Raw genomic sequence first — 60,948 nt, forward strand, 5'->3', positions numbered from 1 at the left:
CAAGAGGCTTAGGTGGAGCGTTGAGGAGTAAGACTAGTTCCCCGTGACCCGAGACAGCAGGGTTGACCATAGGTTCTGGATGCTTCTTCAGGCCAGTTTCTATGAGACTTATCAGAGGAGGGGCCACCGGATCTTCCCTCACCGTGTGCTTGACTGGGTCTCTCTGAGGATAGCAGCAGGAGAGGCCTTCCTAGACGGCTAGAGATGGAGCAGAACAGGTACATTGAGGACTGGGTAAGAGTGTTCTATGCCAGGTCTTTGGTTTGTCGAGGGCGACGATTGCAGGAATCCTTGGAGTCGACTTGGTCGATGTCTCCCTGCACGAGAGAGTCTCCGGGGACGCAGATCCACCTCGCAGGGCGTTGATTGGCGGGATAGCACCTTCTCATGAGGCGATCTCTCGGTGCTTCCGCCAGCCTTTCCCAGCCTCGTATGCCAGAGTCCCCAGCTTGCTGACCCCAGAGGCGTACACAGTTCACATGGCCCTCCGGAGGACCTTATTACCGAGGAGTGGCTACCCAGAGGGGTTCACAGGACTGCAGCAGCTACTACTACTCCACATCCTCACTCATGAGCCTTTTGACATTGTGGACTTTATTTTGGCTGAGATCGAGGATGTGATCACTGACGGGATGGGTGTTGTGCGCCAGTTTCCATATGCCCACTGGATCAGCTTCATCTGCTCCATGATTGTGCCAGCTGAGTCACCCATCAGCGATGTCTATCGTCAGGATGAGGCCCCCCGGTTCCCAGTTTACCGTCCGACTGCTCCCCAGGACTGGAGAAGGGGCAGACAGGCCGAGAGAGCTGCCATGGCACAGCTATCGGTAGAGGTTCAGGCCCGAGTGGTCGAGGAGAATGAGGCACTACTTGAGGCTGAGGCACAGCTTCCCGGAGGAGACGACGAGATCCACTGGTCAGACATCGAGACTGACTCCTGTGAGGACGACGAGTACTTCCCTCCTGCACCAGCTGCTCACGATCACGAGGCAGGAGGATGTGATCACTGACGGGATGGGTGTTGTGCGCCAGTTTCCATATGCCCACTGGATCAGCTTCATCTGCTCCATGATTGTGCCAGCTGAGTCACCCAGGACTGGAGAAGGGGCAGACAGGCCGAGAGAGCTGCCATGGCACAGCTATCGGCAGAGGTTCAGGCCCGAGTGGTCGAGGAGGATGAGGCACTACTTGAGGCTGAGGCACAGCTTCCCAGAGGAGACGACGAGATCCACTGGTCAGACATCGAGACCGACTCCTGTGAGGACGACGAGTACTTCCCTCCTGCACCAGCTGCTCACGATCACGAGGCAGGAGGATCCAGAGAGCCAGCAGTCACTACTGTCTCCGAGTCTCAAGTGACTCAGCCGTCCGAGATCACCTCTCTACTCCAGCAGCTAGTCAGTCAGCAGAGAGAGGACCGGCTCGCGACAGAGGCCCGGCCCACTGCTGTCCTGAGGGAGACTGCTCTAGAGCGTGCTGCATCTGAGGAGCGGTTTGTCGGCCTACTTAATAGAGTCACTCAAAGGACAGACGCTCAGTTTCAGCAGATGCAGCAGGGCATGATGGCTATGTTCGGCATGATCACACAGCTATACTCTCACTCTGGACTAGCCCTGTAGCAGCCAGGTCTTCAGGGTATGGGAGCACCAACACTTACAGTCACTCCAGCTCCAGCCTCTACAGCAGCTCCAGCTTCTTCGATGACACCGGAGACCACATTCTCGTTGTCCGCACTTCTTGAGTCTACCAGTCGTTAGATCTTCTCGCCACTGCCAGCGACTTTGTTTTTTCAGGACTCACCGTCAGCGGTTCAGTCAGTCGCCCTCCCCATCGTACCACAGGCACCACTTTCAGGGGGAGGAGCAGGAGAGGAGTCCCTACCACCGCAGTTGACGTAGCCTGCAGCCTCAGCAGTCATGACTTCAGATGCTGACACCTCTTCTACTGACCCGATTACGACTTCTACGGATCCTCTCCCAGGCAGTGCCAGCACGAGAGCCTCCACGACAGCTACACCTCCAGTCAGCTCGGACCCGCAGCTCCTGTCCGTCACCGAGGGTTCTCCGTCCGATGACGACGACGACGACCTGGACCGCTTCCTCGCCATGCCGCAATAGTAGGACCCGTAGCTCGCCTTTTTGGTGGTTTGATGCCAAAGGGGGAGAGAGTTAGCGGGAGTCACAGAGGAGTTGGAGTTAGGGGGAGGGTAGAGCTAGCAGAGTGATCATAGATGCCAGGACTTGATTGTTGTATCTTTATTGGCTTCTAGTTCATGGACATGTATATTTGACTCTTGTGTGTGTTGGTCTTTTATGACATGTCTATGGATACTGTTCGAGCCTTCGTGCTCTTTGTGCGTTTCTTTTCGCGCGTTAATCTTTCTTGCTTTACTCGTTTAAGTTATTGTTTGTGTTGTCATCAATCACCAAAAAGGAGGAGATTGAAAGGATCTAGGCCCTCTAGGTATGTTTCGGTGATTAATGACAACTATTATTGTGACTAATGAGTTTGTGCATCTTAATGAAATCTTATCGCTCATTGGATCATATGTTAAAGAGGCCCCTAAATTTCATCATTCAAAAAGGCGATCTTGGTATTCAACTCAAGTATATAACAAGACTAAGGATCTTTCTAGTCCTAAGTGTCGCAAGGTTGAGAAGGACACTTAGGTTAGTGTAGGTTTTATAGTTTTGTAGAGATCACACTATTAAGAGGGGTTAAGGCCAAGTAACTTGAGCATGGACATGGTCAATAAAAAAATGGATGTACACATTGGTCACTCTGGTTCTTGGAAGCTCAAACAAGTGCTATTCAACTCATATCTCAAGAATATTTGGATTTCATTCAAGACTCAAATCAAAACAGAAAAAATCAGGAAAAAGTCTTATCACCGGTTTAACCGACGACATCAATTTTCTATACGTCGGTTAAATGCTGTCACTGAAGCATGGACACTGAGTACATCAGTTAAACCGACGATATTTGAAAATTAACGTCGGTACAGTTGTCCAGAACGTTGGTTTTTCCAGGGGTTTCTAAGCTTATACTCACCGGTTAAACCGACGATGGATTTGAGTTAGCGTCGGTGCAGTTGTCCAGAGAGTTGGTTTTTCAGTTGATCAGTGGACAACTACACTCACCGGTTAAACCGATGATGCGTCGGTCAAATTGCCCGAGCTGTAACAGCTAGTTTTTTAAATGGGCAGTTTACATTCATCGGTTATACCGACGATGACTTTTGGAGGGCCGTCGGATTAACCGGCGTTGCGTACTTTTCTGGCAGCTTTTCTCCAACGGCTCTATCCACATGAGCTGCCTATATATACCCCTCCAATGGGTCATTTTATAGTCTCTTGACACCAGGCACACTCATACACTCATTCTATTGTTGAGAGCCACCTTGAGCTTCACATTCCACTCATTTGATCATTCAATCATCCAAGAAGCAAGGCTAAGGACTTAAGTAGAGAGAAGCTTGTGTGCATCCGTTCTTGGTGATCAGTTCTTACTCAAGTGAAGGCACGAGCTTGTTACTCTTGGTGATTGGCATCACCTAGGCGATCTTGGTGATTGAGGTGTTTCTTGCGGAGCTTGCCAAGTTGATTGTGGGAGCCCGAAGAAGATTGTTCGTGGCTTGAGCTCCACCACGCCGGGATGGTGAACGGAGATTCTTAGTGAGCACCCTCATCTCGGTGACTTGGGAGGTGACAAGACTCTTAGTGAGTGTCACAACGTGGATTAGGGGTGTGTGCCAACACATCGACACCACGGGAAAAAATCCGGTCGTCTCTTGCCCACTATTTACATTCAAGCACTTACTTTCATGCAATTTATTCATGTGCTTGACCCTAGAGATCATAACTTAGCTCACCATGCTTAGCTTTATATCTTGTTGTATCCTTTATAGTTTGTGTAGGTTGCTTAGTTAGCCGGTTGGTGAATTGAGCCTTACTAGTATTGCATAGGTTAAGGTTGCTTTATTTTGTTTTAGAAATTTGAAAAAGGCCCAATTCACCCCCCTCTTGGTCCATCGATCCTTATAGTTGGAGAAGGGAATCTTTGATTCCGTTAAGAACATTACCCAGTTGCCTCCTAGCCTGCCGAAGGAAGATGATCGGTTAGGCGATTCTACTGCTGGCACAGCGGAGAACCTGGCCACCGGGGAGGCGGGCAAGAAGTCTCTTGTCGCCGGCACTGGTGAGTGGCTTTATGAGGTGCAGTCGAGTGGTTTTCTGTCGTGCTTTTGCTGATATTTTAGTGCTTTTTAGATAAGCAGACTGAAGATCAGCCGAAGAGTCCTTCGGCTGTTGCCAATGTTAATCTGGTGCTACTGGAGACGCCGCAGCAGGAGGTGGAGAAGTCGGTCGAAGGATCGACTGCCATTGCCCAGGGGATCTTGGGCTGCCATTCTTCTCTTGTTGTAAGTATCTTTTGTGCTCGAGTAGTTGAGTTGTCAAGTACTCTGTCTTGACTTTGTTTTGTTTGTAGAATCTGGCTAAGCAAGTCGTTGAGCAAGCCGAGTTCCTTCGGCGCACTGGAGAAAGTCTTCAGTTGACAGCTGACCAGACTCAACAACTTGAGAAGATGGCTGCTCTTGAGAAGTCTTCTCGGGAGTAGTTGGAAAAGGTCAAGCTTCTGAAGGCTCGAGTCGAAGCTTTGGAGCAAGATAATTCTGCTCCAAAAGATAAGGCTTCCAAGCTGCCAGAGAAGGCCAAAGCTGCTGCCAAGGAGAAGAAAGGTATTCTTTTCCTTCTTTGATGCTTGTGTCCTTCGAGTAGTTTCTTCTATGCTCATATTTTGGTTGCTTTGACAGAGCTTAAAAGCTTCTTGTTGCAAAGGGATAAACTGGTGACTGATCTTAAAAATATTATGTATCGTCACGCAGATGCTGTGGAGAAGCTGATCAAGATCAAGGCTGATGTTGACAAGAAAATGGTCAACAATATGAGGCAGATCAAGGAGTTGTCCCAGCAGCTGTCTGATCTTGAGGTGGCGGCTAAAGTAGTTGTCGACGTGGTTGAGGATGAGGGAGCTGGTGAGAAGAGTCTGCTGGAGCGTCTTCGTGTTGCCCCCCAGCGAATTAGTAGCTTCTTCTCTGAGATGTCTAGATAGTACTTAGCTCATGCCTTAGGATTAGTTAAGTCCTTTCTCCCCTCCGCAAACTTGTCCCCTATTGGCGATGGGGTGGCCGTTGGCTGTTCAGAGGAGAAATTCTCTGAGTATGTCGCGGAGATGAAACCCATCGCTAATAGGGTTATCGGTGGTTTAGAGCCGGCGCCAGAGGCTTGAACAATTATTGTAATATTCTTTTGGCTCTTGGGTGGATGTGTGTCTGCTGTAGTACTTTGTATTATTGAGATGTATAGTACTTTCTTTTGAATTGACGGCTAGTCGATTGGTTGCCCTTTTTACGAAGCTTGTCGTCGGCTATAGTGAGCTGTTGCTTCGAGTACTGTGGTAGTCTACGTTCCTAGTGTTTGGTGGACAAATAGTTGCTTTCTATGAAATGGAGAACTTGTTCGAGTACCGTAGTAGTCGATTAGTTTCTATCTTCATGAATAATAATTCCCTCTTGGGAAATAGAGATTTTATCTCTTCATAGGTCGAGTACTATAGCAATCGAATCAGTCGTCTCATGGATGAGAAAATCCTTTTGGGAGATAGGGAATTTGTCCCTCCGAAGGTCGAGTACCGAAGTAGTGGATCAATTGTCGTCTCATGGATGAAGAAATCCTCTTGGGGGATAGGGAACTTGTCCATCCAAAGGTCGAGTACCAAAGTAGTCGATCAATTGTTGTCTCATGGACGAAGAAATCCTCTTGGGAGATAGGGAGCTTGTCCCCCCAAAGGTCGAGTACCAGAGTAGTCGATCGGTTGTCGTCTCATGGGCGAGAAAATACTCTAGGGAGATAGGGAACTTGTCCCTTAGGGCCGCAAAGCTCATGTCTCTTAGCCCCAGCTACCCGATTCACCGTGACTTTTACCTTGAGTGAACAAGAAAAGGTTGGTATTCGAAGTAACTGATGGAGTACCAACTCCTGAAGAAGGTAGAGAACTTGTCTCTAGGGCCGCGAAGCTCATGTCTCCTAGCCCCAGTTACTCGATTCATCGTGCCTTTTACCTTGAGTAAACAAAGAAAGGTTGGTATTCGTAGTAACTGATGGAGTAACGACTCCTAAAGAAAGTAGAGAACTTGTCTCTAGGGCCGCGAAGCTCATGTCTCCTAGCCCCAGTTACTCGATTCGCCATGCCTTTTACTTTGGGTAAACAAAGAAAGATTGGTATTCGTAGTAACTGATGGAGTAACGACTCCTGAAGAAAGTAGAGAACTTGTCTCTAGGGTCTTTGTCGACGAAATTTTCTCCTTCATCAAATTCTGAAGCACTCAATTTCTTCTTTATACTGGAATCTTGCTTGGGCGGACTCATCCTAGCCTTTATTGGGTGTAAGACCAGGGGTTGGCTGAGACACCCTAGGTGTCTGCACAGTAGTTGTGTATCTATTGTATGCATCATGTGCTTGAATTGCTTGAAAAAGGATGTTTTTGTAAATATAAAGGTTATATGTGTAATTATGATTTTATGCAAGGTCCTTTCTGTAGTTAAATTTGAATAGGATGTGAAATTATACCTTTTATGGAGGGTGTTTTTGCAAAATGTAGTGTAATCATTACATGGCAGGAAACTTTTCAATTCAGCCTAAGTTTAAAGTGAAATTGCATTGAAAAAGACAAAATTACTGGAATTCAAAATCCCTCTTGTGTTTTCAAAATTAGCTCTTGAATCTTTGATCAAATAAATTTTTGCACAACATCAAAGTTGTAGATCTTGAAAAGTTAAACAACTTTCATGTTGGGCACTTTTTCATTTGAGCCCTATTTTAAAAGTTATCTCTGCTTTACAGTTTGGTCCCTGAAATTTTGGAAATTGCGTTTAGGTCCTTATCCCCTTCCTCCAGCCTGCTTCCTCTGTTTTCAGCGCCGCTGCTGTGCAGTGCCATCGCCGGCGTAGTGGAGAGCCAGCCCGGCCACGTTCTGCTTCGCGCTGGCGCCCACGCGTCGCGCTACTCCTCCTCCACCGCCCGTTGCCTCGTGCTGGAGCCTCCCCTGCCGTGCCACGCCGCCCAGAGCAGCCCGCCGGTCGCCACCTCGCCGCCACCGTGGCTAGCCCCGGGCAGAGCCCCAAACCCCCCTTTATCGCGCGCACGAACACCACAAAAAGCCCAGCATCCCATTCCTTTCTTCCTTTCGCTTGCTCTCCATTCCAACGCCCCAGAACACCGCCGCCGCGGAGCCGCCTCACCGCAGTTCCTCCGCTCGCTCTAACCCCCTAGCAAGCTCGGCCGTGAGCCCGCGCAGCTCCCCGACCACCTCCCCTCGCCCAACCCTCACCGGAGCACCCTAGCCGCCGTCGAACTTCCGCCGCCGCCGCCCTGCTCCGTCGAGCCACCGCCTCCCTGCTCCGTCGAGCCGCCGCCTCCGAGCCCCTCCCCGCACCCCAAGCCCACCCATAGGCCTGGGCGTTCGGGTAACCCGAAAATTTCGGGTCAGGTAATTCGGGTTTTAGAAATTTCGGGTTTTCGAAATTACTACCCGAAATTTGTTTGAAAAAAGAAGAACCCGACAATTCGGGTACCCGAAAATTCGGGTTCGGGTTCGGGTATACCCGAAATACCGGAAAAAGAAGAAGCCGCTACTGTCCTCTAGCTCGACGAGGAGGCGGGGGTAAGGACGGCGCCGCCGTCGGCCGTCGCACACTCACTTTGCGGTAGCCGGTGGGTGCTGGCTTCGGTGTACCGTTGTGATGCGCCGCCAGGGACTGCAGGAGGTGCGGCAGGAACCTGGGCGGAGGGCGCCGTGGCGGCGGCCGGGGAGCGCCTGGGCGGAGGGCGCCGCGGCGGCGGCCGGGGAGCGCCTGGGCGGAGGGCGCCGCGGCGGCGGCCGGGGAGCGCCTGGGCGGAGGCCCCCGCGGCGGCGGCCTGGGAGCGCCTGGGCGGAGGGCCCCTGGGCGGTGGCACGGTGGGCACCTCGGCCACCTCCGCCTCGAGACGAGGATGAGATGCGCGGCGGGGCGTTGGCGTCGAGCTCCACGGACCACGGTGAGGGGAGGACTGGAGCCTGGAGGTGTGGAGCTCGTGGAGACCGGGGACGGGGGCGGCCGGCGGTGCTTGGGGCGCTGGGCGGTGGTGCGGTCGGCTTGTGTGGCGGACGCCGGATGGTGGTGCGGTGGTGCTGGGTATGGGGCGCTGGGTGGCGGCGGGGTAGTCTCGAGTGGAGGTTGGGGTGCGTGGCGTGGGGGTGGGCTGGGCTGCCTATTGTTAGGGTAAAGTTATTTGGTGGGCTGGGCTGCAAGCCTGCAATGAATAAATATATTTGAGTTGGGTTGTTTTTCGGGTAGTTCGGGTACCGTGGCCCAATACCCGAATTACCCGTAATAATTTTGGGTACCATGGGTTAGAACCCGAATTAAGGTTCGGGTTTTTCGAGTTCGGGTTTTTCGGGTTCGGGCTCGGGTTTTTCGGGTTCGGTTTTCGGGTTTCGGGTATTTTGCCCACCCATACCCACCCAGAGGTGCGCCTTGGACTGCTGTAGCTCCCACTCCTGTTTCCCCTCGCCGCCGGTGACCCCCTCGCCGGGATTTGGCCGGTCAACCACCGCCCCCCCTCTGACCCGGCCAAGGACCTCGGGATTGAAAGAAACAAAACCCCAGGGGGTTATTTGAATAGGCCGTGACTCAGATGAATAGTAGCAGCTAGGGCTCCTTTGTAATTTTTGCAGTGAACTTTGAAATTCAATAGAAATTCGTAGAAAATTCGTAAAATAGCAAATCTAGTTGATCTGGAATCCTTGAGAGTAGCTCTTTGCAGTAGAATCAAATTTGATGGTTGTTTGTTGAAAGTTTTTTCTGTATAAATTGATTTGTGTCACTAGGTAAATAAAGACTAGTTGTTTAATCTTTTCCTTAACTGATAATTGAAGCCATGTCTTGCAGTGAAATTTTTATGGTGGTTTGTTCTTGTAGCTCTAGTATTGCTATAAAAATTTGGTGATCAGTTCTCATGTGTAGAGATTTATTTAATTTAATCCTTATTTAGTAGATTTTAATTATGATAAATAGTTTATGCTGATGATAAATCATGAAAATATTTCTGAGTGATCTTTTTGAACATTTGAGCTTGTACATGAAGTTTGAGCCCCAGTTCATGAATAGAACAGGAGAAAAAAATGAATCTTGTTAACCTGATGTCTGTTTTGTTTATTTTATCAAAATTAATTCTTTGTATATAAAATAATGAAAAATTCACAGTAGCTAATTTATCCCTGTGTAGACCTGTTGTTAAATTTAGAGCTTCTGTTTTGCTCTAGTTTAATCTGTGTAATTCAATCTTATTCTAGGTGTGGTCTGAATGATTGATTTGTTATGAATAAATGGCTACATGTTTTAGCATGAAATTTATAGGATAGCTTACTCTGTTCATTTTATGTTTAGGGTAATTTTTGCTAAATTTATTACTATTTTTGCTCTGAGTTGTTAATTTATTAGCAAACCTTGATTTAATTACTATAGGAATCAACCACCACTCACTTTATGAAGTTAGTATAGCTTTCTTGTGCTGTTGATCATAATGCCTTGTGTAAATAGAATTGTTCATTAACTACTCTATAAACAATTGCCCATGTGTGTATTAATTTTGTTTGCTTAGCTTCACCACATCGTGAGTGTGTTGATAATACTATTCTTGCATTACATATAGATACGACTGCCTTATCGGACGGGACGTACGAGCTGATCCCGGAGTCTGACGGAGGTGATCTCGAAGCTCAAGTGAACACTGCTGAACTAACTGAAGCCCTGGACCAAAGTTCGGAAGAGCCCAGGGCTGAAATAGTTAGTGACTACCGAGAAGGCAAGCCCCGGACATAACCTATATTTCAAATTATTATCATTTACTGTTATTATTTACTTGTGCATTTACAGTTCTTAGGATTTGAATTGAAACCCTAGATGCATGATCCTAGAAACCTATGTACTGAACACTAGACCTGAGTTCAAATAATTGCTAAGCTTACAGGACCGGTAAAAGTCGAGTGATTGCATGTCACTCGTGAGCTCTATAGGAATTGCTTGTTTACTTTCTATTATCAATATAAGGACAATGGACGGGGTTGTGTTCGATATCATAACCTTGTGTGAGACCCCGTCTGTGTTGATGAACTTGCTAAGGTCGCGGTGTGTGGTAGTGCTGGTTAAGTTTTTGAACGTACTAGCCACATGCCGTGAATATGGTACGCGGTAAGCCTAGTAACCGATTGGACCGGGGAGTGGATATACCTGACACTCACTCTTAGGGATATGTTTTATTTTTATGTTGCGCAACACTACGACTAGGAGGGATAAGGTTGGACCTTGGAGCCCTGTAGTCGGGGAGAGTGTTCCTATACACAAGCTGGAAAGAAAGGCAAACGGTTGTTTGGGAACGACCCGACGGTATTCCAAACGTGTGTGTTAGGTCTGCCTGGCCAGGTTAACAAATTTGATTCGATTCGTCTGCTTCCCACAGTTTGGGACTGCTTGATCTCTTTGCCACACAGAGTAATAAGAGCAACATTATGATATTCAATTTTGATGTTTGCTTAAAGATCTACCATGGTTGAATAGTAGTTGCTTACATAGAATGGTTAATCAACTAGAATCTTGGAAGCTAAAATTTGAAAGTAAGGACCTACTCTTTGTTGCTTTTCAGCAAAAGGAAACCAGAGCCTCACAAACCCTGCATAGTCTAGCTAAAGTGGGTTTAGTATACCCGTTGACGGTTAAGTCTTGCTGAGTATTAGAATACTCAGCCTTGCTGTTGGAAACCTTTTCAGGTATGAGTTTTGAAGAGCGGATCGCTAGTTTGACCTATCCATGCTCTTTGCCTCCTAGCTGGTCCGTCGAGTGGGATACGTCTTCGACCGGCAATGACCCTGACGAGTGATACCATGCTTGGGCTAGCTTGGTACAATTTTGCGACGTGTTGTAGCCGTCGTGTGTTATCTTCCGCTGTTTTAACTCTGAAGTTTTACACTTAAGGCTTGTATAACTGCTTTACTAAATTTGGTTTTGTAATAATGGTTTGAACTGGTTTGTAATCATTACTTTGCCTGTGTTGTAAAATTGTGGTTGTAATATCTCTGGACTCGCCTTCGTGCGGAGTATGCTTGTTCGATCCGAGAACCGGTGGTTGTATTGGGACGTTACCCGACAGACCAAGAATTTTTCCGTTTAAAGTGTGTTTGAGCTGGTGTTGCCTTTATGGTGATGGCCTGCGCACTTGATCTGGGATAATTCAGGTGGTTCTGCCACATTGGCCCTGAGGGATTCAACTTTAGTAATTGTCTTTTGCCAAAACGAGTAGCTTGGATACTGAGTCGGAACTCGGGCGAACCCATCCTAGCCTTTATTGGCTGTAAGACCGGGGGTAAGCCCTGAGGCGACTCGATCGAGTAGCTATCATACTCCTATCTTGTTTTTGTTGATAGTTCGGGGGTGGAACCTTCCTCGGGCGGACCCATCCTAGCCTTTATTGGGTATAAGACCGGGGGTTGGCCCTGAGGTGGTTTGACCCAACCGACCATCTTGTGAGGAGTATTTCTTCTTCGAGTAGTTCCGGGGTGAAACCTCCCTCGGGCGGACCCATCCTAGCCTTTATTGGGTGTAAGACCGGGGGTTGGCCCTGAGGTGGTTGAACCCATCCGACTAGCTCCTTTTTCGTTGATTGTCAAAAGAGATTTTGCTCGTGTTGATTCTTCTTGTCTTTGTTGGTAGAAGGTGGAGGTGCTCCGAGTGATGCATTGGAAACTCGAGTGCTTTCCTTTGTGTTGCAGGAAGCATTTCGAGTGAAGTTTCTGGTGAGTAGAATCAATCTTCGACTGCTTTGGTTGGGAAGGAGGTGCTGCCTTGTTGCAGCGCCGCTTTCGTGGGTTGTACCCATAATTGTCAGGTATTTTGAAGTTGGATGTCGGGCTGTAGGCTTCGACTTCTTCATGATCTTCTCCATTGTTGATGATGATTGTTTTCGTGTTGCGACCAATGTTGATAACATAATGTAAGTCACTGTTGGAATAGTCGAACGAGTCGCCAAGCTGTTGGTGGTGCTCTGTCTTGAGGATCATCTTTGGGTTGTTGTCTAGGTCGACGGTGACCGTGATTCCTTGTGGTGGTGAAGGGATTTTGTGGCTAGCTTCTGTTTGGCTTGCCTCCATTTCAGAAAGGAATTCATCATAGTCCATGTCTTCCAGTGTCGTAGAATTGGTCTTTCGGTTTGTAGGATCTGAAAGTATGGCCATGAAAATTTCGCGATCGTGATCGAAAATTTTCGTCTTGTTGTCTTCCTTGAGCGGAAAGCCATGCTGGAACGGTAGTTCCTCATCCTCTGATGATTGCTTTTTCCCATCTGATTTGAGGAGTGTAGTTCTGTTTTTGTAGCGACAGTGGGAGTCGATTCTTTGTCAGATTCGGCCTTCTTGCCCGAATCGGGTTGTATCGCGGATCGGTTAACGGCTTGATCTGAATCCGAGTAGAATTCTTGTTTTGTCATATCTCGAGGAGATAGTCCGAGCGTGAGTCGAAGAAGGTCTTCATCATAAGGTAGGGTGTCCGCTGGGGACCATCCGCCTTCGACTCGAACTGAGAGTTCATTTATGAATTGATTGTACTTACCCAAATTGTTACGTTCTTCTAAAGAAAATAGTTGCAGCGTGCAATGATTTTCTTGTAGAGTAGGAGAATTTGGAGTTTGAACAACGTTGCACCAGCGACTCATGTAATCTTTAATTGAAATAGAGTCTTCTGCAGGGTGAGAGTTGGATAGGTACTGATCTAATCGAACCGACGTCTTGTTTTACGAATCATCCCTCAACTTTTTGGCTTTGGATTGTTTCCAAAGTGTTTCAAACTTGTCGGGATTTGGCAATCCTTCCATAAACAAATTGATGTCGTTTGACCGCTCGGCTAGTTCGTCTTTAGAAATTGGTTCGTCCAGTTCTTCAAGGTATTTGATGAATGCTTGATCCTGTTCTAGTTCTGTAGGGCTGAGAGCCCAAGGGTTGTAAGAAGTCCCATCATTGAACATGTCTTCTGCTAGCTGAAGGCAGTGTTTGACCTTTTCATCGATGTTATCGATGTTTGAAAAAATGTCTTTTGACGGCTTCCTTCTTCCTTCTGTGAGTAGTTTTCTTGAAGCTGGTCTTTGACTTTTTCTTCCGAAGATTTGGTTCAGTGGAGTGAATGCAGCTGGAAGGTAAAACTTTTCTGCCCGTGGGAGTTTCTTGTTTGGTATCTTTTAGCAATCTTTCCAAATCCTCTTCCAGTTTGGAGAGTGTTTTGGCTTTCAATGCGTCGAATTCGGGTTGAATTCGGGATTCGTTGTTGAGAGTCAAGAATCCGACTTCTTTGAGTTGGTCGACGAAGTTGTCGAATTCGTGGTGTCTTGCGGCTTCTGGGACTTCCGAAGGATTCTGGTTGATCGAATAGCTTTCGAGGCCGCCTGATCTGTCGGCGACGAAGATCCAGGAGCCGACGCCGAAGGAGGTGCCTTTTTCGAGCACGGGGTTGTCGTCGAGAGGAGCCATCGAGTTCTTCTGACGATTGTTGGTGAGAGGGCCCACGGTGGGCGCCAGCTATCGGTGTTTTATCGTCGGGTTCTCCGAGGGGTATCCTGAGGAGAGTGGTTATGAGTAGGGACTTGCCGAGATCAGAACGCGATGGTGCAAGGAACACGAGGATTTGGACAGGTTCAGGCCGCCGGAGCGTAATACCCTACGTCCAGTGTGGTGGTTTGTATTCCCTTAGGTGTTGTTCAATGTGTCTCCTCTGTTTTAAGGGGTCCCTATTCGCCCTTATATGATCCGGGGGAACTGGGTTACATGGAAAGTCCTAGTCGAGTTCTGTTAGGATCCCAGTCTGAGGAGTTCGGCTGGTTCCCGAGTATGTCGACTAGTTCTACTTCTATTCGGGTAGATACAAGAGAGATAGGGCATATCTACTCCCTACTCTAGAATATTCCGAGCCCATGGGCAGTCCTGCTGTCCCGGGTCTGACACACGCTTGACCAAAAAGGCAATTCATGCGATTATAGCTTACTATATGAGCTACAGCCGATGCTACACTGAACAACGAATCGGCTGACACTATTTCAACAGTATCATCAATCTACTGAATCAAACATTGATGCATAGTATATGGAATGCAACAATTGGCATGAATCCAGTCCCGACCCAGCAGCAAACTATAAGAACCTTTGCCATTAATAACAAAGAAAGTGGTAGGAAGGGTCTTACTGCCAATTGTCAGATCAACGCATAATGCTCCCAAAGCAGGAGACACAACTCCTTCAAAATCCTTGAGCGTCATATCAGTCTTTGTCAAATCATCCTGGCTTTTTCCCAATTTGCGTAACATCACATAGGGCATTATGTTCACGGCTGCACCTCCATCAACGAGCATCTTGGTGACTGGCTTGCCATCAATGAAACCTTTCAAAAATAATGCCTTGAGGTGTTGCCTTTTATCGTCTTCTGGCTTTTCAAATGTCGCTGGCAGTGGTTCCAAATTTAACCATGCCATGGCTTCTTCCAATTCTAGCTCGTGATCTTCATCATCTGGTGCCATGAATTCCTTTGGCATTATGAAAACTATATTAATTGGTGTAGCCGATGATCTAGAATCTAGATCATCATCGGCCCTTGGCTTAGCACGCCAAACTTGTGATCTGACTCCTTTCTTGCTTAGAGTCTGCTCTTGTTCTTCCTCTATGATTTCCAGTTGGCCTAGCCTCTGAACACGCCTCTTTTGCGATTTGCTCAAACCCCCTGGACACTATTGAGGCTGACTCGTGCGATCTGAACCAGACTCGCATTCTGGATCTCTACGCATCAGCTGATCATCTTGCACCCTGTCATCGGCCATCCGCTCTAGCCAATCGTGTGCGGGTACTCGTCTTCCAACGGGATCACGTAGCATGGTCCTGCCCCCAGTCGATCATGTACTGATATCTTTTTTCCTAGTCGATCATGCACAGGAGTGCGCTCATGTCGATAAGATTCGTCAACATGACGTGACCTTTTATATGATTGGCTGCCTTGACCATTGCACTCGGGGCAATCATATGCCGATGGCAATGTCAACCCTTCTTCCCAGCAGTAAACAAAGAAAGGACATCTCCAATGTTCCTTCTCACGACGTGCTTCCTCCTCTTTGCGCTGCTGTGTCTCACAGTCACGCTGGAATTTGTTCAGCAGCATCTGAGATGTGACACGTCTTCGTGGTGCCGAAGAATGTTCGGCCTCATCCTGTGAACCCTTTCCTTTGACATCATCGGCCGCTATCCGCGCCTTGGGATCAACAGCCCCAGATTTTTTGGCCGATGATGACGTTAGAATCTTGACCTGAGGAATATCTTTATCTCTGGCCACGTCCATGACATTCGTAGCAAATGGATGCTGGTCGATCTTCATCGTCCTCTTAGGAGTCTCAAACTTTAGCTTCCCTTGCTCGAAAGCCAACTGAATTTGCTGCCGGAAGACTTTGCACTCATTGGTATCATGCGACGTGGCATTGTGCCACTTGCAGTACTTCATGTTTTTGAGCTCTTCTTCCGACGGGATCTTATGATACGGCTTCAACTTGATCAACCCTTCCGACAACAACAAGTCAAAGATTTTGTTGGCTTTAGTAATGTCAAACCCGTACGACTCTGGTTCCTTTTTCCCAAACAGACACATCATCGGCTTCTTGTTGTTTTGAATCCACTCAGCCGATGCAACCATTTCTTGTTCCTCATCAGAATCATTATTAGCAGAATATTCTACACAATTTATCTTCTTCTGAAAAGGCTTCTTAGACTCATATGATCGAGTCTCTCCTGTCCTCTGGCTTGCGATCTGACTGATGCTTTCAAACTCTTGCGATGCATATTTGTCCTTGATGTGTGGCAAGAGTCCATTGAATGCTGCATCGGCCAGCTGCTGATCGGACAGTACCAAACTGTAGCATCGGTTCTTAACATCTCCGAAACTTTGAATGAAGGAAGCAACCGATTCATCATTCCTTTGTCTAAAGCTGGTCAAATCGGTCAACTTTCATTCAGTAACTCCAGAAAAGAAGAACTGATGGAATTGTCTTTCCAGATCGGCCCAATACAATATGGAATTTGCTGGCAAAGTGGTGAACCAAGCAAAGGCCGATCCAAATAAAGACAAGGAGAACAACCGAACTCTGAGTGCGTCTTGGTTGCCCGCTTCTCCCAACTGTTGAAGGAACCTGTTAACATATTCCATCGTAGAGACTTCTCCTTGCCCTAAAAACTTGGTGAAGTCGGGCATCTTGTACTTAAGTGGGAGAGGAATCTGATTATAAGCCGGAGGATAAGGAGTCTTGTACATGACAGACTGCTGTTTTGGCCTTAAGCCAAACTGTTCCCTCATCACTTCAGTTATCTTAGTGCTCCAATCAACCTGTTGATCAACTGCTGGCATCTGCTGAAGAGAAACCATATTTGTTGAGTTCGTCATCATTGCAGGCTGTGGTGATATAGGCATCATCGGTTGTGCAGCCGATGGCATCTGATGCGCTTGCTGAGTCGTCCGATCAGGTATATGCTGAGTCATTGCTGGCTATTAGATTGATGGACTAGCCGACTGCTGACCAGTAGAATCCATGTATGGCACGTTGACATATCACAACTGCCCAGTTGCCTGATCATGGAAAACCCAATTAACCCCCTTTTGGTGAGGCGACTGTGAAAGCAGAATTTCTATAGGAGATTTGGGTTGGAGCAGGATCGCAAGACGCTGTTGTGGGGTCATCGGAGGTGGCGCTGATGCATTGAACTATGCAGACATCTACGGATTCCATGCATTATGTGCATTCGGCTGTCCTGCCGATGCATCTTGCTGGGATCCCATCGGCTGAGTGGCCGATGAATCATCCTGGGAAGTCATCGGCTGAGTAGCCGATGCATTAAACTGTGTCTTGGGTGGTGGAGTGAATAACTCAGGTGGCATACCATATCCAGTAGCAGAATTCCACCCTTTTGGGAACCTAGATGCATATCCACCTTGCACAGCTGTAGGAATAGGCGGAGTAGTCGTGTAAACAGGAGCCATTGTAACTGCAGACATTGCAGCAGCTTCTTGGTTCGATGCTTGACTGTTACTTACTTCTGCCTGGCTATTTTGAGCCGACAAAGCTGCTGCTACAGACACCTCCAAGGGGATATACTGCATCTGATCTGGCTGTATATAACAAGGACCCATGCACCCTGGAAATGTGCCTTCTGCAAAAGTCTTGACTACTGCATTGTGCACTGTGTTACCCATGACTGTTGCGCTCTTGACAAACGCTTGTGCCACAGCTTGAGACACCGCATCTATCATCTTGTTGTCACGTTGTGCTTCTGTCAATGGCTGGAAGGATGGAAGATTAAACTTTTTGATTACGTCACCAGATCTAGTGACGCTGTATGACTTGAGGCATTCACGTTTGAATCTTTCCACAAGATCCTGATACTCTTGCTTTTGGTCTTCTTTGAGCTTGTTTTCATCAACAGGGATGTAGTTGTCTTCACTGACTTCAGATGCATCACCAATATCCACCATGTTGAAGTTTCTGGTCCCACCAGGCGTGCCAAAAGATATGTTGACGCAAAAATTAACACACTAGAATCCGAGGGCAAGCGTTCGCCAAGCTCCGGAAAGTCAACCAAGCGTGCCAATCAATTTGACTTGTAATTGACAAGGGATAAAACAAAGTCAAATTCAAGAGCGTATTGGCTGGAATTCCGAATATGTCTCATAAAGGCGTATCGGCAGGCTCTGCTAATACAGAAGACGACAAAATAATATTAAATGCGAGTGCATAATAAACAAGCGCGCGGCTGATTTCAGCCGATGCAGAATACGACAAAATCAACTTAAAATAGCCGATTGCACGCGTATAACAAAATCTAAGCTACAAATGTATAACTTAGATAATGCAAGCTCGAAACAGATCTAAACTGGCTTTTATGATATCAAGGTGTTATTCCAAAACCTAAAGCCGATCTAATATGCTTCTAGCAGATAGATGTGACAATGGCCAAAAAAACATAGGAAAAACCTATGAATCTAGCCAATATCAATAAATTGTGAATAAATTTAAACCAGAAAATAGTGATGCGCCCGAAATCAAAACCTAGATAAACTCGATAACTTTTGAATAGATTTGAACGAAGCTACAGCGATACGCTCGATAGCTAAAGCTCAAATATACTCGGTAAAATGAAAACTCACCTACAAATCAAGTCGCTTAAATGTGAGGCATCCTTGATCGACTTGAAAGAACTCGCCGAAAAGAAAAGAAAAGGAGAAGTTGCCGAAAAAGTGCAAAAGAATTGTAAAGTGTTTGTTATATTGGATGTGTATCAAGTTTTTTCGGTCTCGTACAACTAATATTTATAGTCTACGCTAACAAGTCCTAACCGATTACGGCAAACACATTACTTGACTAAAAAGTAAAGATTTTCTAAAAATAAACTAACTAAATATTACAACCGAATCATCAGAATCCTCATAGAATTTGGACTTCCTTTCCTCTTCTTAATTCATCGGCAACTCTCATCGGCCGATCACCCAGACGCACGAATCAGTATTTTCACAGAATATTCTTCTAGCCTATCGGCTGCATCCCATCGGCCAATTCTGATCCTGTGCATCTTTTGGTTCAACTTTCCCTTCACAAAATCATCTTCCTTGACAAGTGTCAAAAAAGGTGTCAACATTATCATTGATGACGGAGCTCAAAGGGGACCTCTGAAAAACCAATCCCCTTAGTCTATACTACAGATTTTTTAATTTTGCAATATGCTGATGACACTTTCATTGTCTTGGAAAGTTGCAGCATCCAACTATCCAATTTGATAGATTTGCGAGTCCTTTAGTCTAGAAACTGGACCGAAAGTCAACTTTGAAAAATCTATGCTAGTACCAATCAACATGACAGAGCAAGAATCTGGTGCTCTAGCAGCCAAATTTGGATATGCAGTTGGATCCGTTCCTTCCACTTACATGGGCCTACCCCTAAGTTTGTCCAAGCCAAAGATTGTTGATTTTTTTGCCCTTGGTAGCAAGATTTCCAACACCTCTACCTTGCTTTCACAGGCCCGTAGGCTACAACTAACAGACTCGGTTTTCTCTGCTTTACCAACCTTCTATATGTGCACCTTCAAGTTACACAAAACTATGATTAAGCAAGTAGATAAATACAGAAAACACTGTCTCTGGGAAGGTGCTGATTTAGATGCAAAAAACCCTCCAAAAGTATCACGGGAGATGGTTACTCTACCCAAGAAAGAAGGTGGCCTAGGTGTAATCAATTTGAGGATCCATTATGAAGCTCTGCTCTTAAAAATTTTGCACAAATTTTTCAATAGGCTTGACATTCCTTTTGTGCATCTTATTTGGGAAAAGCTTTATCCCAATGGTAATCTTCCTGGGCATGTGAGAAAAGGCTCTTTATGGTGGAGGTGTTGGAATTTGAGCTTGGCCCATTAATTATTTCAGTTATTCCAAATAAATCTCAAAGGCCCAAATGAGCATGAGGAAGTGTAGGAGTGGTGCAAACCTTTAGTCCCACCTTGCTCATGAAAGTTGAGGATGGCTAACTTAAATAGTGAGGCCATCCTTGTCTCTCCAACCTATGTGTGTGGGAGAAAAAGGAAGCTCCACATGCGCACGCTCGCTCGCCTGGCCAGGCCGGGCTCGAGCTGGGCCCGGGGCAAAAGACGCGGGCACGCGATGTCCGCGAGAACGCCGGCTTTGGGATCCTGCACCGGGAGAGGGGGCGAATAAGGTTTTTGGGAAGCGCCTGGCGCGACTGCTCAACGATCTTCGCCACGGCTCGTCCTCCGTCCAAGTCCGGTGCTGCGGCGTATCGTCGTCTGCTGCACTCCATTCGTACAACCGCCATCGTTCCATCAGCGCCGTTCGTCTTCCCAAAGGCAAACGCTCAGTGTTTAATCATGTTTTCTGATATCATGATTCTACTGCATCTTGCTACTAGGTTGATAGGGTTGTTCATGCTAGTTCTAGTCAAGTTCATGATTTATTTATTTCGGAATTTAATCGGACAATTGCCTAATCTTTCAACAGGAGGGACATACTAAAGCTTTTGGATCAATTCAAAGGCTTAGGTGCAGTTAACATCAAAGATGGGAAAACTTGTCTTCTATGGCAGGACTTATGGAGAGGCAGAGTTCTAGCCCTATCCTTCCCTGAACTTTTTTCCTTTGACAAGAACAAAGCAAGTTCATAAAGCCAAACATACTTCAAAGCTATCATATCTATTCTTCCTGCCACTCTCAGAACAAGCTCTCTCATAGTTGCATCTCTTGCTACCTCTTTTGGATGAGGTTAACTTGGAAGATGAAGCCGACATTTGGACATATATTTGAGGCAACTCCATCTCATCATCCACATGCAACAAAAGTATGATTAGGTCAGCAAATCCTCACCACTCCTTCAAGTGGCTCTGGAAAATTTCATGCCAACACAAGCATAAAGTTTTATTCTGGCTCGTCTTAGAAGATAGATCAAGCACCAGAGAACTTCTACGCAGAAAGACCATGTTTCTACCGAGCTATAACTGTGTTTGGTGCTCTGCAATCACAGAGGAAACACTGGTACATCTCTTCCATCACTGCCCCTTCGCCAAATCTTGCTGGCAGTCCTTACATTTGCAGGCCCCGGCTGATCTACACCCTTACAAAACCCTGAGGAGCTTTAAAGGGCAGCTACAAATTCCTTTCTTCATGGAAATTATCATACTCATGTCCTAGAGTATTTAGATGGCGAGAAATGATTTCAATTTCAGAGGGAGCTCACCGACATTAGAAAGCAGTACAACGACTTTTCAAATGATAACTCTCTTCGGCTGCACTCGGTGCTCCAGCTACAAAGTCTCTTCACATCACTCAATGGATAGAAAGTCTTTAGTAATTTGGCTTATTTTCTTCGTTTCTTTCCTTGTTTCCTGAACTGTTTTCCTGGAACTCTTTCTTTCACTTATAATATATATTTAATCAGTAGGGGACAATCCTCTCCTGTTTCCTCTAAAAAAACAACCACAGACAATTGGACCGATTTGTCAAAAGAATTTACGTTTTGTGTTCTAGCTAACAATGCCTCCTGAATCAAGAGTTTTGTATACTCCTATCCTGAAATATTATGGTTTCTAGGTCTGTTCTTAATCTAACAACTCTAAATTTATCCAAGTTGATAGAAATTGGTGTTAACATCTACTACGTCAAAAAAGTAAACCATGAAAATATATTTCATAATAGATCTAACTATGTTCGTTTCATATCACAAATATATATTATTGTTGTTTTCTATTAATTTAGTCAAATTAGAATAACATGATTTATGACAAACTCAAAATCTTGAATATTTCAAGATGGAGATTGTATACTTAATTTATTTTGTTTGAGTTGTGAAATCAGAAACTGTTTAGCTGAAAATCGATGAATTTGTTATTAATACGGGCAATAAGTTTCTTGGAGATGTTCCCAACATTTTGACATAAAACAACTCTTATAACAAAACTTGTACCATTAATGACATCTAATATGAATCCTAAAATAGGTAATGATCATCACTACAAAACCTGTTTTTTCAAGCGGCCAGATAGCTGCCGGTTTAAAAGGCCAACACCAAGGTCATCAGAAATAGTAGTGGAGGAACAAAGAGGTGCTGGAAACACACATCACTGTCACACCCTGAAATTTTTGAAAAAAATTCAGGATGTGATTAAAATTAAAAATAAAACAATAATTTTCTCATAATTTTAAAATTTTGTCAATATTTATTTTCGTTACAGGGAATTTAGTATAAAGAAAATAATCGTTTGCCTTTTAAATTAAATGAGGTTGTTTGTTGGTTATGCATTCATGATGTCCTTGCATAGTTTTATTGTTTGTTGTTCAGTTTGAATTTGAATTCTTGAATTTGAATTTGAATTGAATGTGTTTGAATCCTTTCAAAAATGGAAAAGCCTTTCCTTTACCCCCTTCCTCTTTTCAGCCCAGCCGGCCCATCTCTCCTTTCTCCCTCTCCCTTTTCCTTCTTTCCCCGCGGCCCAAAAGTTCCACCGCCGGCCTAATTCCCCCTCCCCGGCCCAGCTCGCGCCCCACTCTCCCCCTCCTTCTTTCTCTGCCATGCGGGCCCCGCCCGTCAGGGCTTTCTTCTTCCCCGTGTTGGGTGTGGAGTCTGCCGAGTCCGGCCGTGGGCCGTTTTCCGCCCTGTGTGCCGTGGCGCGCACGCCAAGGCAACTCCTCCCTGCCCTATAAATAGCGCCGTGGACCTCCTCTGGACCTCCGCTTCAACCCGCAGTCGCCCAGTTCGCGAAACCCTAGCGCCACCGCCATTGACGAGCTGGAGCTCGGAAGCTCCGCGCCGCGCCGTCGTTCCGCTGCCCTTCTAGACGTTCACGCCGCTCCAGAGCTTCGGGTCATGGTGAGCAACTTCGCCGGCCCCGTTTCCCTTTCCCTCGCGTCTCCTCGCCGCCGCTCTAGCTCGCCGGAGCTAGGCACCCATGCGCCGCCGCGGAACACCCTGTTCCTCTCGTCGTAGCGCCGAACCGAGTCCGCAATCGCTTTTGCCGCAGTCCCCTCAAGCTCCTAGGCCGATCTGCGCTTAAATCCGATCCCAGAGCACCAAAAACGGTGAACTCCAGCACCCCGCCGCCACTCGCCGCCGAGCGCCGCCGCGAAAACCGTCGCCGGCGTCACAGCGCCGCCGCCCGCTCGCCCGATCGATCCCTGCCCGCCCGATCCCGATCCAACGGATGAGATTAGATCCAGCCCGAGTCAAAATCCCAGGGTACCGGTCAACCCTATCCAATTTTGCAAAAGAGCCCCTCAGTTTTCTGGAAATAAACTCGCAGTCCACCGCAGTTCAAAACTATTTCTGTTTTAGTCCAAATCTTTATAGAAAACACCCCGAGTTTTTTTAAAATCGAGCCTACCGTCCAAAGCTTTAGTTTTTGCTTGCTAGCCCCTATAGTTTAGGTTTAATCTTGTTTTAGTCCCTGGTTTCTTTAGAGCTAGCCCTGGAAGTTTAAATCTATCGCAAACAAGTCCTTAGAACCTTGTTTTAGCCATAACTTTTCCGTTTTAGCCCCGTTTTCGTCCATTCTTGCGCTCACGTGATCCTTGTGATGTGTGTAATAGCTTTATCACCTTGTTATCCTTGGTGAGCACACTTTACTATGTCTTGCAAAACCTTTTTGCTAGCCCTTCACATATATAGTTAATCGCGACTAGATCCATGAAGCACCGTTTATCCCATAGGTTCGTTGTTCTAGCTCCATTTTCTGTGTTTCTTGCGCTCTCGTAATCGTAACAGCGAGCTTTATCCTTTAGTGCATTCTTTTAAGCCTTTCTTTTGTTTTGGTGTATTGTTCTTAGTTGTACTTGTTGTTTGCTTTGTATGTTGCCCGATGTTTGCTTCGAGTGGAAGGATCGTTGTTTGAAGCTTGAAGAATCAAGAAGCTTTGTGTGAGCAAGAGCTGAAGAGCAGTAAGAGTAGTTTATGGTTGGAAAAAGGCAAGTGACCCTAACCACCCTTCTATCTATGCTTATTTACAAGAGTATGATGATTTAATTGGAACATGGAGAACCACCCAAGAAAACAGTACAACCACAATACTATATGGCTCTGGTCTTGGCTGATTAATTAGAGACTCTAGCTTGTGACAATCTTACCGAAAGGGCAAGAGGGGATGCATCGATGGGGTATAGCTCGGTCCTCTTGGGGCAATTGGTATTGTTTAATGGTCCTTTGTCAAGGTAACACCTCATTAGGACAGTGTTATGACCACTTTGACTTGAAATCTTAGCGGATTGTCATAGGTTAGTGAATCTTTGTAAAGGCCTCGTAGTGTCCCTATGCAATCACACCTCGGAAGTGTGGTATTGTGCCTACCTAGCACATTGCGTGGTTGGGTTTAAAGTTCTTCGGAACTTTTACGCGAATTGTGGTGAAAGTGTACAACCTTTACAGAGTGTAAAACTGATATATCAGCCGTGCTCACAGTTAAGAGCGGCTTGGACCCTCACATGATTAAAAATCTTGAAGATGGATATAAATCACATTCTGGTTATTTCTTGTGGCCTTGCTGAGTACCAACCATAAGTGTACTCGCCCTTACTTACTGCTGCTCAGAAGAGAAAGTCGATGTGAAGTCTTTCGAAGATGATGCCGAGTTCTAGGCATGCGCAACCCCAGTCGATTGCCTGTGAAGTTGAAGCCATCGTTTCCAGAATAAGCTGTATAACTCTGATAGTCTTTTAGTTGTTTTAATTCTTTTATTCGTGATACTGTACTGATTATTCGCTTATAATGTCACTATATGTATGAAACTTGATCCTGGCATACATATAGTTATGCATTCGGTTTTGTCCTTAAAACCGGGTGTGACAATCACTATTGAGTCAAGACACGACCATAGAGTGTACATGTGAGCATTACAACTACATAGAGATTCCGAACTTTTTTGGATGAAGACAAACCTTGCATCAAAAATTTAGAGCTCCACAAAATCTATAACTTTGTATTGACAGCTTATTCTATTGAGCACATTTATGGGACCAAATATTTTATTAGAGACAATTACTATATGAAAAAGGACAGTATGAAAGTTGTCACTGCAAAGTTATAGATCTATAGAATAAGTTAGTCCCATAAAGGAGCTCAATAACTTCTAGTGAAAAAATTTAGAGCTCCACAAGATCTATAATTTTGTAGTGACAACTTATTATTTACATGACCTCCAAAGGAGACAATTTCTATATGAAAGACCTAGTCCTTCCTTAGATCTAAAACTTTATAGTTGATAATTTTTCAGTTAAAATCGTTTAGGCACCCAAATATTTTCATTACTATTTCTCATATACTATATATTAAATTTTAAAATTTTAAATGATCACATGTGAAGACATATTTTATACCATAGTTGTATGCTCGGCAAAATCTAAAACTTTATAGTTGATAACTTTTTCATCTCAGATCATTCGGAATCCAAATATTTAATGTAAGAACAGTTCAGGTAAATAAAGAGTAATAAGATCCCTCTATCAAAATGGTCTGTGTGGTAGGTGCTATGTATGTTCGTGCAAGGCTTGAGGTTATGGGCTTGAATTCCAAAAATATGGAAAAAATCATGTCCGTTGTGGCTCGTGAGGTAGCCATTTGGGTACGAAAATATTTTTAGACCGACATTATCTATTTTTTAAAAGGCTTTCACATCAGTTCGTGGCTTGAATCGGCAGCAGCAGCCTTTACAGTCAACGTTTTGGAACCCGCAATGATAGGCATGGCTATCACCGGGACTTTCAATTAGCAGTCACAAAAACCCGGTAATAAAGGGTTCTGAGCCACGGAAATACTGTTCCCTGTAGTAGTGTATGTGCATGAAAGACGTAACCGTTACAATAGATAAGCTTTGACAGATCCACTAAAAACAACATAGTGAAATTTGAATTCGCTAGATTAGGTTTGGAATTTTAACTACTTTGAAAATGACCATCATTATGTCTGAGTTTTGGTAATCTGAACAAAAGAAACATTAACGATGCGTGTCATGCAGCAAATTTGAAAGTGATCCGCATGTTGGGTTCATAGCCAGGCTTGATATTGGACAAGTCGTAGTCCCAACTGTGGCAAGATTTCTTTCTCTGCACGCTGATAAATTAAATCGGATAAATTTGCAAAAATGGGACTGTAAACATTGGCGTTTGCAGTTTTATCATTGGACCTACATTTCATAGACACAATGTCATTTGCTGGGAGTTGCAAAATCACAAGTGGTCAATGTTGGTAGTTCTATTTTTGCAATTATTTCAATCAATCGCGAATCTTTACCCAAAAGCAAGCTGATAAATTAATCGCGAAGCTTTACCCAGGTTTAATTTGGAGAAAAAAATTGTGTGATACATATTGCTAATGATGTGTGGCTATGAATCAAACAAATCTCCGTTCTTCTTGATTACAAAGAACTACAAAAATAAGAAAACAAAGCCGACGTCGAAACATGTTTGTGCAATCTAGCGTGAACCAACTAGATTCCATTCCAGAGTGGCCAAGCTTTGCGAACATTTAGGAGCAAGTCAAAGGTGAAAATGACGACAGAGTATCAGTCTTTAAATATATATATGTATTCGGACAAGTCACCAAGTAAGACCTGTCCTCATTCTGACGGAAAAAAAGAAAAAGCTATTGCTGCCTTCACGCCAATGTCAATGTGACACAAGACAATTACGCCTTCTCTTCTATTGGACTGCAGACTGCGTGCTGAGCTTGAGAAGTTTGGATGACTTGAACTCGACCAACTTGGAAGACTTGCAAACTTCCAGGATGGAGTTTCTATATGTGAGAGCGTGTAGCCATCCCGTGCTCTCAGCAGGTCCACGCCGTCCCGAATGATTCATGCCGTTCGATTCGTTTTCAGTGGTGATCGTCTCCTCTGTGCTTTTACCGTGTTTCCGCGCAGCTTTTTCACCGCACAGCGGCTGCCGCCTCGATTTTCTTCCTTTCACACTGCAGCGGACGCCCGCCACCGCCTCGTCTTTTCACATCACAGCACCTGCCCGCAGTCTCGTTTCTGGTCTCTCGTTTCACACAGCATGCCTTTCCACGAAACTTCTCTTCCCTTCTCTCTTCCTTTTGCTCCGCGTCCTCTTCTCCTCTGCCTACCTGCGCTGTTCGGCGCACGCCGGTCGCCCTGCTATCCTCCGCCCCCTACCGGCCAGCCGCCCGCCGTGCGGCCGCGCCCGAGAGAGAGGAGGAGGAGGACAGCGGGGCGCCGCTGCTGCCGGGGTCCTCCGCCTCCCGCACAGCCAGGAGCCACGGCCCGGCGCCGGTGCGCACCGAGCCCGCCGGCGTCGCCAGGCGAGGAAGCAGCGCCCTCCTCCCACCTAACCCCACGCCCACCTCCCTCCCAACGCGGCGCCCTCCTCTTCCCTTCCCAAGATCCGGCCGCCCTCCAGCGATGTCCCCAGCGGCGGCCTCGAGGGTGCCTGGACGGGGCCCCGGAGCTCCCTCCCGGCCAGATCCGCACGTGTCCAGGCGGCGGAGGCGCTCCGAGTTCCGGCGGTTCGGGTCCATGGCACCGGCATGAGGACCAACGGCATGTGATGGTGACCTATAGCAGGGGCGAGCTCGGAGGCCCTCTTGTGGCGGTGGACGGCCAGATCCCCGCGGGTCCGGCGGCAGCAACAGAGGCGCTCCAAGCTCAGACGGTTCGTGTCCATGTTGGAGTAATGGGCTTGGCCCATTACTTCTAAAGCATTAAAAGAATTTAAAGCCCACTATTAATGCTAGGGAATCAATGCTTAATTCCGTACCGGGAATTGAGGAGGATCTCAACCGACTTAAAAGGTGGACTTCGTGTACACCACTTGTGAAGCCGGTAAGAGGAGGACGGTGAACCACATGCGCGCGCGCTCGCTCGCCTCGCCGAGCCGGGCCGGGCCGGGCCGTGGCCGTGGCCGAGGCGCGGCGCGACGCAGTGCGGCCGGCCGGACGGGCGGTGCGCGTGCGCATGCGCGTGCGCGGCCGGACGTGACGTGCAGGTGCCGGTGCGGTGCGACGTGATGTGCTGAGATGAGAAGGATGTTTTGCAGTAAAGAGTATTAAAACAGAGGGTTAATGTCGTCACTAATGACCGGACATTGAAAGCTCTTTACGACGTCCAGGTTCGTTGAACATGAGGCACATTAACTGCCGCTCATCAAAGCCATTCATGATGTCCAGGTTCGTTGAACCTGAGGCATATCGTGCCTATATAAACCAGCACCCTCTCCTCTCATCCTCACTCATCTCAAGCACTCATCTAGGTACTCCTCTTCAGAAGACCTCTCCCTTCTCCCTCAGCTGCTTTCTGCCTTCCCCACCGCTAGCACTGCGCGCACAGGTCTAGCGAGAGCAGGGCCTCCGGAACCTCTACTCGCTGAAGGTCCTGCACGGGACGCGGGCAATTAGGTTTTTGGGAAGCGTCTTGACGCGACTGCTCGCTCCCTGAACGACTCCTTCGTCTACTTCCCGACGTAACCGCTCGTGCGAACGACTACTTCGCCTACTTCCCAGCGTAACCGTTCGTGGGACTGCACTGCGAACATCTTCCTGCATCGACATAGTTCGGCTACTTTGAGCAAGACCAGTCGAATAGCATGTCTATTCCAGCTGGTAACGGCGCAACCGGTGCCTCCAGCACTGGTCCCGCCTTGGGGTACTTACTAAACCTACTCTGGTTTAATTCTTTGTTCATGCTTATTAGTGAGAATAACATGAACACATGCACATATTTTGTACACACATTATCACTCATCTATATCATGAAATTGATATTAATATTTGGAATTAAAATATACCGAAAATTGCCTAGATATCTAACAATCCAAAAACCTAATTGTGTTAATAGGCTTTCGGTATCTAGCTTTGCTGCATCAATCAAACCACTACCTTTTGATGGTTCAAATTACAAACGTTGGCAAGAGCGGCTTATACTGTGGTTAACACTATCGAGAGTGATCCATGTGAAAGAGGGTAAGCCTGAACAATTCTCTCCAGAGGAAGGGAGTGCGTTCGATGAGGCTGATATTCTCTTTCGAGGCTTGATCATTAGTGTTCTCGGTGATAACCTGGTGGATTCTTATATCCGGCTGCCAACTGGCAAAGCATTGTGGGATGCTCTTGAGGCTCAATATGGAGTATCTGACGCCGGGAGTGAGTTGTATATCATGGAGCAGTTCCTTGAGTACAGGATGGTCGAAGACCGTTCTGTAGTGGAACAGGCTCATGAAAAACATACTCTGGCAAAAGATCTCAAAAATTGCAGCAAAGAGTCCCCATGTGTGTTACCCAATAAGTTTGTGGCCGGAGGTATAATCTCTAAGCTGCCACCTTCTTGGAGGGACTTTGCTACTTCTCTAAAACACAAGAGACAGGAGTTCACAATAGATGGACTCATAGGGACTCTTGATGTTGAGGAGAAGGCAAGAGCAAAGGACATACGTGGGAAAGGAGTTGTTGGTGCTTCAAGTGCCAATCTTGTTCAGAAGAACAACTCCCACAAGAACAAGAAAAAGCCACCGCAGAACCAACCAAAGACTAAGAAGACAACCACTTTTAAGAAGAAGAAGAAGACGGGAGCTTGCTATGTGTGTGCTAGTTCGGATCACTTTGCTGCAAAGTGTCCGAACCGCAAAGGAAACGACTCCGCCAACATGGTTATTAGCGAGCCTGGAGGAACTTCGGGGTACGGTAATTTATTACCTACTGTTCTTTCAGTCTTTGGTTCACCCAAGTGGTGGGTTGACACTGGTGCTAATATTCATGTTTGTGCTGATGCTTCTTTGTTCTCTTCTTACCAGACCGGCGGGACTTCCTCCTTGCTGATGGGGAACGGTTCACATGCGCGTGTTCTTGGTGTTGGTACGGTAAATCTGAAGTTTACTTCGGGGAAGACCGTGCAGCTGAAGAACATGCAGCATGTCCCCACCATCAAGAAGAATTCAGTCAGCGGCTCTCTACTATGTAGAGATGGTTTCAAATTAGTCTTTGAGTCCAATAAATGTATCTTGTCTAAGTTTGGTACTTTTGTTGGAAAAGGTTATGAAAGCGGAGGCTTGTTCCGTCTTTCTTTGTCAGATGTTTGTAATAAAATTGCATACAATGTTATTAATATTGATGAAACAAATGTTTGGCATTCGAGGCTTTCTCACGTTAATTTTGGTTGTATAATGCGCTTAGCTAATTTGAGCTTAATTCCAAAGTTCACTTTTGTCAAAAAATCTAAGTGTCATGTATGTGTTGAATCAAAACAAACTCGTAAGCCTCATAAGACCGCGGAGGCAAGGAGCTTGGCACCCTTAGAATTAATTCATTCCGATTTGTGCGAAATGAATGGAGTGTTGACAAAAGGTGGTAAAAAATATTTCATGACTTTGATTGATGATAGTACTAGATTTTGTTACATCTATTTGTTGAAGTCAAAAGATGAAGCTTTACACTACTTTAAAATCTATAAAGCTGAAGTAGAAAACCAACTTGAGAGAAAGATCAAAAGAGTTAGGTCAGATTGTGGTGGCGAGTATTTCTCAAATTTATTTACTTTATTCTGCGAGGAACATGGTATTATTCATGAAAGGACGCCTCCCTATTCACCACAGTCAAATGGGGTTGCCGAAAGAAAGAACCGCACTCTAACGGATTTGGTTAACGCCATGTTAGATACAGCGGGACTTTCCAAGGAATGGTGGGGTGAGGCTATATTGACTGCATGTCATGTCATAAACCGTGTTCCTACAAAGAATAAAGAGATAACTCCATTCGAGGAATGGGAGAAGAAAAGGCCAACACTGTCATACTTACGTACATGGGGTTGTTTGGCAAAAGTGAGTGTGCCAATAACCAAGAAACGTAAGCTTGGACCTAAAACTGTGGATTGTATCTTTCTAAGTTATGCTATTCACAGCATTGGATATAGATTTTTAATAGTGAAATCTGGAGTACCTGACATGCATGTTGGTACTATAATGGAGTCCAGAGATGCTACATTTTTTGAAAACATTTTTCTCATGAGAGATGAAACAAGTTCATCTAGGCAAGAGGTCATCGAGGATGATGGCTCTGCTGAGCCGATAGAACACAATGAACATACACTTGTAGAAAATCCTGAGGAGGATAACAATGATGCTCCGAGAAAGAGCAAGAGACAAAGGACTGTAAAGTCTTTTGGTGATGATTTCATTGTATACCTCATAGATGATACACCCAGAACCATTGAAGAGGCATATTCATCTCCTGATGCTGACTATTGGAAGGAAGCAGTAAGGAGTGAGATGGATTCTATTATGTCTAATGGAACCTGGGAGGTCATTGAACGTCCTTATGGATGTAAACCAGTTGGATGCAAGTGGGTGTTCAAGAAAAAGCTTAGGCCAGATGGTACTATTGAAAAGTACAAGGCTAGGCTTGTGGCCAAGAGTTATACCCAAAAAGAAGGAGAAGATTTCTTTGACACTTATTCACCAGTTGCCCGATTGACCACAATTCGAGTGTTACTTTCCCTGGCAGCCTCTTATGGTCTTCTCGTTCATCAGATGGACGTTAAGACGGCTTTCCTCAATGGAGAGTTAGAAGAGGAGATCTATATGGATCAGCCGGATGGGTTTGTATCAAAGGGTCAAGAAGGAATGGTTTGTAAGTTGTTAAAATCTTTATATGGTCTCAAGCAAGCGCCTAAGCAGTGGCATGAAAAGTTTGATAGAACTTTGACCTCTGCCGGCTTTGTTGTGAACGAAGCTGACAGATGTGTGTACTATCGCTATGGTGGGGCTGAAGGAGTGATTTTGTGCTTGTATGTGGATGACATACTGATCTTTGGCACTAGCCTTAATGTGATTAAGGAAGTCAAAGAGTTTTTATCTCAAAATTTTGAGATGAAGAATCTGGGAGAAGCTGATGTTATCCTTAATATAAAACTGGTAAAAGAGATCAATGGTGGGGTGATTCTTACACAGTCTCACTATGTGGAGAAGGTGTTAAGTCGCTTTGGTTATAGCGACTACAAACCTGTCTCAACACCATATGATGCCAGTTTAATTCTTAGAAAGAACAAAAGGATAATGCGAGAGCAGCTGAGATATTCTCAGATCATTGGTTCATTAATGTATTTAGCGAGCGCTACAAGACCTGACATCTCGTTTGCTGTAAGCAAACTGAGCCGGTTTGTTTCAAACCCGGGAGATGATCATTGGAAGGCTCTTGAAAGAGTAATGCGCTATCTGAAGGGGACAATGAACTATGGAATTCACTACACCGGGTACCCAAGGGTACTAGAAGGGTATAGTGATTCAAATTGGATTTCTGATGCTGATGAGATAAAGGCCACAAGTGGATATGTGTTTACACTTGGTGGTGGAGCTGTTTCCTAGAAGTCTTGCAAGAAGACCATCTTAACGAGGTCAACTATGGAAGCAAAACTCACAGCATTAGATACCGCCACTGTTGAGGCTGAGTGGCTTCGTGAGCTCCTTATGGACTTGCCGATAGTTGAAAAACCGTTACCGGCAATCCTAATGAACTATGACAATCAAACGGTAATTGTCAAGGTGAATAGTTCAAAGGATAACATGAAGTCATCTAGACATGTGAAAAGGCGGTTGAAATCTGTCAGAAAATTGAGAAACTCCGGAGTTATAGCCCTGGACTATGTTCAGACGGCTAAAAATCTGGCAGATCAGTTTACAAAGGGTCTTTCACGAAATGTGATAGACAATGCATCTATGGAATTGGGCTTGAGACCCACGTGAGTCATTCTATAGTGGAAACCCGTCCTATGTGATCGGAGATCCCGTGAATTAGGATGGTGAAACAAACTAAAGTCTGACTGTGAGAAGAGAACCTTTGTGAAAAGGGCTCATTCCGTGTATAAGGTGCATTTCTCTTCTAATCTGTATGGCAGGTTGGTCTATACCTTAATGTGTGCCAGGTGGTTTCTTTTAAACAAATGAGTTGTTTTCTTGAAACAAAGATGTTGTCCTACAGAACATCTGAAAGGAACACACCTATATGAGTTTGACCACTGGTCATGGTCTATGAGAATTGGGTATTCTCTAGAAACTCATGAAGGGCCTAGAGTATGACTTATAAGCTCCAAACCGCGGGGATGCTTTTGCAGCCTAGTACCAGTGTAGGGCTCTGGTCAAACTTGTTTGCACAAAACTGGCAATTCAAGGCATAGTCCATTGCACAGTTGTGAATAAGTGTAGCCTTTGTCCTAGATGGAAGTTCAACTTAACAGTCTCTGTCGAATACTGGTATATCAATGAGGGAATGAGGGTATTTCTAGTGTGGCTTGAATTTCTTGGTGGGGATTGTTGGAGTAATGGGCTTGGCCCATTACTTCTAAAGCATTAAAAGAATTTAAAGCCCACTATTAATGCTAGGGAATCAATGCTTAATTCCGTACCGGGAATTGAGGAGGATCTCAATCGACTTAAAAGGTGGACTTCGTGTACACCACTTGTGAAGCCGGTAAGAGGAGGACGGTGAACCACATGCGCGCGCGCGCGCTCGCCTGGCCGAGCCGGGCCGGGCTGGGCCGGGCCGTGGCCGTGGCCGAGGCCGAGATGAGGCGAGGCGAGGCGCGGCGCGGCGCGGTGCGGCCAGCCGGACGGGCGGTGCGCGTGCGCATGCGCGTGCGCGGCCGGACGTGACGTGACGTGCAGGTGCCGGTGCGGTGTGGTGCGACGTGATGTGCTGAGATGAGAAGGATGTTTTGCAGTAAAGAGAATTAAAACAGAGTGTTAATGTCGTCACTAATGACCGGACATTTTAGGCTCTTTACGACGTCCAGGTTCGTTGAACATGAGGCACATTAACTGCCGCTCATCAAAGCCATTCATGATGTCCAGGTTCGTTGAACCTGAGGCATATCGTACCTATATAAACCAGCACCCTCTCCTCTCATCCTCACTCATCTCAAGCACTCATCCAGGTACTCCTCTTCAGGAGACCTCTCCCTTCTCCCTCAGCTGCTTTCTGCCTTCCCCACCGCTAGCACTGCGCACACAGGTCTAGCGAGAGCAGGGCCTCCGGAACCTCTGCTCGCTGAAGGTCCTGCACGGGACGCGGGCAATTAGGTTTTTGGGAAGCGTCTTGACGCGACTGCTCGCTCCCTGAACGACAACTCCGTCTACTTCCCGACGTAACCGCTCGTGCGAACGACTACTTCGTCTACTTCCCGGCGTAACCGTTCGTGGGACTGCACTGCGAACATCTTCCTGCATCGACATAGTTCGGCTACTTCGAGCAAGACCAGTCGAATAGCATATCTATTCCAGCTGGTAACGGCGCAACCGGTGCCTCCGGCACTGGTCCCGCCTTGGGGTACTTACTAAACCTACTCTGGTTTAATTCTTTGTTCATGCTTATTAGTGAGAATAACATAAACACATGCACATATTTTGTACACACATTATCACTCATCTATATCATGAAATTGATATTAATATTTGGAATTAAAATATACCGAAAATTGCCTAGATATCTAAGAGTCCATGGCGCCGGCATGCGGGAGCAACTGTTAGGAATAAACCTGACTGGTCCTGTGTGTGCGTTGGTGTGTCACGTGTGCGTGTGCAGGATAGCGGGGCTGTTAGCTGCAGGAATGAGTCGCAGACGTGCCTTCCATAGAGCTCGGCGAGAGGCCAGATCGTGTGCATGAGGAGTGGCTCACGTACGTTCTGGCTGGGTCTTCAGGAGCTAGTGCATGCGTGCGAGTGTCGAAGTGGCAGTTGCTAGGCGCTGCAACTATAAAGCGCGATGTAGTCTCGTTCATTTGGGTTGAGCTGAGGGCAATATGAGAAGCCAACATACAGGCCGTTCGGCGGCCGGGGCGTTCGTCGCCATATCTCGTGTTCTTGTGATCGTCTGTCGATCCTTGGTTCCAACAATTGGTATCAGGGCTAGTTCATCATGGGAGGCACTCCCCTCGCCGGAGGCACGCTGGCGACGACCGGCAGCGTGATGGCAGTGGTGGTTCGGTGCAACGGCAAAGAGCGCACTGGCGGCGGCAAGGCGAGGTCGCCAGGCCGTGTGTCGGCCTGTGCATAGTCACCAATGGTGACGCTGCGGCAGTAGATCGTGTGTCTATCCTGCCGAGCGTGATGTGCTCAACGGCGTGTGTCGCCGGAGCCGAAGAAGTCGGCGTGTGTCGCCGGAGCCGTAGACGATGGCATGTGCCGACGTCAGGCGTGTGTCGCCGGCGTCGATGGAGCTCGGCGTGTGTCGCTGAGGAAGGAGGCTTGTGTCGCCGGTAGAGAAGAAGACGGCGTGCGTCGTCGAGGAAGAGGATAAAGGCCGTCGGGTGCGTGCAGAGGCGATGCATGTGCTGCGTGGTTCGCGTCGAGCGTGGAGGTCGTGGTGGCAGCTGTGGCGATGACGACGATGGTGATGGCAAGTGTGTGGCGTTCGCGCGGAGTTGGGGCATGCAGAGGTGGCCGCGTCATATCGTGAGGCCGTAGCGGCGGCTGGGGCGATGAAGACGACGGCAGCAGGCTGCAGCAACTCTGGCAACAGCAAGTCAGGTTTAGGGGGGTGATTGTTAGGAATAAACCTGATTGGTCATGTGTGTGCGTTGGTGTGTCGCGTATGCGTGTGCAGGATAGCTGCACGGGGCTGTTAGCTGCAGGAATGAGTCGCAAATGTGCCTTCCGTAGAGCTCGGCGAGAGGCCAGATCGTGCGCATGAGGCACTACTACAGAATAGGCCTTTGTTCCAGGCCATTTGTCCCGGCAGCCTTTGGGCCCGGGACAATAGGTGGCTTTTGTCCCGGGTCCAACGGCTGGCCGGGCCAGCGGGGGGACAGGGGCCTTTTGTCCCGGTTGGAGATACCAACCGGGACAAAAGGGGGGCCTTTTGTCCCGGTTGGTGGATCCAACCGGGACAAAAGGCCCGCGTACCCTTTTGTCCCGGTTGGAACCACCAACCGGGACAAAAGACCCCCCTTTTGTCCCGGTTGGTGTCTCCAACCGGGACAAAAGGCCTTGGCCCCCTTATCCCCTTCCCTCTCCCCCGCCCGAGCCATTCAGCTCACTTGTTTCTTGCTGTTCTTGGCTCGGGAGGGAGGAGTTTTTGCTCATTTCTTCACCACATTTGTGAAGATCTTTGATTCTCCGTCCATACATCGGCGCTAAAGGTTTGGGGCTTGTTTTTCTCTTCTTCCTTGGCTTGTATAGCTCATTTCATGCTTTAGAAATAGAGAAAATGTGTAGCTAGCTCATTTCTTGGACATTTAGCTAGATTGCATATGTAGGTGTGATTTTCTTTTAGATTTAGATGAGTATGTGGATAGTAGAAATTTTTAGAATGAGTGTAGACACTTCATGTGATGTACTTGTATACATGACCATATTGTGGATAGTTGATTTTTGTATTCATGAATGAATTAATGAAATGAGTATATTAGAATTTTTTGTATTATGAATGGATTATTTTGACACTCTAGTGATGTATTTATTCAGGCTCACATTGAAACCATCTAGAAGCTAAAAAATCTTTATTTCGAAACAAGTATACATCATTAATCTCCATCCAACGGTGATGGCACTACCTTTCGGGAATACACGATGCGCTATAAGCACGTCGCGAATCGGTTGGTCGCATCACCAGCACTTCCGATTGATAAGAAGACAGCATTTGACGCAGTCAGCATGGCCGTTGTTGTACTGAGAGCATATCAACGAGCATGCTGCCTGTGCCAAGTGTTGTGCCTATTAATCGTAAATGTTGGTGCTGCGATTGGCCGATTGGTGACATCCTTGTACCGCACCGTGTCCCCCCGAAAGGCAGTGTCATCACCGCAGGGTTGAGGTTACTGACATATACATTTTCAGAAATAAAGGTTTATTTTTCTTCTAGAGGGTTTCTGGATATTGAAAAGAGTGTACTCCTGGAACTGAAGGGTGTCAAAGTAATTATATGGTTCTTCAACAATCATCCTTGGTTGACCCATATATCGAGGAACACAAGAAAATTCTGCTCTCTAATTTCCCGAAAAAGTCTGAGGCATGGATTACACGTGAGCACATGAACACTTTCTGCAGCTGGTTGCGGAAGCATCTAATGCATAACATGGATATAAATGAACAACTGTTCTTATTGGCTAGGGGACCATCTTGAAATATCTTAACATACCAAGGGTACGAGATAAATGGAAACACATTTTATACGATAGCCCAAGATAAAAAGAGTACCAACCAAAACAGCGGTGTTCGTATGGATGCCACGGACAATAATGGGAAAAAAAGACACATATTACGGCTACATTGAAGAGATATGGGAGCTGGATTACGGTCCCAATTTCAAGGTGCCTCTATTTCGTTGCCAATGGGTTAAGCTATCTGGAGGAGGGGTAACAAAAGATGAGTATGGGATGACAATAGTTGATCTCAACAATCTTGGGTATAGAGACGAGCCATTTGTCCTAGCCCAGGATGTCGCTCAGGTTTTCTATATTAAGGACATGTCCAGCAAGCCAAAGAATGGGATAAACAAGCAAAAGGATGAGCCTAAGCGACACATAGTTCTATCAGGAAAGAGAAACATCGTTGGAGTGGAGGACAATACAGACTTGTCAAAAGAATATAATAATTTTGTTGCCATTCCACCTTTCGAAGTAAATGCTGATCCATGCATCCTACTAGCCAATGATGATGCTTCATACTTGCGCCGTGATCATAATCAAAGGACATTTGTGAAGAGAAAGTCTGTTACCGCTAATCCTTCATGTACTTGAATCATTTTATATTATTGTATAAAAACATAATCGCAATTCGGATACTTTTATTATATATGTACTGTACAATTATACTTTATGTGTTATATATATTATTTTATATATTTTTCACTTAATTACCAGACTCAATTATAATTTTCATTCAATAATGGATTACTCAACTAATTTTATTTATTTCATGAAATTACATTCACATTAACACACTATACTCTCTCACTAACACACACAATCTGACTAACACAAACTATCTCTCAAACGCACACACTACTCATTAATATCATGAAATTACTTAATTTTATCTAAAATTCACTTTTTAAACGTTAAAATCGTGATAGAATCCACTTTCTGTCAAAAAGCAACAGTTTGAAAAAATTTGTTCACCTAATATATTTTTGCATGGTCAAAATAACAAATATGATTTCAAAAAAGTTAGATATTTCATTGACCCAATCACTTGAATGAAAATTAATTATTTTTGTTGCGTGTATCAAGTTTATATAGAGATAAGAAATTTTGTTCCATAATTTTTGGAATCATAATTTTATTAACTAAATTAACAAATGAAAGCCAATTTTAAAAGAGAAGTAAAAAGAAACAAAAACAAATATAAGATTAGGCGGGAATGAGGGAAAACGGGCCTTTTTGTCCCGGGTGGTAGATCCACCCGGGACTAAAGGTGGGCCGCGGGCTGAGAATTTTCCCGGCCCGCCGAAAATACCTTTTGTCCCGGGTGGAGCCACGACCCGGGACAAAAGGCCCTTTTGTCCCGGGTGGTGGCTTCACCCGGGACAAAAGGCCCCCCCTTTTGTCCCGGGTGAAGCCACCGGGGCCTTTTGTCCCGGGTGAAGCCACCACCCGGGACAAAAAGGGCCTTTTGTCCCGGGTCGTGGCTCCACCCGGGACAAAAGCCCCCCTACCCCATATATTTCTTCCCCTCTCCCCCTTTTCCAACACTTAGCCTTCTGCGCCGTCGATCCTCCTCGCCGCCGTCGTCCCGAGCTCCGCGCCGCCCCAACCGAGAGCTCCGCACCGCCGCCCCGAGAGCTCCGCGTCGCCTCCCCGTGACCCCGAGACCACCGCCGCGTCGTGGCCCGACCACCGCCCGGAGGACTTCCCCGCCCAATGCGCCGCCGTCGTCCTCCCCGAGCGCCGCCCGGAGGTCTTCCCCGCCCAGAGGACCGCCTCCCCGAGCGCTGCGCCCAGAGGATCGACGCGCTGCGCTGCCTCGTCGTCCCCGACCTCCGCCGAGCCCAGCTGTGCGGCGCCACGACCTCGCCGCCGTACGTGAGCACGCCGGCTGTGGGCCGCCGCCACCCCGCCCGCAAACCCTACATTATTTGTGAATTAGGCTCAAATTTTAGTGAATTTTGTGCAAATTAAAACCATAATTTTATGTAAATTAGGTGTTAATTTGTTTAATGTGTTAATTTACAAATTTGAGGATATGAAATTTGTTTAATGTGTTAATTTGTAAAGGGTAAATTAGGGTATTTAATTTGATTTAGTATGAAATTAGTTGATAATGAATTTTAGTAAATTGAATTTGTTTAATGTGTTAATTTTTTTGTGTGAATTTCTTAAATTGTAAATTATGGTATTTAATTTGATGTAAATTAGGTGTTAATTTGTTTAATGAGTTAATGTATAGTGAAATTATATTTAATTTGTAAATATATGAATGTGTATGTGTGTACGTACGCCGATCCAATCCTCGTCCAGCTAAACGTACGCCGATTTGATCCTCGCCCATCTAAACGTAGGCCGATCCAATCCTCGTCCATGTAAACGTTGTCGTCCCATCCAATACTCGTCTATCTAAACGTACGACAATCCAAAGAAACGTCCAGCTAAACGAAGTCCGATCCAAACATAGTCTCCTTCTCGATCGGGGCAAATAAGGACTTTTTGGAATCCTTGTGACTAGATCTATTCAGTATAGTCATAATATGGGAATTACTTAATGAATATTTTATTGAATTACTTAGTGACATACTTGGAATTACTTAGTCAATATTGATGTGAATTAATTAGAGAATTTTTTTAAGGGTTCTATTTGTATTCATATTTTAGTTACGATGGACCCGCGACACACAGACGCGGAAGACGAACAGTTCCTGTTGAATATGATTGGTGAATGTCAAGGAGATGTCCCTGAACAAGCTGATGATGACAGCAATACCGACATATATTTGAATATATCCGGTGATGGAATTGAGCCACCATCTATTCAGGATGACACTGCTGCTGAACAAAGTGCTAATGTACATATCACAACTATACTTATTTGTAGTGACAATCATATTTTCATCTGAATCTATATGAATACTATGAATGTTTTTTTTATAGCCGTCTGGATCATCGTCGCAGCAAAAAAAGACGAAGCGAGGCCCAACAAAAAAACTGGAAGGGCGGTTCATTATAACGGAAGTTGGTCCAGATGGCGAACCGATCGCTCCAGAAGCTGCCGCCAAAAAATTCATAAGACAATCCGGATGTATTGTCAGGGACCACATCCCGATCAGCTTCAGGCTCTGGAAAGCTTCCAATCCAAGCGAGGAACGGGATGCGGTACCCAAAAGAGAAAAAGAATGGTGCTGGCGGGAGCTTAAGAAAAACTTCACGGTTCCAGCTGAATCCGAAGAGATATGCAAGCGCTGGACCCTGAGTAAGATGGCCGAACAGCTGCAATCATTCAAGAAAATTTTGACGAAGAAATATATCAAGACCGGGACCACACCCGTATTTACCGGCGAGCTCGAAAAGCTCAGGGGTCACTGGGATGCATTTGTGGAATACAAGTCTTCAGAGCTTGGGCTTCAGAAGGTGCAGAAAGCCAAAGACAACGCCTTGAAGAAAGTGTACCATCACACTCTAGGCCAAGGAGGTTACAAACTTGCAATACCCAAATGGGAGAAGATGGAGCAGGATCTGCTTGACAGAGGCATCTAACCTGCGACCATGAACTGGCCTGAAAGGTCAAGGACCTGGTTTTATGGTCACGGGGGAAGCTTGGACCCATTGACTGGTGACTGCATCTATGGGCCAAACATCCAGCGAGCAGCCCAGAGACTACAAGCAGCAGCCGAGGGAACATTCCAGCCAGATAGAGAGAGGGACGAGCTGACTTACGCCCTTGGGAATCCAGAGCATCCGGGCCGCACAAGAGGCAAAGGCGTGGTTCCGTGGAAGTATGGGTTCAGGGATTACATTGAATCATATAGAAGCCGGCAAAGAAGAAAGAATGATGAGCGGGAGCACTTGCGAAGGCTAGAGGAACGGCTCATGTCACACGATCAAAGACTGGAGGAAGAGGTTCAACGCCAAGTGGCCATAGCAATGAGCCAGCAACAGCAAGCGCAAACGGTGCCTCCAGAGCCTAATGTCGCAGCCGATCACCTGTCTCAGCGGAAAAGCAGCTGCGCTTCCATAGACGTCGCCATCGCTGAGCCAACGGGGATCCAGGCCGCAGTTGAAGCATCGGCCCCGCAGCGATTTCCAGTGGATGAGATCACCTAGCGGACACCTTGTGACCTGCAGACTGCCGTTAAGAACTTAATGTTCACTGTTGCGTACGGTACCGCCATGCCAACACAACCAGGCGACGTGTACCACGGGCAGCAAATTCCGCCTAGATACACAAGAGTTGGCGTGGAGCAGGTGTGCCAGGGTTGGGAGACGCTCGAGCTTGATATTCCTGGAGGCGATGGGGAGAGGACACTAGCAGAAGCCATTCATGGCTACATCCTATGGGATAAGCGCTACATTGTCCTAAAGTCGGATGATCAAACACCAAGACCGGCATCTCAGCATGCCTCTCCAAGACCGGCATCTCCGCAAAACTCCCCAAGGGCAGCACTGTCTCGGCAAGGTTCACTGGCACATTCTCCATCACCATCATCTCATGCGCCGATGAACACTCAAGCGTCACCGTCGCCTCCATGGTCACCCCCTCTGCCGCCGGCAAAGAAGCAGAAACGGCCGCCGGCAAAGAAGGTAGCTGCACCGGCTAAGGAGCCTCCAAAGAAGAAGGAAAAAGGAGAAGAAAACCAAGGAGGCTCCTATTAAACCCTGGGACATGAGCCTTGAAGAATGCGATCGGATAACTCAAGAAAGAGTTAATGAGCACTTCAAGCCGAAGCCGAAGCCGGAGCCCGAGAAAGTGATAAATCCGATAGATTTGAAATTTTTTAAGGGAATGTGTGAAGCAAATAAGAGAAAATTCATTCCGAGAGACCCCCCCTTCAGACTACGAACGCACAATTATCAAAACTACTGAGAAAAAGAAGAGACAATCAAAGTCGTCGTCGTCCGACATTCCACAGCTCGGAGCCCAAAAGAAACAATCAATAGAGCCTCTCGTAGTGGGACAGACGACACAAGAACAAGACTTTGTTACATTTTTGAAAGAATCAAACCTGACGGCAGCTCATATTGCAGGGGGGAAGATATTCCAAAGGCCGATGTGGTCGTCAAATGGACGTTTGAGATCGGCAAAACTTTTGTACCCCCCGAAGTAGTGTCTGTGCTTCCAACGCAAATGTATAAGCTGCACTAGCACTACATGCATGCGATGGCCGATTGCATCTTCATGCAGGGTGCAAAGATTAAAGATGACGATTTCTTACTGGGGGAGGCCATTATATGGATAAACTGGGAAGAAATTTACCAACTATTCCATCAGGAGACCCTCGACATCTCTATGGTCGGCTTGCGGGTTCTGTAAGTATTTTACTTTCCTTACGTATTATTTTGCATGATCTCAACATACTGATCTCTTGATTTATTCGGTATCATGTAGAATGGAGATACATACTTGCAGAAGAAAGGGATACTCTCGCCTCGGCTTCATCGACCCAATTACTTGTAATTGGAGGCTTCTACGTGACAATTCCGATGAGATATTCCAAAACTTGTTCAAGTACATAAGCGTTCATCACAACAAGCAAATGATATTGTTTCCTTACAACTTTGCGTGAGTGATTCCTTCCGTCTAACTCTTTCTATTCTGTAATCGAATTGTTTAAACCTTAACTACCAAGAACTGCCTCCGTATAATCTTGCAGTGAACACTGGTCCTAATTGTCATAATTCCCGAGAAGAGCCTACTCGTGGTTATGGACTCATTGAGGAGACCTCCAGAACAATACGAAAATCTTCTTAACATGATGAAAAAGTAATTCTACCACTACTCCGTCGATGACCGATAATTTGAATCACTTTGTTACTTGATTATAATTGTTCTAATCATGCACAGGATTTGGAAAGAATTCGCTAAAAATCATCCAGGCAAATTTGACAAGGAATTGAAGATCAAGACAGATTTTCCGGTACGCACTTGGATGATTCGTTGCACGATTCATTAGTTTTATTATATATTCATGTAAATACCTGATAATTTCTTTTCTCTTAAAGTGTATGAGGCAGAAACAAGGCACTGTATTGTGCGCATACTATGTATGCGAGAACATCCATGGTCTGGTAGGTCCTCCAAAGGGCTGGACAGATTGGGAGGAAGAAGTAAGTAAAAAACTTGTTAATATTTGAACTCGTATTTTAATTAGTCGAAATTAATTATCCCCTTTTTCCATAGGTCGAGGAGATGCGCGATAAACTCATACCGGAGGAAAAGATTATGGGGATTCAAGAACAATTCTCCGGATTTATTGTTGAGCAAGTCCTCGATCCAAAAGGCGAATTCTACTATGTAATTATGAACGAATATACCTATGTAATTAAGAACGAATATACCTATGCAAATATGATGGAGTATGTATGTATTATATATATAAGCACTGCAATAATATATATGTGTATATATATATATTTATATAATATTGGTCCTAGACATTTTCATATGTAAAGGAATTCACATGTATAGATATGTGTATACATATATATATATAAGTGAATTAATTTATATATGAAAACTATCTAGGACAAATATTATATAAGTAACTATATATATGTGTATATATTAGTGGAGATCATACACACTGAATTCCAATATATAAGTTTAATTGAAATGCAAAAGTATAATTGAAATAGAAAAAGAATTGAGAAAAGAAAAACATGAAAAAAAAGGACATTTTGTCCCGGTTGGTAACACCAACCGGGACAAAAGAGTGCGCTAGCCATGTGGGCGCTGGCAGCACCTTTTGTCCCGGTTGGTGTTACCAACCGGGACAAAAGGTCCTTTTTTATCCCGGTTGGCAGACCCGGGACAAAAGGGCACCCTTTTTGTGCCGGACTGGTGTTTCTGGTTAGGAAACCGGGACAACAGGGGTTTCCAACCGGAACAAATCAATGTTTTTGTAGTAGTGAGGAGTGGCTCACGTACGTTCTGGCAGGGTCTTCAGGAGCTAGTGCATGCGTGCGAGTGCGTTCTGGCAGGGTCTTCAGGAGCTAGTGCATGCGTGCGAGTGCCGAAGTGGCAGTTGCTAGGCGCTGCAGCTATGAAGCGCGATGTAGTCTCGTTCATTTGGGTTGAGCTAAGGGGAATAAGAAAAGTCAACATACAAATCGTTCGGTGGCCGAGGCGTTCGTCGCCGTATCTCGTGTTCTTGTGAAGATCCTCGGTTCCAACAGCAACGGCCTCCCTCCACCCCCTGCCGCACCTCTCCACCAGGCCGCGCGGTTGCCGCGGAGAAGGCCGTAGCCTGGCCGCCAGCTTCATCGGCACCGCGGCCTCGTGCCCGCCCGTCGCCGCCCGCGTCCTCCCCCGACTTGCCTCCGCCACAGCTTCTATGAACGCGTCGATCCGCCTCGCCATCTGGGACCCACTCGCCGCCGGCGACCGCGGTCATATCAACCTGCCCGCCCTAGCGATGCCGCGGCGCCCGAGGAGCAGGAACGCCGCGCTGGTGTGCAAGGACGACCCGGGAGGGCCCTTCCACGTCGTCCTCATGGGCACGGACGACCTCGCCACGCCGGCCATGTCCGTTGTGCACCTGCCTCCAGCGTCCCATAACCAGCGCATCGCGCTCAACCTGACGGAGGACGGCAACCTGGGGTTCGTGAGGATGGAGGCCGGCTTGACGTTCTTCTGCTCCGCCACGACCACATCCGTCGCACGGTAGCAGGTTGCTTTTCTTCTTCCTACCCCCTCTGCTCTGTTCTCGTCATGCGGCTGTTCTTTCGCACAACAGCTCACAATACTCAGCAATCACCTTGTCGATACCTTTACTAAACATGGCCCTGCGTTTTTCCCCCTAAATGTTAGGTCCTTGTTAAACTGTCTAGCTTAAGTGCATCCAGCCTGCTTTGAAAGTGTCTCCAAAGCAGTCATCAATGGCTTCCCCATCAGCATCATCCTCATGCATCTTCAGAAGTCTTTCAGGTATGTACCTATTTCATCTTGAGCCAGTACTTATAGTCTTCTACTTGGTCATTAATTTTTTTCTATGCTACTTGGTCATTACTTATAGTCTTCTTACCTTGGAGAGTTGGAATTGAATTGATTGATGATGCATTTTTCATACACGTAACTGCTACTATTTTTTTCCCTACCTTTGCAATATATATATATATTGCCCTATACCTAGGCGTAACAACAAAGAAGTCCTGTGAGGTAGCTTTTTTTCCTGACCTTTATGGTTGCTTCTTTATTTGGCAATCAGTGCTATTGAATTAAAAAGCTTGCAGCTTGCAAAAACATCTGGTTAATTGCACATCAACAATGTTTGAGTTATGTGATGCCCTTCTTCTTAGTCTTGCCCTGACTAACCAGTTAGTACATACAATTCGTGGTTTAATTAGTAAGAAAGATTGCAGATGAAGTCATTCACAGAATTTAGCTGATGATCCTTTGAAATCTGGAAGCATATATTCTCTTGCAAATTGTAAATGATTATGAATTGTGACTGACGGGCAGCAATATCTCTGACACTATAATAAACCTCTTTGTATCATTAGGTAGCCAAAGGCACTAGAGCTTGGTCTGATGTTTCTGTGACTATAAACACTACCTGCACATATTATTTGGTCTTAAATAATGTAGCATTGGCATGGAAACTTCTTATATTAAGTTTATATCACACATATTTCTGAACAGAATGAATTTACGGTTTTCAGAGATTTTCTTGTACCTGATTCACTGTCCAATTTTTAAAAATAATTAAGCCTCATTATCAGTGAACTGTACTTTTCGATGCCTTCTTGATTTCTTTGTTCACATGAATCATCTCTGCGCATGCTCATTGCTCTAAGACATGATATGCTTCAACTTATGAATAGTAATAAGTTGGAAGAGGTAGTTTGTTTGATCTCAGCAGTCTTTGCTGCTTCATGTCTGGTCTGTTGAATCCTGACAGCAGCAAGCACTGGCTGGTGAAGTTTGATTGTCAGTTTGTTTCTAAGTTGTAACATACTTTGTGAGGTTTTGTGTTTCCATGAATTCACATGGCTTGTGACTGCTAGGCAACTTCTGTGATCTCCAAGTTAACTGAGGAGAAAATTTCTGCTATTCAGCAAAACCAGAAATTGGGGCAAGAGCTGGTAAGTTCTCCAGGCATCTGATCGTCTGCGGCAACTGTGTAAGCTTCTGACTGTTCTCTGCCTGTCCTTTTTTCTTCTTCTTGATTGCCATTCGGGTAATTCTTGATGAGGGTACTTATAGTCTTCTACTTGGCCATTAATTAGTTTGTTTTTTTCTATGCTACTTGGTCATTACCTATTTCATCTTGATCCGGTACTTATAGTCTTCAACTTGGTTATTAATTAGTTTGTTTTATCTGTGCTACTTGGTCATTATTTATAGTATTCTTTCCTTGGAGAGTTGGAATTGAATTGATTAATGATGCATTTTCCATACACGTACAACCACCAAAATTCATAGGTCAGTAGTACCAAACTTGAATATCTATATACTTCTCTAAATGAACACAGATAGCGAGCACTTACAAAGAATAGCCAAAGACAAAAAAAAAGTGCCTTCAACTGAATATGCTAACTGGAGTAGGTCTGTAACACCTTTTGTTTGGTAATTTTTACTTAGGGTGTTTTAGTTGGTAAAAAAGTTTCTACAGTACCCGTTACATCGAATTTTCGGTCACATGTATGGAGCATTAAATACAGTTAAAAAAATAATTAATTATATAGTCTAACTTGAATAGCAGCTAATAATGCTCCATGCATGATCTACGCTAAGACTATTAGCTGCTACTATTTTTTCCCTTTTCCTTTGTAAAAAAAATATTATCCTGTACCTAGGCGGATCAATTTTTTTCCCTTTTCCTTTGTAGAAAAAATATTGCCCTGTACCTAGGCGGATCAATTTCCTTCGTCCTAACTCTGCACCTCTTTGTCTCCACCAAGGTCTCTGCCTACCACTTTTATTTTTATTTCTATAACGCCAGGACTTGCACAGTAAGTCCATGCCAGAACCAGACATAACTTTTTAGAATTCTGCGCCTCCACAGGTCCATCCATCAATAACAGTTAGCAAAACAGTTACCAATGGTCTTCTTGTCTTGTCATCTCCATTATGGACACGAGGAAACAAGGTAGCTGCTGCCAGGTTCATACACGAACCATGCCGCACGTATGATACAGTAACCTTACATATCCGGGGTCTTCTAACCGTACTTAAATACTACCTCATTGCTTTATTCCTCCACACCAAAAGATGCTTTTGACATCGTTGGAACTGCCGCTTACCATAGGTACTGAACTGACTACTTATTTGATGTAGTTTGCAGTATATGCAAAGCTATGCTTCCTATGCTAACAGACATCTCCCATGTTACATCTAATTGTAGGCGTTCAACGGCACGTCACAGCAGTCGTCCGACGGGCTTGCAGCTAATTATTAAGACATCTCCACCAAGGTTTAGCTGAAGTAGTGTTAGACCCACTTTTAGTTATGTCCGTTGAACCGAACATTTGTGATATTTGTGCTATGTAGTAGTACTTGCTATTTTAGTTGCCGTCATATCAGTGAATTGGCAACTTAGTTATCCTATTTCGATGTTTTCTTACTTTAGTTGAACAACCGTATGCTTTAATTCTTAATGCAAATCATCTGCGTGTTAAATATCCCTATCTCTACATTGCACATTCATATTGGTCAATCACTTAGAAGCTTTTATTATTATTTAACTAGTAGGTGTACGTGCCACACGCACGTGTTTAAAAATATATACTACCAATTGCAAATATTATAAATAGCAATATGAACAATGCAAATATTTATTATAAATAGCAATCCGAACAATATGAAAATTACAGTGCTTATTACAATGGGGCAAAAAGTTGGTTCATCTACTGATTGTCGTTCACATGGTTAGTCAACATTCTCTCACACATAAGCATGTAATCTTCAGAAATAAAATTTGAATAATCATGACGGCACACTGGGCATGTAGCCGATTGTCTGAACCATTTGATGATGCAATAGATGTGAAACCTATGGATACACTTCGGCAGGTATAACACGTCATCGCCTGATGAATCCAACTCCTCATTGCAAATTGACCATGCACACTTGGAGTTGAGGAAACCTTGTAACAATGCTGTGGTCTCGCAATACACAAATTGGATAGTCAGTTGCACGTGCCTGCCACATGCATGTGTTTAAAAAATAATTATATTTAAAAATAGAATGTATTTAGAGTATGACGAGTGCAAGAGAAATGAAAATAGAAAAAAAAACTTAATAACCAGAACAAAATATTCTTTTAGAGGATAAATTTTAAAATATGACAAGCGCGGATAACCTAATACGACGAGTACTGCAGCCGAATCTACACTGCTCTTGCTATGACCGAGAAGTAGCGCTCGTTTTCCTTGACCCCAAAATATTTCTTCTATGTATTCCTTTATCTTCTGTGTTTTTACTCAATGAAGACTGCAAGGTGCTTTTTTATGTATTTGTTAATTAAAACAAATATCGATAGGCAAATTACAGGCTAATGAATGGCAGTACCTCAGTATGAACTTTGGCAATATGACAAGCTAGACCCATCTTGGAGAAGTATCCATGGTTACTAAACAGACCTATAAAAATGTTAGCATAAAAAAGTTGGAAACTGATAGCTCACAATCCGCGTGGTAACCAACTGGCCTGGAACCAACAAGTAAACAACTGAATCAGGTAGCTTTTGCTCATTTTTTCTGAAGAGCAGTGAGACGGTTCACATGAGACAGTTCAGATAACATCTTTCATTGAAAGCATTTTTACAAATCATCCGCAACGACATTCATTTTGGTGCTTTTGCTGACCACACAGAGTCCAAGATCTCCAAGAATCCGGCTGTCCCATCCTCAATTGTAGGTAAGCTTTGACCCATTTCTTCAAAAAAAAAAAGCTTTGATCCCGAACAGTTTCTGTGCACGCTCTACAAGGCTGCACAAGAAATCAAAGGAACATATTATGTCGTGAAAGACTATTACATCCATTAAATTTGATTTCGCAAAAAAAATTGATGCCAAAAAATCGCATCACAATGACATCTATTTTCTACTCTCAGACGTAGAGTATCTTCAGAATAGGCAAGACATCCCCAGCATAGCAAATTCTATGAGAAGTGCAGCACTACATGTGTTGAGTCTTTAATGCATAGATTAGAACTTGCATCTTTAGGAACAAAGCATAAAGATTCAAGAACAAACTGTACCCTTGAAACAGCAAAGCTCTATTCTGAAAAACATGTGAAGGCACCATTTGACCTGTGTTTTCTTGAGAGGGGCTTCCACTGCAATCTGCCTGACCAAGGGATAAGAGTTGAACGAAGTTAAGGCAATTCAGTGCATGGGATAACAGCAGGGAAAATTTGGAAATTCAACAAACTGTAGCAGACGTAGATGGCTCCCCTTGTGTTGAAGGCGATTCCCTCATGTTTGGTATGGTTATCCAGAGGAGAAATCTGCTAGCAATGCTCCCATTTGTCAGGACATTCAATGTGCAACCAAGCAATGAAGCTGCTTAAGTAGAGTAACAGGAAAAATATGGTGGAGCTACTGACAGATCAGAAGATGTGACAATAGAACTGAGAAGGAAACACAACTGAAGAGCAAGTTATATTGACGCATAAAGGAATATGAGAAAATAATTACCAAAAATATAATCTTAATGCTGCAGATTATATTGACGGCATGATGTAGGGGAAATGTATTTTAAAAAAAATAATAATAGAAGCATAGTCATGTACCTTACTACCTTATGGTTGTTTATCTTCACCAAACACCAAGCGGACCAGCTAGTTCTATCAGAAATTGTCGTTCTCACCTTTTGCCAAAGCATAGTTATGTGTCATTTCTGCAAGTTAAATTCCAGGAACCTATATAATAAAGAATCCATTATCAATTCAAGTTTAGACTCGATAAAATGTTAATTATAGGAAGATATCAGTTTTGTTAATTTGTTTACCTTATTCTTAACCATCCACATTATCAAAAAACTTTCTACAATTTTGGGAAAAATTAAAAAATATTGACCATAACACCACATATGCATCATATAATCTTAGATAATAAATATTTTAAATATAAATATTCATATACTTGCTTAGCAAACTACAAGAGATCTGGCACAGATAATTAGCAGGGTAATTCAAAAAAAGAGCTAGCTGCAGTTACACTGAATCGATAAATAGAATTGCAGTGCAGAGGTCAACAGAAATGAACGCGCATCACATGATATAGAGGTGAAGTTGCTGAAAATTTCAGAGCCCAGCAGGACATGAATAGCAGACCCAGCACTGCATCAATCTACCAAAACTCGATGTAAACAACTCCTATTCACAGGACATTTAAACCACAAGCTCCTCTCAAGAAGGGAGTTAAGGCCATTACGAGAGCGAACACACAGCGACCTTATTACGTTTCCGTTTGCAGTGCTGATGCATAAACCAAACACCAAGGACAGACATAATAGAATCAATGCATAAGAGGAATTTCGTTGACCATATTATGCCTAAAAGAAAACATTCTCTCATCAGGTCTGCTGGACTTCAACACAATGGTAAATGGCCCTGTAAATTGATAATGGCATATCTTATAAATAATCAATCATGGTCTCATGGACACTATATGAATCCTCAAGCTTTGCACAATTTATTGGCAGATCAAGGCTAGTGAAAAACTATCTATCTTTTGCAACAAATACCTTCAAACACTTACTATTTACAGATGATTATATTAATCACTTATTGACCCAGGAACTGAAAGAGAATCAAGCAGAAATAGAAACTTACAATATCTTCCATTGTCTAATGAAGCTAGTGAAAGGCATATAACCATGTAGGCCATTGCTTCAACCTGTCATTGCTTCAAGAACATCCACAGTATACTAAATAAGCTTGATAAGGTTATGTTGAGCACTTCTGAAAAAGAACCCGAAGAAAAAGATGATCCTATCTGAATGAAAGTTTCTTTTTTACCCATCGTTAGCATAGAAAAATATGATCCTATCATTGGTATGTTGGATTGATCTCCTTCCTAATAGACCCAACGCCTTAATCCGCGTCCTGATCGGGGGCGCCCAACCCTTAATGGTTGGTGGGCCCCCGCTGCACAGCGCCAAAATAAAAAGGGGGTGAGGGGCCGGGGCACACTACACGAGGTTCGTCGCGCCGCCAGCACCCTCACTCACATTCCCTAACCCTAGCCGATCTAGAGAGAGGCGCTGGAGCAGTGGGAAGTCTCACCGCCGCCACCATCAACCCTAGTTCGTCGGCGGCGGCGCCTTCGTCCACGACAACGCCGCCACGACTGTGCAGCTGCTGTATATCTCGCCGCTGCCCTAGAGCATATCTTCATCAGCGAACCTGTGATGGCCGCCTCAAGCTCCTCCGGTGGTGATGGTCTCTCTCTCCCTCTCTCTGTACTCTAATGCACTCTCTGTGTTCTAGACCTAGGAACTCTTTTGCACTTGTGAAAAAGAAAAGATGGAAATACCCCTCTTGATCCATGTCTAGTCGATCCTAGAACCCTAACTGATGTTAACAATGGTATCAGTCGTCATGCTAGTGCATAGATCCAGTAGGGGCAAAGACGGATTCGTCTGTGAATCGAAAGAAATCGAAGGAAAATAAAGAACTCGATGCAAATCGAAAAGAACAGAGAGAATCGATTGCAAACCGAACTCAAAAGTGCAACCCTAACCCTAGAGGTGAAAGGGCGCGGGGCCTACCTGGTCCGCGTGTCACTGCCGCTGCCGGTGCGCGGGACGCGTTTGCGCCGCCGCTCGCCGGACATCTCGGCACAGAGATGCCGCCGACTTGCCGCTCCGGGACGCCGGGGGTCGCGCATGCGGGGCTCGAAGGCCTGGCTCCGTCCACAGCTAGCTCGACGGTGGCGCGCTCACTCTCTGGCGAGCGCGCGCGCCGGCGAGCAAGCCGCGGCGGCGCCGTCCCGCCCGCTCCGCCAGGCCGTCGCCTCCACTCCGTGGTTGCCGCCGCTCACGAGGAGAGTGAAGGGGGGGAGGAGAATGACCTAGGGTTTGATGGCGAACGGCGTCGCCGGGGGTTTTGATCCCGCAGAAGAGGCGGACGGCCGTCGGATCTGATCCGACGGCTGTGAGAGCTCCGCGGCGTCCGGGGCCGAATGAGGCCCAGGCGGGCGAGAGCGATGGGCCGGCTTGGTGGCCCACCCGTTGGCTGTCGGGCCGAAGGCCTGGCGCGGCGCGTCGCGGGCCGTTTTTGGCGTTGGGCCACTTGAACAGTAAAAGATTTAATCTTTTTTTTCCTTTTTTCAGAAGCATTTTTTGAATGGTTATGATTCTAATTTAATCTCTATTCAATTTTGCACCAACGTGTTTATTGTTTAGAGATAAAAGTTTATAGTTTTGCTTCTGGAAATAGAAATTTCTACATGTTTCCGCTGCTAAGTTTATATAGTTGCTTTTATACTTTAATTCGAACCAACGAGACAATTAAAGTTTAAGAGCATGGTTAAAAGGTTATTTTTTTGAGGATTATGGTATTGTTAATTTTCTGACCAATGTTGTTAATTACAATACTGTAATTTTATAGTTCTTGTGCATTTATTTCTATTTCTGCCCAACGGTGATATAGATTTAATTGCATAAACAGTTGTATGTTCTATTTTGACCAACGTTGGAATTTTACATGCAATTATTGTTATTATGTTCTCACTATTTTTTGAAATTTTCAGCGGGGATGAACTTGATGGGATTCATCAGTCACATCCCGACTCTAAAAGGAGACAACTATGGCGAATGGATCAAGAAGGTTGATCTTGCTTTCGTCTGTGGAGAAGTGGATGAGATTATCACCACTCCAAAGCCCACTGAGCCACCGGCTCCAGTGAGAGGAGATTCTGACACTGATGCTGAGTGGCAGAAAAAGCAAAGGGACTATGCTCCCTTACAGATGGCTTATGATCTCGAAAAGACAAAGTGGAATAACGCCAACAAGAAATGTGTGGCAGTTATAAAGAACACAATTGATCCTAACATTTTGGGTTCAATTGGAGAGTGTGATTCAGCTGCTGAGTACCTTGCAAAGATAAAGAATCAGTTTACTGGTTCTTCAAAGACTTATGCTACACAGATCATAGAGCAGTTGATCACAAAGAGGTACTATGGCAATGCCGGTACAATAAGAGATCATATCATGGGGATGTGCGCTTTGAACTCCAAGCTAAAACCAATGGACTTGGATCTTAAAGAAGAGTTTATGGTGCACTTGGTATTTGCTTCTCTGCCAAAAGAGTTTGCAACATTCGTTGTAAGCTATAACTCACAGCCAGAGAAGTGGAACATGGAAAAGGCAATCGCCATGTGTGCACAAGAGGAAGATAGACTCAAGAAACAGAATGGTGGGTCTGTCAATTTTGTGCATAATAACAAGAAAAGGTCTTTCCATGCTGCTTCTTCCTCTAAAGCTAAAGACAAAGCCCCTATGCCACAAAAGTATCAGCAATAGCGTCAGCAACAGCGCACTCCAGCTCAAGATGAGTGTTTCCACTGTTTGACAAGGGGCATCGTAAAGCAGATTGTCCCGCTTATTTAAAAATGATAATGGCAAAGAATGGTGAGAATGTAATTTCATTTGTTAATGAATCCCTGTATTTAAAGTTTTCTAAATCTACTTGGTGGGTTGATTCTGGTGCAACTGTGCATGTTGCAAATTCTTTACAGGGATTCCGTTCGACAAGGACTATGCTAAGAAGCGAAAGACAAATTAAAGTCGCGAACGGAGTACAAGCAGATGTGGAAGCTGTTGGCGATGTCTCCCTCGAGCTAGTTAATGGTTTCATGCTTGTATTAAAAGATGTTTTATTTGTTCCTTCGCTTCAAAGAAACTTGATCAGTGTATCACGCTTAGACACAGATGGTTTTGGTTGTCATTTTGCGAATGGCAAATGTGAACTATGGTTTGATAATAATTGTATTGGTGATGCTGTCCTTTACAATGATCTTTATTTATTATCTATGCGTGATAAAGTGCATTCTGTATGTAATGTGAATGTGAATGAATCTTTGTCAGAGAAAGAAACAAAGAAAAGAAAGAGAACTCAAGTTACTTCATCGAAATTATGGCACTGTCATTTAGGCCATATTTCGAGGGGAGAATTGAAAGATTAGTGAAAAGTGAAATTCTTCCACAGCTAGAGTTCTCTGATTTTGAACAATGCGTTGAATGCATTAAAGGAAAATTTCTAAAGCAAATTAAAAAGGGTGCCAAACGAAGTGCAGGAACGTTAGAAATAATTCACACTGATATATGTGGACCGTTTCCTGTGAAAAGTGTGGATGGCTATGATTCGTTCATAACATTCACAGACGATTACTCCCTCTATAGTTACATTTATCCAATTAAAGAAAGATCTGAAGCATTGGATAAATTTAAAATATTCAAAGCTGAGGTTGAAAATCAGCTTGACAAAAGAATTAAAATAGTAAGATCAGACCGTGGAGGGGAGTACTACGGTCGACATACCCCTTATGGACAAGTTCCTGGACCTTTTGCGAGGTTTTTACAGGAAAATGGTATAGTTGCCCAATACTCTACACCGGGGGAGCCTCAGCAAAATGGAGTACCTGAAAGGCGCAACCGTACACTAATGGATATGGTGCGCAGTATGATGAGTTATTCCTCATTGCCATTGAGTCTGTGGATGGAGGCGTTGAAAACCGCCATCCATATTCTCAACAGAGTGCCAAGCAAATCGGTGCCCAAAACGCCGTATGAGCTATGGACAGGAAGAGAACCCTCACTGACTCACCTACGGGTCTGGGGGAGCCCAGCTGAGGCTAAAGTGTTTAATCCAAATATTGGAAAACTGGATCCCAAAACTGTAAGCTGCCATTTTATAGGCTATCCTGAAAAGTCGAAAGGTTTTCGTTTCTACTGCCCAGACAGACATACAAAGTTTGTAGAAACAAGACATGTTGTTTTTCTAGAAAGTGAAATGATCAGGGGGAGCATGGTACCTAGAGAAATTGACCTTGAGGAGAAGCGGGTGTATGTGCCTACTCCTATGATTCAAGAGCCATTTTTCTCACTACCTGTTGATGCTGCACCAAAAGTTCGTGAAATAGTGACGTCAGTACCTTCTTCGGTTGTTGCTGCACCAACTATTCCAGTTATTACGGTGTCAACACCTGTCGCAACTCCACCCATACCAACAGTGAGCGAAGGTTTGGAACCTGTCATCCAGGAACCGCCTAAACCCGCAGTTGGACATGAAGAAGAGATGCTACAGCCCCCTATGGAAAATGTGCCTGAAGTTGAGGCACAAAATGTGCCACAAGCAGTGGCCCTTAGAAGGTCACAAAGAGAAAGAAGGTCGGCTATTTCTAGCGACTATGAAGTTTATAATACAGAAGATGTTCATATGGAGGGTGATCCCGCTTCATATGAAGAAGCCATGAGAAGTATTCACTCATCCAAATGGCTGGAAGCTATGAAAGATGAGATGAAATCAATGAGTTCCAATGGTGTTTGGGACTTAGAGGAAATTCCTAAAGGAGCCAAAACAGTAGGCTGTAAATGGGTTTACAAGATAAAACATGACTCCAAAGGGAATGTAGAAAGGTTCAAAGCACGACTCGTGGCAAAAGGCTTTATGCAAAGAGAAGGGATAGACTATAACGAAACTTTTTCTCCGGTTTCGTGTAAAGATTCCTTCAGAATTATAATGGCATTGGTGGCACATTCAGATGGATGTAAAGACGGCATTCCTTAACGGGGATTTGTATGAAAATGTTTACATGGCACAACCAAAAGGTTTTGTCGTGAAAGGAAAAGAACATATGGGGTGTCGCTTAAAGAAATCCATTTATGGATTAAAGCAAGCCTCTAGGCAGTGGTATTTAAAGTTTGATGAAACCATAAGAAAATTTGGTTTTAAAGAAAATGAGGAGGACAATTGCATTTATACAAAGTTCAAAAGTGGAAAATTTATTTTCCTGATCCTATATGTGGATGACATTCTACTTGCTAGTAGTGATGTTGGTCTGCTACTGGAGACAAAGAAATTCTTGTCCTCAAATTTTGATATGAAAGATCTCGGTGAAGCTTCATTTGTTTTGGGAATTGAAATTCACCGAGATAGAACAAAGGGGGTATTAGGACTGTCACAAAAGACATACTTAGAAAAAGTTCTAAAAAAATACAGTATGCATATGTGCAAGCCTTCACCTGCTCCAATAGTCAAGGGCAATAGATTTGGGAAATTTCAATGTCCCAGGAACCAGTATGAGATTGATCAAATGAAAGCGGTTCCATATGCTTCAGCTGTAGGAAGCATACAGTATGCTCAAGTTTGTACACGCCCAGACTTAGCTTTTGTTACCGGGATACTTGGCAGATATCAAAGTAATCCAGGACAGGCACACTGGATTATGGTAAAGAAAGCATTACGTTATGTGCAAGGCACAAAAGGCCTCATGCTAACATACAGAAAATCCGATTCCCTAGAGATAGAAGGGTACTCAGATGCGGATTTTGCGGGGGACATCAATGACCGAAAGTCCACGTCCGGTTATGTGTTCACACTCGCAGGGGGAGCTATATCGTGGAAAAGCTCCAAACAAAGCGTCACTGCGTCATCGACGATGTACGCTGAATTTGTAGCATGTTATGAGGCCTCAGGGCAGGTTGAATTGTTAAAGAAATTTATACCCGGTTTAAGAGTGGTAGACAGCATTCAAAGACCACTCAGAATGTACTGCGACAATGAACCAGCAGTGTTTTATGCTCACAACAATAAGTCAAGTGGTGCTGCCAAACACATTGACATAAAGTTTTATGTTGTGAAGGAGAAAATCCAGAATCACTCTATTACACTCGAGCATATAAGTACAAAGAAAATGCTTGCGGATCCGCTAACTAAAGGCTTACCACCCAATGTGTTCATGGAACACATAGCCGGCATGGGTTTAAGGGAAAGCCTGTGATTTCTGGAGAATAAAAAGGGCCCAAAAGATAAAGAATTTGTTTCAAAACAGTGATGTGTATGGTAGCTGTTGAGTCTATCGGTCTTGGACCGTGACGATAAAGCATGCTCTATTTATCAATCTGTGATGGAACAACTAAAGGAAAAGTTTCATGTTAAAGTATAAAGTTAAAGTACAAAGTGAGATCAAGGGGGAGAATGTTGGATTGATCTCCTTCCTAATAGACCCAATGGTCTATTAGGGCCTTAATCCGCGCCCTGATCGGGGGCGCCCAACCCTTAATGGTTGGTGGGCCCCCGCTGCACAGCGCCAAAATAAAAAGGGGGTGAGGGGCCGGGGCACACTATACGAGGTTCGTCGCGCCGCCAGCACCCTCACTCACATTCCCTAACCCTAGCCGATCTAGAGAGAGGCGCTGGAGCAGTGGGAAGTCTCACCGCCGCCACCATCAACCCTGGTTCGTCGTCGTCGGCGCCTTCGTCCACGACAACGCCGCCACGACTGTGCAGCTGCTGCATCTCTCGCCGCTGCCCTAGAGCAGATCTTCATCAGCGAACCTGTGATGGCCGCCTCAAGCTCCTCCGGTGGTGATGGTCTCTCTCCCTCTCTCTGTACTCTATTGCACTCTCTGTGTTCTAGACCTAGGAACTCTTTTGCACTTGTGAAAAAGGAAAGATGGAAATACCCCTCTTGATCCATGTCTAGTCGATCCTAGAACCCTAACTGATGTTAACATGGTAAACTGAAATGCACATCCTAAAATCAGTAAAACTTATTGCTTAAAAAATAAATTTCATGTTTCACGCATTGTCACTGATAATATGTACTACACTCAAATGATAGAAAGACGATGTGAATTTCCTTAAGAAATAGAAACCAGCCATTACAGATTATAGATAATAAGTACCAATGGGTTCTTAATGAAGTGTCTATCAAGGCGAACCAAACCACCTAGGTAACCTCAAGATAACCTCCTTTTGTTACCCCAACCTCAAGATAACCTCCTTTGGTTACCTGCGAATTAAACAAGAAGCAAATACTGTCACTAATTGATCATAATGTGTACCACAGCCTAACACACAGTAAAAGAAAACTTTTGTTCCTGAATAATACATACATCACTGGTTAAACAGGAACGTGCTGTCATATCAAAATTGCAACACAGGATGTAAGGTACTCCCAAATCAGTAAGCTGTCCAGGCTTGATACCTTGGGCTTCATCCATGAGCAATAAAGAGTCATAAAAAGACAAGCTAAAGAAATTAAACAACTTAATGCTCTAAATGGGCTTAATGCCTCCCTAGTAAATTATGATGATTTGTTGTGCAAATTCAAATTGCTTAGCAAGGAGCATAAAAAGCTCAAGTTAAGCATTGACAGCATTAAGAATAAAACTAATGACTCTTTGAAAAAAAAGCAATATATCTCTTGTGCAATTTCTATCTCTAAGGTAGATGCTTTAACTTCTTGCATTGATTTAATTGATGAATCTTTCTCTAACCCTTGTAATGAGAAATGCTTTGAGAATATGGTTATAGAATCATGTGATGATCCCATTGCCAAAGAAAATAATGAGCTCAAGCATGAAGTAGAAAGGCTCATGAAGGACTTGTGTAGATTAAAGGGCAAGAGCATTGAGAGAAATGTCTTCATTATGTAAGTGTGATAGTTATCCTCAAGACGACCAATTCTGGTGAAACCTAGAACACTGGTCTGTGTGACCTCGCTACCCTTCAGTCTGTTTGCAACCCGCATACTCGAGTGCTCTCATGTGTGTTGGCCAAAATTTACGTCAACTGTTTCCGAAAGTTTTCAGCGCTAAGCGTTACCCAATCGAAAGAATTTCTGTTTCAGTTTTCCTAACTTGCTGCAAGAGTTGTACAGAGAACATTCATATTCCTTTCAGCTGCCGGCTGGCGTGGTGTGACACCCCAGGTGTTTAAAAGATAAGCAAGAAGGATTAAACAAGGTCTTATGCATAAATAAGCTAAGAAAATTTAAAATAAGAGCATGTATGTATGTGTGTATGTGTGCAATTATGGGGTACATTTGTAAAATTGTATAATCACCCCAATGTGAAATAACAATCAAAATGCATCAACACACATCATACGAGATGCTTTATAAATTTACAAGAATAATCAAATTCCAATTAAATGAGATCACATGAAATGACGATTTAATTCAAAAATTAATAAACAGGTGTTGAAAATAACTTTTAAACTATTGCTTAAATGAACTTATGCCTAAAACCAAAGTTATAGGTTTTCAAATGATGAACAACTTTTGTATTCAAAGTTTTTCGAGTTGCCACACAAAAATAGAAGAAAAATTTGAATTCCGAAGCATATGGGACAATTTTCAAACACACTCAAGTTTCAAATTTTAACTTTTAAACGAAGTTTCAAATGAAAAACTGCCTGAAATGAAAGTTGTAGAATTTTGAATTTTGAACAACTTTTGTTTTCAACCCCTGGCTAGCGTCGGGGCGAGTGGGTACAGATGTATAACCCCTGCAGGGTGAAAACTATACGTATAGCCGCGTACTCAGTCATGTGCATTCCTACTCTTTTGTTACTTCATCTAGTTTAGTGTGCCTTGATACTTTTCTACCTCCCTCTAGTACCACTTTTCCTGATTGGATAGCAGCTGAGTCCTGCAGGGTGAAAACTATACGTATAGCCGCGTACCCAGTCATGTACATTCCTACTCTTTTGTTACTTCATCTAGTTTAGTGTGCCTTGATACTTTTCTACCTCCCTCTAGTACCACTTTTCCTGATTGGATAGCAGCTGAGGTGCAGGGAGCAGGAGTTCCTGCACCGACCTGGGATGGGCTTTTGAGAGTGGAAGTCACCCAGTGCCAGTATGGCTCGTGTCGGGGAGTATGGATGACATATATATATACATATATATATATGCTTGCTGCATGCATAGAAAACTCCAGCCTGTCCATTGGCTACTTTTATACTTTATTGCATCCACTTAAAACTCGCATACAGAGGGTGACGTGAACCTATCACGTCCTTGGGGATAGTCTGGTAGATGCAGGATTTGACTCGTGGATCAAGCCCGAAGATGAAGGATGAAGCCAAGGACGGTTCGTGCTACGCTTGAGTTCTGCCTGTGGAGAGGAGACATCAGGACGAAGGATGCTAGAAGATTAGCTACCGCTTCCGACTTCAGTTTTCTTTCCATTAGCCCAAGGGACTTGTACTCTGATTTTCGTACCACAACCCTCTAGGTTATGTAATAAATAAACCCATGTAATGATTTTTCAATGTTGTATGTCTGTGATATCTAATTGAAATGAGTTCTGTATGTGATAGCTACTGATCCAAGGACTATCACGATGATATAGGAATTCGGGTTCTCCTTTCGGAAACCTAGGTCGTTTCACGCAGTGTGTGGTAGTGGTGGTTAAGCGTTTGAACGTAATAACTACATGCCAAGAATATGGTAATTGGAAAGCTTAAGTACTTGATTGCACCGAGGCCGGAATATACTCCCCATGATGGTGGTACATCCGGGTACCTCCCAGCCGAGTAGTTATCTCCCGACTGGTTACCTACTCGGCTAGGACCACTCTACACGACTACCCAGTGGACAGGCACTCGGATAGACGTCGGAAGGTTCCTCCGAGGATTAGGATCAAGGCGCGGATATGAATTCTGGATATCTAGGGATCTCAACCGACCTGATTCCATGTAACAACCCGAGTAGATATCTTCCCTTACTTGTAAAGGCGCCGTAGGGGGACCCATAGAACGCATCTACATCATCCATTATCGTCAAGTTCATACAATACACACAACACAGGACGTAGGGTATTACACTCCCGAGCGGCCCGAACCTATCTAAACCCTAGCGTCATCTCGCAACCATCTAGTTCTTGGCTCCGGAATCCCCCCTTCACCGACAAATCTACCGTCGGGCATACCCCTAGTGGACTAGCCGGATAAGCAATCCGACAGTTGATGCGCCAGGTAGGGGAGATTTCTCAAGAGTCCTTATGGCGAGCTCGATGGCATCAAGATCTGGCGTCTTCTTCTCCGCCAACATCAGCATCTAGATGGAGGCCGCCGCCGCATTCGCCTTCACCTTCGGTAGTTTCCCGGAAACTACGGTTCCCCGGAACCCGCCCACCAGCCCCTCGATCACCGAGAGCGGCAACTCTACAAGCGTCAGATCCAATCTGACGGTGCAGAGC

General features: G+C 44.9%; 2 long non-coding RNA genes across 8 annotated transcripts; one reads left to right on the top strand and one right to left on the bottom strand.

The window, feature by feature from the left end:
- The first annotated feature begins 43,896 nt into the window (after positions 1-43,896).
- Positions 43,897-47,408, top strand: LOC120640411. 3 transcript variants are annotated; one of them, XR_005661762.1, is made up of 6 exons: positions 43,901-44,455; positions 44,596-44,712; positions 45,792-45,907; positions 46,616-46,688; positions 46,793-47,035; positions 47,132-47,408. It is a non-coding gene; the product is annotated as an uncharacterized LOC120640411 (long non-coding RNA). The 3 variants fall into 3 exon arrangements; XR_005661761.1 differs by having other exon boundaries at positions 43,897-44,455; positions 46,616-47,035; XR_005661760.1 differs by lacking the exons at positions 46,616-46,688; positions 46,793-47,035; positions 47,132-47,408 and having other exon boundaries at positions 43,943-44,455; positions 45,792-46,300.
- A 178-nt stretch (positions 47,409-47,586) lies between these two features.
- LOC120640412 lies at positions 47,587-50,785 on the bottom strand. 5 transcript variants are annotated; one of them, XR_005661764.1, is made up of 5 exons: positions 49,741-50,785; positions 48,989-49,651; positions 48,298-48,717; positions 48,089-48,197; positions 47,587-47,928 (listed from the first exon to the last, which is right to left on the bottom strand). It is a non-coding gene; the product is annotated as an uncharacterized LOC120640412 (long non-coding RNA). The 5 variants fall into 5 exon arrangements; XR_005661766.1 differs by having other exon boundaries at positions 47,587-47,884; positions 48,089-48,219; XR_005661763.1 differs by having other exon boundaries at positions 48,089-48,219.
- Positions 50,786-60,948: the final 10,163 nt, after the last annotated feature.

The sequence above is a fragment of the Panicum virgatum genome, chromosome 7K, assembly GCF_016808335.1.
Source record: "Panicum virgatum strain AP13 chromosome 7K, P.virgatum_v5, whole genome shotgun sequence".
In the NCBI taxonomy this organism is placed as follows: domain Eukaryota; kingdom Viridiplantae; phylum Streptophyta; class Magnoliopsida; order Poales; family Poaceae; genus Panicum; species Panicum virgatum.